This window comes from Rattus rattus, chromosome 4 (genome assembly GCF_011064425.1).
Source record: "Rattus rattus isolate New Zealand chromosome 4, Rrattus_CSIRO_v1, whole genome shotgun sequence".
In the NCBI taxonomy this organism is placed as follows: Eukaryota; Metazoa; Chordata; class Mammalia; order Rodentia; family Muridae; genus Rattus; species Rattus rattus.
In genome coordinates, this window is record NC_046157.1 from 181,301,988 (window position 1) to 181,374,076 (window position 72,089).

The window sequence follows — 72,089 nt, forward strand, 5'->3', positions numbered from 1 at the left end:
CTGTCATTCCATTGAAGAAGACTGGTTGTTCCTTCTCTCAGCATATAGGTCTTACAAATAGCTACTTGATTAGGGGTGGCATTTTGCACAAATTTACCCTTCCCTATGCTAAGAGTTTGTCTGGGTTGAACTGAAGGTTTTCTGTATAGTGTGACTCTCTCTGAGTTCATATGTGTACTAGCCACATTGTGTTTTGAAAAGGCTCTTCCTTGAAGTTACCAACCACTTCTGGATTCATGCAATCTTTCCAACTCCTTTCCTAAATTGATCTCAGCCTTGAGAGGAAGAGTTGATGGAGACATCCCATTTAGCAGTGAGTGTTCCAAACTTTCTCACTCTCTACACATTTGTTCAGTTTTGCATACCGATGTTAATTACCATCTAGTAAAAACAAAAACAAAAATAAAAACAAAATCCCTCTTTGTTTCTCTTCTCTGATGAATGTTGAATAAGTCACTGATCTAAGGGGATAACAGTATGTCATTAACAGTCATTTTATTGCTACATTCATTTAAATAGGTTTTTCTCTATGTGCAAAACCTATCTAGTCCCAGGTTCTTGGCTTTACTGATTGTGTCAGGTGTGGGTTTTAGCTCATGGGGTGGGCTTAAAATCCAATTAAAAAGTGGTTGTTCACATAAAGTTTGTGTGATCTTGAAGGCAATGCTCTGTTGTAGCCTACAGGGTTCTTAGTTGGACGAGCCTGAGAACATTTTTCTCTGCTAGCCATGTTTAGCTTCCAGCACATTAGTCAGCAGAGTGAAACTTAGAGTGGAGCAGCAGCTTGTTCTCTCCATGTTTGAAGACTGTGGTGTGTGGTGTTTTCAGTAATAGGGTCTTGCCATCGTAATGTGGAGAATAACCAACAGCACTGGTAATAACCTGTAATGTTTGGAGGGAGTGTATAGGGCCCATTGATTTGGCCAACAATTTGAAAAGATGTAACTCATTCCAAGCTATTGGGTTTTACTTTTGGTAGAAATGTATACACATGCATACATACACATACATATGCTTCTATGGTAGTAGGTTGCCCTATGGCTTGTCAAAAGGCCTTCGGTGTTCATTATCCCTCCTCAAATTCCCTCGTCTTCCATGTCTGCCTCTCCCTCCCCCCATTTAATTCTCCTGTCTTAATTTCTACCATATCTCTTTATAACAGGGCATTCTATTTCTCCTTCCTTGGAAGATTCCCTCCTCTATGTTGATCCTTTAATAAATTTGTAGATAAATACAATAGACATATCTTAAGCTTAGAAGATTATACATAAGGAAAAAACTGCAATATACAACTTTCTGGGTCTGGGTTACCTCGCTCAGGATGATATTCCCCTAGTTTTACATATTTACCATCAAATTTCATTTTTAACAGCTAAATACTACCCCACTTTGTAAATATACCCCATTTTTATTATCCATTCATCAGTTGACGGGCATCTAAACTGTTTCCAGTTTGGGGCTATTATGAAAAGAATAGCAATGACCATGGATGAACAAGACTATTTGCAGTAAGATGTAAAGTCCTTTGAATATATGCTCAAGAGTGTGGTATAGTTGGATTATGTGGAAGTGGATCAAGTTATCTTTTAGCTTTTTTGAGAAATATAAATACTAACCTCTAGAGTGTTTCTACAAGATTACATTTTCCTCAATAGTGGGTGAATGTTCCCCTTTACCCATATTCCTACCAGCATGTACTCTTACTTGTTTTACTGATCTTGGCCATTTTTGACAGGGGTAATATGAAATTTCAAGTAATTTTAATTTGCATTTACCTGATGGCTAATGATGTTGAACATTTTAAAAGCACTTCTCAGCCATCTGGGTTTCATCCTTTGAGAACTCTCTGTTTAGTTCTTTATCCCATTTTTAACTGGTTATTTGTGTCCTTGATGTTCAGTGTTTTGAGTGCTTTGAATATTCTGGAGGCTAACCCTCTGTCAGATGTGTAATTGGTAAAGATTTTCCCCACTCTACAGTCTGCCTCTTTGTTTAAATGATGATGTTCTTTGATGTAGAGGGTTTTTTAGCCTCATGAGGTCTCATTTATTACTTGTTGGTTTTAGTGTCTGTATTGATTTCCTGTCCAGAAAATCTTTTCTTGTGCCAAAGAATTCAAAACTATCCCTTTCTTTCTCTTTTATTATATTCAGGATATTAGTTCAAATGTTGAGGTCATTGATCCCCTTGGAGTTGAGTTTTATTCATGGTGATAGATATGGGTCTATTTTTATTCTTACATATAGAGCTATTCAGCTTGACCACCAGTATTTATTACAGATGCTGTACCTTCTCTAGTGTGTATTATTGGTTTGTGTGTTCGTGTGTGTGTGTGTGTGTGTGTGTGTGTGTGTGAAAATCAGGTATCTGTTTGTATGTGGAGTTATATTCAGTTCTTCAACTTTATTTCATTTATTTGTTTCTATGCCATTAGCATGCTGTTTTTATTACTATAGCTCTGTAGTATAACTTAATCTGGGATGGTGATACCTCCAGTAATTTCTGTTTTATTCAGGATTGGTTTAGCTATCCTAGTTTTTTTGCCTTTTCATATGAAATTTAAGACTCATATTTTTATTTTTTGTGAAGAACTGTTAGAATTTTGGTGAATATTTCATTGAATCTGTAGATTGCCTTTAGTAGCATGGCCATTTTTCACTATGTTATTACTACTGATCTATAAGCATAGAAGATATTTCCATCTTCTAATGTCTCCATTTTCTTTTCTTCTAGTTTTTATTATGTAAGTTATTCACAATAGTTATTCCAAAGTATTTGAGAGTACTATGAAAGGTATGGTTTTAATAATTAATCTCAAGATTTTGAAGCCACTGTTACCCTGATTACAAATTCAGCAATGACAAAAAGGAAAAATTTAGACCAATATGAACATAGATGCAAAAGTTCTCAATAAAACTTGCAAACTAATTTAAGAACACATCAAAAAGTTTATCAACCACAATGAAATTGGCTTTATTTTAGCAGTGAATGTATGGTTCTACATTATAAATCAATAAATGCAATGTACCTCCTAAACACACTAAAAACAAAAACAACATGATCATCTCATTAGATATATAAAAGATCTTGGGGGTTGGGGATTTAGCCCAGTGGGAGAGCACTTGCCTAGGAAGCGAAAGGCCCTGGGTTCGGTCCCCAGCTCCGAAAAAAAGAACCAAAAAAAAAAAAAAAAAAAGATCTTTGACAAAACTTAACATCACTTTATGATTAAAAAGTCTTGAAAAGATTAGGGATTCAAGGGATATATATCAATATAATAAACACAATTTACAGACTGTCCACAGATAACATTGTTCTAAACAGAGAGAACCTCAAAGATTTTCTATGAAAATTAAGAACCAGACAAGGATGTCCATTATCTCCATATTTATTCAATATAGTGCTTGAAGTCTTAGGTAGACCAGTAAGACAATTGAAGGGGATCAGGAAAATTTAAATAGGAAAATAGGAAGTCAAAGTATCATTATTTTAAGATATGATTTTAAACATAAAAAAGATTCTAAAGATTTTATAGCTGATAAACACCTTTAGCAAAGTAGCCAGATATAAAATTAACACAAAACCCAGTAGCCTTCCTATATAGAAATGGCAAACATGCTGAGAAAAAAAATCATTTTATGTTTATTTATGATGGATTTTGTGTGTGTGTGTGTGTGTGTGTGTGTGTGTGTGTGTGTGTAGGTGACTTGAGGACTTCCTAAGGCTTCCTAAGAGAGTTAGTATTTCAACTGATTGACAAAAATCTATGTGATCTTTGGATGCACTTTGGATGCACTGCAGAGACAGAAATTGTATCTCCTTGATAGTAGTAACTGTAGTCAGGTGGTATTGGTGACCTACAGTGGTAGACTGAAAGAATTTGAAGATGCCTCCCACTACGGTCCTGGATGTGATCAGTGGGAGAAAGCAGAAAGGATTGGGATGACAGGTGATTTGAGGTATGCTTCAATGAATATCAAATAGTGTATGTGATGGTATAACCTGGAAGGAAGGACAGAGGGATATGTTATTGGGATGATCCATAAAATCCTTTGCGAGGAAATAGTGTTGAAATTGAAAATTAAGTGAACAACTGAGGTATTTGTATAAAATTATGGGGGAAAACTTTGGTATCTCTATACACACCAAAGAATTATGTTTGAACAATTTTCTGTCAGCAAAGACTAGTGAACATTGTGACTAAAGAGAATGCACTACCTATTGATCCATCCCATCTGCAGACGTCCCTGACACTATTGCTGATGCCAAGAAGCACTTGCTGACAGGAGCCTGGTATGGCTGTTTCCTGAGAGGTTCTACCCGCACCACCAATACAGATGCAGATACTCACAGCCAACCATCAGACTGAGCCTGGTGACCCCAATGGAAGAGCTAGGGGAAGGACTGAAGGAGCTGAAGGGGATTGGAACCCCACAGGAAGAACAATATCAACTAACCAGATTAACCAGAGCTCCCAGGGTCTAAATCACCAACCAACGAGTATACGTGAAGGGATCCATGGCTCCAGCTACATATGTAGCAGAGAATGGCCCTATCTGGCATCAATGGGAGGTGACACCTTTGATTCGGTGGAGGCTTGATACACCCTACAGGGGATGCTAGTGTAGTGAGGCAGAGGCAGGACTAGTGAGTGGGTAAGAGGCAAAGGGGAGGGGCTGAGGGGGGATGGGATGGGAGGTTGTGGAAGGGAAACCAGGAAGGGGGATATCATCTGAAATGTAAATGAACAAAACGATTAATAGAAGAAACAAAGAAACAAACAAACGAAAACCTGTTACATGTATTTCTGTCTGATACACAATTTTAGAGTCTTCTTGGGGATTGATCATTATTTTAGGACACTGTATCCACAATTTATTATTTTTTTTCTGTAATTTTGAAAGTGACAACAACCTTTACAGTCTATTTCTGCCTCTCTCAGTTTCTACAATGTGCAGTTATATCTTTAATATGTGGGAATATATATTTGATCTAGAGATCAAAAAGCTTTTAAAACAATCAAATTCATTTTCATTTCAGCCTTTGCTCACCTTGGACTCGGTGTTCTAAAGTTCTCTTCATTTTTCTCAGTTTGAATGAGAGAAATAACACTTAAGAATTTTAGAAAGGAAGAGAACTCGTTCCACGCTCGGCTGTTTCTCATACCTGCTGAAGATTTACTAATCTCCCTTTTTAACTGTAGAATGTCTGCAAACATCTGTCCATTCTTGATCTGTTTTCAACAATTTCAAAGACTTTTGCTCTTCTCCTGTGTTTTTCTTGTCTGTGGGACTCTCCTCCGTCATGCAATTAGTTCCCCCGAGAGACAAATCGATTTCATTAGTTGCCTTTGCCCTTTTCTTCTTCCTCAGCATCGTTTGTGATCGTATTAGAGTTACTGTTATAGGATGTCTGGACCTGTGTACGTCTTCTTTCCTTTGTGATGTCTGGGCCTCTGGTACTTTTTATATTTGTTCAAGGGAAGTTCTGTTTAAATCTGTGTGATTAATGCATGAGGACCCTGTGTGACTCAGTTCCTTATTATTTCTTTGGACGATTTCAACCTGGTCACTTTTTAAGGAAAAACTTTAAGTTTCTCGGTAATACTGGGATGAGAAATAACATTACTGACTCTGTTGCTACTATTTAATTCCTGCCACCTTCATTAGATTGTAGCCGAAGGGCCTTGAAGGCTCCCACATTTATAACCAGAGCTTGTCTCTGTTCCTTTTGCTGATGTTGTTTTTTGTTTGTTTGTTTGATTGATTTTATTAAGACAAGGTCTAGTCCAGGATACACTTGACTATCATTCCAGTACCGAGACTTTTTTCTTCAATGCCAGAATAGAAGCATCTGTGATGTATTAAATCATTTGCTATAAGTGTCAGCCTGTAGAACACCTGTATTTTAATGGAAAAATTAAGACAAACCCAAATAGTCCAGTGTTGGTAATTTAATAGGTCATTCATTGTAAAAGTCAGTGGGATAAGAAGCCTTTTAGAGAAAGAGAAATATAGGTAATTATTAAAACATTCCCTACTCTTCCTTGTACTCTCTTTAGAGTGCAACATAAACAAAATGATCTATTCTAGATTAAGAGTGAACTTTCTGCTAAAGCACAGTTTTACTTAAAATTCCTGGGACTTCAAAGTTCAAGTCCTGAGAATATTTCCTGGCATAAAAAATACAGACACGAGTAAATTCCATTTTCACCTACAAGTCTACCTTCTGGGAATCAATACTGCCAACATTTGGGTCCCTGTGCTTTCCCTCAAAGAAAGCAATACAGGTCCACAGAAACTTCCAAGAATTGGTCCCATCCATGATGGGAGGGCAAATTCATTTTCTGTGGGCAGTTCTTTTCCTTTTTAAAATTTATTTTCTTCTGAGAATTTCACACATAGACCTTCACTTATATAATTTCTACCCTTTCCTTCCCCCCTTAAACTCTTCCCAATTCCCTATCCCTCTTAAATTCATGACCTCTTCTTTATTATTCATACATACATATATATAATATATACATACACAGATATACACATGTAAGCTATGGTGCTCATTTAGTGTTGCTTATATACAAATGTGTTCACGGCTGACCACTTGGGATTGGATAACCCATTAAGAGAGCTTGCCTCTAAAGAAGCAGCTATTATTTGCCTGTGGCACTTCACATGGGTAGGGGTTATGGTGGAACCTTTTGAAATTCCCGCTATCCACAATGGCATGTCATCTGGTGTTGTCATCATTCAGGTATTGTTTAAGCATACATTTGGTTGAGATTCCATAGATGTTACTTTCCTGTAATGTCTAGAAGAGACATTAATTATTCATATTTATGTGGCACATGTGATATTTTAGTATAGCAGTTCTCATAACCCATCGGGTGCTCAAACTGTCACAGGGCTTGCATGTCAGACATCCTACATTTTAGTTATTTGCATTATAATTCATAACAGTAGCAAAATTACAGTAATGAAGTAGTAATAAAATAATTCTATGGTGGGGGGGGGTCCACCACAACATGAGGAACTGTATTAAAGGGTTGCAGCATTTGGAAAGTTGAGAGCCACTGTTTTAATACATATCTGCAATGTGTAATGTTTGCTTCAGCATAATTGGTTCATTGTTATCTCAGGTACTTCTCAGATATCTATAATTTATTTGTGTAGAATTTTTTCTGATAGCTATTTTAAATATGCAAATTACAGTTATCTCATGATGCTACAGAATAGGGAAGTTCTTCCTTATACAGTTGTACCCTTATTTACTTATTCTTGTCTTTCATCCTTTTCCCCCTTCCTAGGCTTTGATAATTACTAACTTTCTAATGCTTAGATATTAGTATAGATATTTCTTACTATCACATGTGATTTTTCACTTGCTTCAGTGTAATAAAAGCTGCATTTAAAAACAGTTCACACACACACACACACACACAGTCACTTCCATATACATATATCTTCAAGGAAGAGTCTCACTATGAGACTGATGGTTGGGAATTTATGATCCTTCAATTTTAATTCTCCAAGGGCAGTTATATATTTTTACCATTTTGCTTGGATCTAAATAAGTAAGCTTCATTGCCAATGATTTAGGTAAATCTAAGGGGGAATAGAAGTGTCTCCTGTTCTATTAGTTTCAGTGTATCTGGTTTTATGTGGAGGTCCTTGATCCACTTGGACTTGAGCTTTGTACAAGGAGATAAGAATGAATCAGTTTGCATTTTTCTACATGGTGACTGCCAGTTAAACCAGCACCATTTGTTGAAAATGCTATCTTTTTTCCACTGGATAGTTTTAGCTCCTTTGTCAAAGATCAAGTAACCATAGGTATGTGGTTTTTTTCTGGGTCTTCAGTTCTATTCCATTGATCTACCTGCTTGTCTCTGTACCAATATCATACAGTTTTATCACTAGTGCTCTGTAATATAGCTGGAGGTTAGGGATGGTGATTCCCCTAGAAGTTCTTTTGTTGTTGAGGATAGTTTTTTCTATTCTGATTTTTTTTTCACAAATTGCTCTTTCTAATTCTGTGAAGAATTGGGTTGGAATTTTGATGGGAATTGCATTGAATCTGTAGATTGCTTTCAGAAAGATGGCAATTTTTACTATATTAATCCTACCAATCCATGAGCATGGGGGATCTTTCAATCTTCTGAGATCTTCTTTAATTTCTTTCTTCAGAGACTTGAAGTTCTTGTCATACAGATCTTTCGGTTGCTTGTTTAGAGTCACACCAAGGTATTTTTTATTGTTTGTGATTATTGTGAAATGTGTCATTTCCCTAATTTCTTCCTCAGCTTATTTATCCTTTGAGTAGAGGAAGGCTACTGATTAGTTTTATATCCAGCTACTTTGCTGAAGTTGTTTATCAGGCTATAGTCATTCTCTGGTGGAATTTTTGGGTCATTTAAGTATACTATCATATCATCTGCAAATAGTGATATTTTGACTTCTTCCTTTACAATTTGTATCCCTTTGATCTCCTTTTGTTATCTACCTGCTCTGGATAGACTTTGAGTACTATATTGAATAAGTAGGGAGAAAGTGGGCAGCCTTGTCTTGTCCTTGATTTTAGTGAGATTGCTTCAACTTTCTCTCCATTTAGTTTGATGTTGGCTACTGGTTTGCCATATATTGATTTTACTATCTTTAGGTATTGGGCTTGAATTCCTGATCTTTCCAGCACTTTTATTATGAAGGGTTGTTGTATTTTTTCAAATGCTCTCTCAGCATCTAATGAGGTGATCATGTGTTTTTTCTTTGAGTTTGTTCATAGACAAACATAGTGGATTATGTTGATGGATTTTCATATATTGAACCATCCCTGCATCCCCTGGATGAAGCCTACTTGTCCTTGATGGATGATCATTTTGATGTGTTCTTGGATTCATTTTGTGAGAATTTTATTGAGTATTTTTGCATTTATATTCATAAAGGAAATTGGTCTGAAGTTCTCTTTCTTGGGTCTTTGTGTGGTTTAGGTATAAGCATAGTTGTGGCTTCATAGAAGTAATTGAGTAGTGTTCCTTCTGTTTCTATTTTGTGGAATAATTTGAAGAGTATTGGTATTGAACACTTGGACACAGGGGAAATTTTTCTGGACAGAATGCCAATGGCTTATTTTCTAAGATCAAGAATAAATAAATGAGACCTCATACAATTGCAAGGCAATAGCCACTGTTAATAGGACAAAACAGCAACCAACAGATTGTGAGAAGATTTTTAACCAATTCTACACCCGATAGAGGGCTAATAGCCAATATATACAAAGGACTCAAGAAATTAGACTCCAGAAAATTAAACAACCTTATTAAAAATGGGGTACAAAGCTAAGCAACAAATTCTCAACTGAGGAATATTGAATGGCTGAGAAGTACCTAAAGAATTGTTCAACATCCTTAGTAACCCTGAGAGTCCACCTCATACCTGTCAAATTGGCTAGGATAGAAAACTCAGGTGACAGCAGATGCTGGCAAGGATTTGGAGAAAGGGGAACAATCCTTCAGTGTGGTGGGATTGCAAGTTGGTACAACCACTGTGGAAATCAGTCTGGCAGTTCCTCAGAATATTGGATATAGTATTACCTGCAGACCCAGCTAGACCACTTCTGGGCATATACCCAAAAGATCCTTCAACATATAATAAGGGCACATGCTCCACAATGTCCATAGCAGCCTTTTAATAATAGCCAGAAGCTGGAAAGAACCTAGATGTTCTTCAATGGAGGAACAGATACAAATATGTGGTACATTTACACAATGGAGTACTACTCAGTATTAAATTCTTCATGAAATTCTTAGGCAAATGGATAGAAGTAGAAAATATCATCCTGAGTGATGTAACACAAGCACAAAGAACACACATGGTATGTACTCACTGATAAGTTTATATTAGCCTAAAAGCTGGAATATCCAAAATACAATTCACAGACCACATGAAGCTCAAGAAGAAGGAATACCAAAGAGTAGATGCTTAGTCCTTCTTAGAAGGGGGAACAAAATACAGGAGCTAATACAGAGACAAAATATGGAGCAGATACAGAAGGAAAGACCATCCAGAGGATGGGCGTACATCTTATATACAGTAACCAAACCCAGACACTATTGCAGATGCCAAGAAGGACATGCTGACAGAAGCCTGATATAGCTGTCACCTGAGAGGCTCTGCCAGAGCATGACAAATACAGAGGGGGATGCTTGCGGTCAACCATTGGTCTGAGAATCGGGTCCCAGTGGAGTAGTTAAATAAAGGACAGAAGAACCTGAAGAGTTTTTTTAACCCCACAGGAAGAACTACAATATCAAGAAACCATAAACACCACAGAACTTCCAAGGACTAAATCACCTACAAAAGAGTAATCATGGAGCAACTGATGGCTCCAACTGCTTCTGTAGGTAACTGGCCTTTTGGGGCATTAATGGGAGAAGAGTCCTTTGGTCCTGTGAAGGCTCTATGCCCCAGTGTATGAGAATGCCAGGGCAGGGAGGAGGAAGTAAGTGGGTGGTTGGGGGAGCACCCTCATAGAAGCAGGCAGAGGGATATGGTATAGGGGTTTCTTGAGGGGAAACTGGAAAATGAAACAACATTTGAAATGTAAATTAAGAAAATATCCAATAAAAGAAAAAAAAAGAAGAAGTTGTCTCCTGGATAGTTTTTCATTGTTTTTAATTTCATATTGTAAACATGTTCTGATTTTCTTTTCTTTTGTCTAGTTTAAATTTATATAAGAGGTTAGTGGAATTTATAAGGAAACAGAAAACCTTAGACAAAAATTAACCACGTGTTATAAGTTTAATTTCCCAGGATCTCTACATTAATTCAATTTTATTTTGTAATTTCATAAGCTGCATTGATCCTAAAAGAAAGCCAAGGAACTCACAGGAGAGAATAATGTCCTTAACAGCACTGACACTGTAAGACAGCCCCAGTTCCATTAGAGTCTCCTCAGAGATGTTTTAAGGTGTCTCCAGTGTTGGGAGCTTTGGAAATAAAAAAAAAACCACTTATAGTCAAAGGATGTTTTTGCACTAACAGCAAGCAGAATTCTTTGTTTCATCCATAGTTACTGAATATCCCAGATGATGAGATAGTGCAACGAGAACCTGACAAAATCCTGTTGTTCTAGGCTCTGTGCAGCTTTTGTCTTTGGATGTTTTGAGGTTGATTGTTGAACCTGATCTGACTGGGTTCTAGAAACACTAATGATCTGGGAAAACTGCCACAAAATTTTTATGTGACCCTGGGAAGTCAGTGCTCACGTTGCCTGTGAAAATTCTAGGTCATCTACAGATGTTCTAAAGATCTTTGTTTTATTTTCTAATGTCTCATTTTTCATCACCCTTGTGTGGTCCACGTAGTCTCCTTTTCTTTCTCCCCCCTCTAAATTCTAACAATAAAATTCCACCTAAAACCTGATATATTTTTTTTAAGTTTTTGTCTGATACATATATGTAACATGCATAGAGACATGTAGATACATGATGGGGAATCTTACCACTGTTTGATATAAGAAACTCCACCAAGTGGTTCTAAGAAATAAGTAATTCAGAATGAATGACAGCACTGTTCTACAACAGAGAATTATAACAGGATTATTTTCCTTTTATGTATAAAATAATGCTTAAATTTTTTCTCAGGATACTAATGTTCACTTAAAAAACGTAGGAACTAAAACTGCTCTGTCAAGATAACTATATTTTAGGGTTTTACTCTTCTAGCTGAATTGTGTGATGATCTAGAAGTTTCCTAATTCATTAAACCTAGTACTGATGGAAAACTTGCAGTCATACATGCACAGAGAGGAGACATCAGAGCTACAGCAGTGGAATTGGTTTACTATCTATCATCTATCTATCTGTCTGTCTGTCTGTCTGTCTGTCTGTCTGTCTGTCTACCATATGTGTATTTTGAGACTGTTTCTATCTATCTATCTATCTATCTATCTATCTATCTATCTATCTATCTATCTATCTATCTATCTATCAGCTTTTATATGATGCGAGAGTCTTGATCTCAAGATGAGAAGGAGGTTGCGTGCCCTTCCTTTATGACTAATTTGGCAGGGAGCCAAAGTGAGTTAGTGAATCTGGACATTAGTTTTTAGAGGAGGCTTCCGGTAAGGAAGCTTGAATGGCAGGTGCTAGTGAGCTCGCTAGATTTTTTTTCAAGTCTGCTACAGAAAGAACATTTGTAGAAAGAACATGGAGGAAGGTGAGACCTGCTGATTTTGCAATGATATTGGCAAGAAATTAAATCATATACCTACCAGAGAGTAAAATGATAATAACCCCACCTCTAGAGATTCAACTACTAGAAGAAAATTATGTTAAAAAATAAATTTTGAACATTTATCTATCCTATAACAGGTACTACCTTAGTTTCTGAACAACACAGGGAAAATGTTGACCATGTTAATTTAACATGTAGTAAAGAGAGAAAGTACAGATCCTAGAAACTAATAGCTTGGTGATCTTAAAATCCATATTTACAGATTCTCAGGAAGTTTTACTATTCACAGCAATGATTTATTCACAAAGCAGATGCAGGGAACAAAATCCAAGTGGTACAAAGGAGGTGTCCTTTTTTTCAACAGTTCTTCCTGAAGTTTGCATATAGAGACTGGGAAATTCCTTTGTCTCTAGTTAAAAACCAAAACTAATGTAGTTTAGAGAGTTAGCTGAAAGACCTTAAGTCATTAAAGAAATCCTTTCCCACTGTGCTCAGTATCAAATACTCCAGGTACTAGTTTGGGAGGGGGTGGAGTTTTCAAGTACTCTATTTAAATATATCCATCATATGCATGTTGGGAAGTTAATCCAATGTGACAGTGTTTGGGGTGCTAATGACAGTGTTTAGTTCATACACACATAGTCCTCACGAATGTGGATTATTGGCATTGTATAAAAGACTGGAAGAACTGGGTTTCCTCTATTGAGTTTTCACCTCCTGCCATCATGCTAAGATACAGGGGACCCTTGGTGAATCAGGCTAGATACTCTCAAACTCAGTGGCCTCCAGAACTGGGAGACAATACATTTTTTTTTCCACTAATAATTAGCCAAGTGTTCTGTTGTAGCAACACAAAGAAGCCAAGGCATTCCAATAATTTATTTTTGTTTAATTGATTAAATTTGTCCTTTGGCAATTTTATACACACATGTGGTATATTGTGTTTACCCTTGCCTTCCACCTCCTTTCAATCCCTACTACTTCTTTGTTCCCTTGTAGGTTCTTTTTCCACAAGGCTAAATAGGACATTTATAACACACAGACTAAGGCTCAGACAACATCATAGAAGAGAGCTGAAAGAATGTAAGAGGCTACAAATAAGGAGAGAATGTGTAGAAGGCTGTCTTCAGGCATGGTATAGTCATTGCAAACATGGTCACACTGTAGCTATGTTTGCTTACACTTGGGCCTGGACAAGAGTGAGCCTATCATGGACTGAGGTGGGGCTCATGGGGCACTAACCTTCCTTGCTGACCTTTTGGCAATTGATGGTTCTGAGGGACAGACACTCATTGCCTTCAGATGATTTATTTTTAAAGAATATTTATTTTTAGATGGTAATAGTATTACTTCTGGGGAAAGTGTGTCTGCTTGGCGAGAAGACATTCTATTTCTCTTCCCCTTACACATGCATTTTTTTGTCATAATAATTATCTTTGTAATGTCCAGGATACTTTTTTTTTTTTTTTTTTTTTTTCCCGGAGCTGGGGACCGAACCCGGGGCCTTGCGCTTCCTAGGTAAGCGCCTACCGCTGAGCTAAATCCCCAGCCCCAGGATACTTTTTCTTATAGGTACATGACTTCCCCTCCGCCTTTTTTATCCTAGCACAAAAGACATTGCATTAAAAGAAATTCCCTTTGATTAAATTCTTACCAGTTTTAAAGATCTGAAGATAATTACTGAAAGAATATCAGGTCAGCCAAGAAGACTGAAGTATAAGCAGACAATACATGTGGTATTTTAATTAATTTTCATATGACTCTCTACGAGTTGTTTTCTTTTGGGCTATTGTAACTGTTGGCTGGCTTAGCAGCTTTATCAGCATACCTAATTACAGTTGGCTCTGAAGTGGGTAAGGTTACTTGGAAAATGCTATCTTGAGGGGATACATTCATGCTAGGATAGTATTCACTTCGACACCCATCTGTTAAAACTACGTGCTCTCACACAAGAGGCACAGTCTTTTATTTTTGTCCTGTGTTCAAGTTCAAATGTTATGTGGATTGGACAGAGGGCATTTTTATAGAATAGATCTTCACACTATTGACTCAGGAAAAACTCATTTTGAGGTTTCTTAAGGCTTCATCTCAGGCTTCCCTTGCTAACCTTCCAACATCCTTTCTTCCTGTCTCAGTTCTTTCCATATCATCGTATTTTGTTCTCTTACTTTCTCTAAAATGGCCCTGTTTGTTTCTATAGTACCTTTGCTGTACTCAAGATCTATGTTTCTGATGCTTGATTTTATGCTGTCACAGGCTGCTGGAACATGGCCAGGAGAACTTAACAAAGAACACATAGTATAAGAGACTCAACTGGAGGCTAGTGACTTAAAGAAGCCAGGGCAACTGAGAGTCCGTATGGCTCTAAATAAGCAGCATTCATGTCAGTCTTTCAGAGGTAACCAGTTCTCTGGTGACAGTGTCCTTGTTCAGTTCTTGATTTTGTGTTATTTTTCTCATGTTGCCGAGGGCAACCACCATGTTCCCATTACTTTGTACTCTTCCAATTTGAAGCAGGTCTCCTTTCCAGGTGACACTGGCAGTGGTTCACTTTCACATAGATATTGCTCTTGATGTGGCCTTTCCCAGAGGTGTCTAGTTATTAGACAGGAGAAAAATTCTGGCCCTGCACAGCGTCTCTCAGCTCTTTAATGAAATTGAGAGAATACCTGTGCCATGATCATTACATTCCCTGTGGTTCATGACTTTTACTCATTTGCTCAACAGGAAAACAGCTAAGAAGTACCACTGTCTGTCTACAGAAAACTGCAATGTATAAGTGTTACAGGCTTTTTAAATAAGTGTGTTACAATTTTCCTCTTATCCAGATAGCTCTAAAATAAGACTGAATTATTATATTTATTTAACAAGCTTTAAGGACACAACAAGTGAGCTATATCACCCTGTTTTGATCCTCTAAGCTAATCTGGCTATCTTCCAGTAAAAATCTCCAAAATACTTACTTGAGCTATTTTCTTATGGTGTCTCCAGGACTCTCCCTATGGATAAAGTTTATTCTTCCTCTCTTCATCTCCACTACCCTGACTGTGAAGAAGTCCTGCCTATTCACTCCCATGCTTAGTCATTGGCTGACTAGCTTTTATTGGCAAATCAGATAATAAATGGGGAGGGGGCAATGCTTATACAACATTGAGGCAGGAGATACTTAAAATAATTATTGCAACCAGATATGTGATCGTATAAGTCAGCATTTGAATAATACATGGATAATCTTTGTGCAGTGCACAATAGTGTTATGTCTAAATATAAGAATCACAGTGTATATAATGTTTAGTCTTCTGCCTCTCAATCCTTCTCTGTAGAGAAGCATTCTGATAACGATGAATTTCTGTTCTTCAGGAACTTAAAGGTATGTAGCTATTTCTCTTTCAGTCTGCAATTTGACCTTTCAGAAAGGGAAAAGCCTGTTTTATCTTATGTATAACCATATTATGTTCTCCCAGGCTCCCAGACAATATATGTACATTATCTGAAACAATTTGTATCTGTTTCCTCAATCTCTGAACAGCTCTAGTTCAATGAGTTACATGGATAGGGAATTTGAAGGAATTCATCAATTTCTCCAAAGTACCTGTACTTTGAAGGACATACTTGTGTCAGTTTCAACATATGAATAAATTGTTTTTTTAATTATTTTCTGATTTAAAAATAAAACATTAGGAAGTCTGAAGCTGAAAGGGTTAGGCTGAAGAGATGTGGTTTTTTTTTTTGATCTAGTAAATTGCTGGGCTGCTGTTTTTTCTGTTGAGGATACAAGTTGTAGAGTCTTAGCCATGTTTACCTCCTAAAAATCAGTGTTGTGACCTTCAATACTGAGGACAATGCTCACATGTTACAATTGCCTTGAAGAAAGATCACTTCAGAAGCAGTGCTAATTATGAGCCTTAAGTCTAAAAGCTCTTAGAATCCAAACGATAATTCTGACACAGTTTAGTCTCCATTCTTCAGCATTCTGTATTACTCTTTAATCTCTTGGAAATATGATGGTGTTCATAATAGCATACTGGTAGAAAGAGATTGTAAAATGGACAATCAAAAATAATAAATTAATAAAACCATAGAATTCTTTCTGAGTTGTGGTATAGTGGGCCTAGCCAATCTGTGTTTTGTTCAGGCAATTCATAATACATAAATGTAGTCTGACAGATGCTAAACAAATGGTACAATGACATTTTGCTTGAACTAGGGCTCCTTCCTATTCCTCCCCCCCCATTTAGCCACTCTCCAGTTTCTTACCCTTCACATCATGAGACATTGAACCATCTAGCCTCTTGTATCTTCTACTTTCTGTTGACTCTTCCATGCCTGATGGACCAACTTCAGATGTCCCTGACTGTGAAGGTAACTTTCACATACCCAAATGCACACTCACAAATTTATCTTAAACTTGATTTCCTTCAAGCAATCAGCTCTTACTTATCTTTGTATCATACATAGTCTTCATGTTTTACTCACTTATAGGCATTTAGAAATAGTTTTAGTCTTCTCTTGTAAATTGTCTTCCTAATGCCATTCTAAGGAGTCACACATGGATGCCTCAACATAGCACAGATTTTATCGTGTACAGTTCTTAAGGCTGGCATTCTAAAGCATTCTCACTGTGCTGACACCATCCGCAGGACAAGGCTGTAGCCTTAGGAAGCCTCTAGGGCACAACCCATTTCTCTGCCTTTTCTAGGCTGCTAACTTCATTCCCTGTCTTATTTGGCTTCCAGCAAACATCTGCCTTCTTTGGCTCATGGCTCCTTCCCCCATCTTCAAAATCAACAATGTGGCATTTTCACAGCTTGCTACTGAAGTCTTACATCCTGATGGCGTCTCTGTTCTCCTCCACCGCCCTTTTATATAAACACCTGTATTGTATTTGGGGCCTATCCAAATCATCTAAAGTTATCTACTTTCACTCAAGAGCTTTAACTTCATCACTCTTGAATGTTGGCAGCCTTATCTATATCCCAAGATATCAGTTGCTCAGTTTCTAACTATAACCCAAGCTATTGTTTTCACTTTTCCTTCCTAACCTTGGTATCACACCAACATCCCCTTTTCCTCGAAGCCTCTTTACTTAGATCTTGCTTCATTGCTCCTCTTCCTCTTCATCTGCTTCCTCCTGTTACACAAGTGTTCTCTCTTTAATCTCAATTTTCTTGCCTTTGGAAATTCTTCTACACTTGAGGTTATCCACACAGTGATTTTTCTGCCTCCATCTCTGGCTAAGGCTTTCTTTAAAGCTCCAGTTCTTTTCCCAGCTGTGTACAGAACTTTTGCAAGGATAGCCCTGAGCTTTTTAGTGCAGATGTTGAACCCTTGTTCAACTTGTGTCAATATTGGAGAAGAAAAGATGTCCAGCTTTCCTGGAGTGTTTCAGAGGTACTCACCTAATTTGGGGCTCAAAACTTTTCTGGAGTTAGAGAGATGACTCAGAAGTTAAGAGCACTTGCTACTCTTATAGAAGAACAGAGTTTTGTTCTTAGTTGCCCATATTAGATGGTTCACAATGATTTGTAACTCCAGTTTTAGTAGATTCGATACCTTATTTTGGCTTTTTCAGACACTTTTACTCATATGTATACATGAACACACATATATACATGCACTGAAAAGCAAGTTATTCTCTGAAGAAATAGTGAATAGTGAAGGGCAACAGAATATTCTCAAATATCCACATGCTACACAGTGATTAACTTGAGAGGGAATATCTCATATTAAATGTATATTTATCTATACATTGGGAGTCTACAGATTGTCAATGTAAAGGTACTTATATACTATAAGTATTTTCTGAAGCTTTAAAGGCATGTTAAGGTGTAGAGAGGCATTAAGATACACTGTAGTAATTTAAGATACAGTGAACAGTAAATATCTTCATGATGATTACTGGAATCCCCAAAATAGGTTGGTAAGAAGAGTGGATATGTTTTGCTTTTCCATAGTGTGTTCCAATTGCTCTGCAAGAACAATTCAGACTCCCTCATGAGCACCTGGTCTGCTCATTATTTTTTGTTCAACAGCTACAAAACAGTTGTTCTTGAATTTAGTTTTTATTCTTCTCTTAACCTCAGCATTTAGAAACCCAATGATAGTTGTGCTCCCTATTTTTCATTATCATTAGTGTGCAAACAGAGCCTCTGGTTTCACTTATTTTCTGTTTCTCTCTGGGCATACATACATCCTACTCAGTTTCCCCAATGACTTTGCTATAGGCTTCATCCTGTTCCTCCCTCCTTATTTCTTGTCTATAGATATGAATGACCTTGGGGGACTTCAGGTTCAGGAAAGTAAATCTGGTACAGAATGGTACTGCGTATTGTCAGTTATGTTTGGAGGCTCCGAATGTTGATTTCATAGATGTAGAGGGTAAAAATAATGCTCCAGAGACTGGGAAGCATAAGGTAGAAATGCAGAGGAAGGATGGTGATTTTGCAGAGAGGCACAGTTACCACAGGATAATCATAGTTGGCAATGATTACCGAATATTTAATAAGAGCTAGTGAAGAGGATTCTGAGTATTCCGAACCAATAGAAATGGAAAGTGTTTGTGGTGAATGAGAAGCCACTCTGCTGCTTTCATTATACCTTGGCTACATACTGACCTCATAGGTAGCAATGAATATCCTAGTAAGAGCACCAGTGGAAGGGGAAGCCCTGGGTCCTGCTAAGACTGAACCCCCAGTGAACTAGACTGTGGGGGGAGGCGGGGCAATGGGGAGGGGTTGGGAGGAAACACCATAAGGAAGGGGGGGGATGTTTGTCTGAAACCGGAAAGGGAATAACATTTTAAATGCATATAAGAAATACTCAAGTTAATAAAAAAATAAAATAAAATAAAAAAAATATCACAACTAACTTCATAGGTAAATGTTTAAAATTTTTAAAAGTTGAAAAGAAAACCCTCCTTTACTGGAGCAAATGATGCCGTATTCCTAAATTTCTGAACTCCTCCCTTCCCTCCATGCCTACTGCCACTTCTTGGTTATGGTATTTACCGTCTCCGTTACTTGATTGTTATTTGGCCAAGAAAAGACTTTTCTAAAATATACTCCAGGTCCCACCACCACTTTATTTTAAAATGGTTTCTTCTTTTAAAGGTGGAACTCAATTTTCAGATGACAGTTCATAAATTGTGTCAAACATTCTTCTTATTCTGGATTTCTATCAAGATTTTTCCTGCTTCTTTTTCTGGTACTGCTAAACCCTCTTGATGGGCACTCCCACTTCCCCTAAACCTACTCGCTTACAAGTAAAGCTGGGAGCCTGATGGGATGGTGCCGGGAAAGAAAGGATTTACTACTAGTAGTTACAAAGTAGCCAGAAGACCATCCTAAAGGCTAGAATAGACTATATTTGCATTTCTCAATGAATGAGATGGTTTGAACTCTTACTTTAAAGGTGGCATCAGTTTGAAAACTCCTTAATATTTTTCAGCCCAGGTAAAAATTAGAGATTAGACGGGAGGTAATCACTTGGATTTAAACTTCTTTATATGTGCTAATATGTTGTCTAATTCATACACATAACAACCAGAAAGTTTTAAAGCAGTATTGATTTTTTTAGCATTGTAATATAGACAGGTAAAATTCTAAGAAAACTTCAAATATAATTAAAATAATTTGGGACATATCATTAATTTGGAAGACATCAAATAAAATTTTTGATATAGTAAGATTTACCAACACTTAGAAAAATAATGTCAAAAAAGGGACAGTCAAGAATATTGTTTTAAATAATCCCATTGGTTATGCAGCCTGTTTCTAGCCCCATTGTTATCTGTCAGTTATATACCAAATTACCTTTTATTTATAACTCAAACTCATAAGTTGTACAAAATAACACAGTAGGATTTTATAAATTCAAGAATTTTAAATATCAAAGCAGTTTAGAGTTCATTTTTAATATTGAAATACATGATTAAATATTAATGCAATACACACACATATGTAACAGTATTATTTCTAATGTATTTGTAAGACTGTCAGAATTAAATGAGGAACTTGTCCTTTATTTATTTCCTGTGCACTGCATCCAGAAATATGTTTATATTACTGAGAAAGACCAGGCTTGTTCCAAGGTATGTGGTAAGTATTGAACTTGAACTTTGCAGTGTATTTGGTATATGTTGAAAACCCTTGAGAGAGATACAGTGACCGGGTAAGGTCAGAAGGGTTGGGGACTATTAGTGCCATTCCTCCAGCCTTCTTCCTGGAAATTGATACTAATTTTTTCTAGAGGTGCAATGTAACTGCAAAGCAAGTGTCACTAGCAAGCAACCTTGGGTTCTAAGACTAGATCATTACTCTTCGTATATCATGGTATATATCTTATATCATACACAAAATATAACAAGATATATTTATGTATTGACTTCTTTGCCTTTCATCATTATCCTTCCTTGTAGAAATTCAGCTCGACTTATGTCCTGCTCTGGCATCTAATCTTCCTTCAGTCTTGGTCTACAGTTCATGTGTCAATATTGGTGCTTGAGCATTATGATGTCTAGGTCGACTCATGTTCTTTCTTAAGTGATCAACCCAAAAAATGTAGTAATATGTCACTTCTTGCACAGTAACAAATCAGGATTTTTCTTTATATTTTAAAATTATGGACTATATTATAGTTAACCATGTGTTTATTATTTTTAGAATGTATACTTTTAAAATCCTTTATAATAAACCAAGAAAAAAAGGATTACATTAAGTTTCTCTGGTTTGGGGCAACTACATAGATTAAAAATTCTCATAATTTAAAAGTTAGGACTGATGGCTCAAGGGAAGGCAATAATGTTATTCTGGGAAAAGAAAGAATGTGATGGCAGAGATCTTTTTCTCACTAGAAACATCTAATAAGACACCTAATGGAAGATTTCATATGGCAGATAGGACGATTAAGCTATAATACTCTTCTAAATACTAGCCTTTTTTTTAAACATGAACTTCTAAATACATACCATATAAGCTTCACTACAATGATAAAATGGAGCAAGAACAATATACTGTAACGGCAGCTATAAGACTGTTGTCTGGCTCCCATTTTTAGCATGTCTTATTGTACTGTTCTCACTCACTTTTTGATGGCATTATGAGTGCCTATGTAGTTCTTATACAGAGCCTATAGAAGTAGTGTGATCTTATTTTATCTAAGTTATGTGTACACAAGCATCAGACCAAGTCCTCTATTGAGCAACTAGTGTTGTGTTAGACAAAGCAGAGGTTTATGTCCTGGGTAGGTTGGACAGAATGTCATGAGGCTGCATTGAGTTACTCAGAAGGGTGTGCAATTTAAAACTTGTAAATTATTTTCTATATTTTTCCATGTAATATGTTCAGACCCAGGTACCAGGAAAAGAAACACCATGGCCAGGGAACTACTGTGCAGTTTTTATAACATAGCATTGCTGACTGCAAAGTTGTTAGAGGTCCTTACCCTGATGCAATGACAGAAAAAGTCTTCAAAAACAGTGTCCTCTGCCCCAGTGATTTCAGTGTTGGAGAATTGTTGGAGAATCTTGATGCCTAGAACAATAAATTGATTGAATGGAGGCTAAATCTCTATCCAAGGTATGTTTTATCTCCTTGACTTGGCAACGGAGAATAGATAGACCAGAAATAGCCCTCTCCTTGGGGGAACTTGCTACACCCTAATAATTAGCATATTACATATAATATATTAATATGTAACATTTTGGTACCTTGCTCCATCTAAAACTGGAGAGTGTATATAAAATGCTTTTAGAGAAAATATCCCCTTCTTCCAGGAAATAAGATCTCACTTGTAGAAAACATTGTAGCTAATCTTCAGTTCCAGGAAGTAAACACCTGCCAGCAGGAACTGTGGTATGAAATATATCACAGCTCTTGGAACACAAAGCAGATTCTTAAGCTGAAGACAGGAGTGGGTACTGGAGTCAAGAGGGGACAGAAACTAGGACTACGCATTCAATCACAAAATGTACCTGCCATAGCCAAGTGGATAGAGAAGAAGGCCTGGAAAATCCATTAGCAACTCAAAATTAACAGTATATATAAGGGTATAAATAAGAAGAGAGGGTGAGGGAGGAGAGTGCAGGGGAAAGAGTGGGAGTTGGTTAAGTCTAGAGCCAACCATGGCTTATAGTTTGGGTTGGCAGGGGAGAAGAAAGACAGAATATGGAATGTCCAGTCTCTCTTCAAATCAGCAGATGTGAAATCCATTTGGTGAAAGAAATATGTTATGTCAATAATTCCTTTTTCTTAGCCTATTTTTGTCAGCCTACATAATAGGTTTCATCATAGCTCTTCATACACATCCATCATTTTACTTTGCTCATATTTGCACTTCTATATTACAATTGTTTTCATGCATGTTCAGTTTTTTCTTTTCAATTCAGAAAGAGTGCCTAATGCTGGAAATGTTCTGGTTTAGTTTCACAATCTGTTGCCACTTTAGAGTCACTTAGAGCAGTTTGTACATCGGTATTAATTGGACTTTGATCAATACAGCAGATTGATTATATTTGATTATGACTTCCAGCAGTCAAAATGAAGTACTGTGTAAACAATTGAAAATCAAGAATTACATCATAGAAAATATGTTTAAAGGCAAGGAGGGGGAATTCCATGAGCCTGAAATAAGTTTGGATTCTTCAGCCATTAAAGGGAGTGATCTACTTAACATGTTGAGCTAGATTACTGAGAGGGGTCTTTGCTCAATATCTGGGTACCATGACTGGAAGTGAACTTTTCAGAAGGAGACCAGCAAATAAAATAAAATAAAATAAAATAAATATTGGTGGTAGGCTTCTTCATGGAGAGAAGCAATTAGTGAAAAAGCAATGGTGTTCTCAGGCTGGAACAATCATACCCACCGGAAAGTGTGGTCTTTAACATGTTATAGATAATAGATCCTCACTAGGCTTCCAAAAGATGTTCATGTTGCCTGTGCCCAGGACAGCTCTCTGCCTGACCCTATCTGCCTTCCAGGTTGTGGGTGAGTTGGTGCAGAGTCAAGGACACAGACCCCAGGAGCAGGTGAGAAACACTGCAGCAAGCTCATTTGAGCACTGCTGCAAGCCCCTTTAATACTCTCCACCCAAGCCACCATTGGTCCTAAGAATGGTCTAAACAGTGTTCCTGATTGACTGGCATTACTTGCATCAGCAATCCTCACTCTCTCAGGCAGTCCTCAATTAGGTCGTCCTGCAGGATATGCTTTTGCAGCTGCGCGGCCCCCAGTGTTTACATAAGGGAAGCCCCACTGTTTCGGTTACCTATTCAGAAACATCCAGAAAGCTCCAGGTCAGGATTCTTCTGAGCTCACTTTTCCAGTTGAAGCAAATGTGGTACCAAAGGGAAAACTTCCCGAAGAAGGATGTTTTGTATTCCTGAGCATTACCCTATTGAGACGCTCTATAAGCAGCCAGAGAAACACAAAGCTGAAAATACCATTTCCAAGGAGAGAATGGAGGTTGCATTTTTCAGTCTATCTCACATATGGCCTTCAGGTGCCATAATCAAAGGGGACCCTCATAATAAGAATTAAAGATGGCTGATATAAACACCTATTACCAATTGGACTTAGTTGGTTTGTTATTGTGGTAAATTTGCCTAACGTCAGTAATGCCTCATTGAAATAGCCTGACTGGAGTGGGGCTGGGTGTTGGGGGCCGACATACATAAGTGTATGTTCCTACCCTGTAAGGATAGGCAGTGTTATAAGCTCTAGTTAGCATTTTCTCCTAAGTGAGTTTGTTTATAGCTCATGGATGCTGGAAAAGCCTACTACTTCCGTTCAAAGCTTTAAGGTTTTCAATCCTTGGATAGCTGTTCTGATTCACGAGGGCAGAACATCATGGCAGATGGAACAGGTACTTGTGAAACTTCTTTATGAACAACAGGAAACAGAGAGGAACACGGAATGGAACCAGGGCAAGACATTGTCTCAACAACATGGCTCCAATGACCTTCTTTCTCTAACTAGGCCCTCTCTCTTTTTACTACCTCCTGATTATGCTATTGTACTATGAATGCATTAGGGGATTTATCTATTGATTAGGTCAGAGACTTTACGATCTCATTATTTCTGAATATTGTCCCAGATATGTCCAGGGGAGTGTTATTCTAATTTCCCAGATATTTCTTGATTTAAATTAAAGCAATTAAAATTAACTATCACATCTATCACCCTGAATGGAATGAAATGAGAAATTATTATCAATATGCCTTGCTGTCCCCTTGTTTTGAGATTTTGAGGTTTCAAAAGTTTGGTACATGAAACATACTTCTTTCTGAGTTAACTTCTGTAAGAATTCAGAGACTGCTTGAGTTTTTTATAAAATTGTATGAAGAAAATAATTTTGCATATCTACTAAGTTCTGGGTTGTTTTTTCCAAAAGCGCATTCCATAAGAAATAATTTTAATTTTGAGATTTTTGGAAAAACCTTAGACAGTTACTAATAAGCCAGACAGAAATGGCGCTGAGACTTTGACTGTAAGACTGCAGCTTAAGAACTTCAGCTTCTAGTTTCTTTGAATGTTTTTCGCCAAGGACAAGAAAATTTTATTTTGTGCAATTACCAGACTGGGTTTGATTTTGGGTGAATTTTAGTCTTTAAATTGTGTGGACTTATGAGAGAATTCAATTTAAGTTAAAGCCTCCTCAGGAAATTTACAAAGGAGTATATTTACATTCAATCTATGGTGTTTACCATGTTGGCACTGGCATTTATAGTGTGTCCTAAAGTTGTCATTCAACATCTTTGCAGCGTCTCAGATGAACTGTGTTGTATGTGCCCAGGCAGTTAGAATTCTTTGGATAGAATTCAGTGCCATTGTTTAGCTGACGATAATACTTGGTCTTTAAAACTACATTTTCCATTGAAAGAGAATTATATCACTTTTTTCCTTCTTTCTCTTAACTCCAGACTCTCTAGTTACCTTCTCTTGAGCCCCTCCCACCAGCCTTCAAGTGGTTAACTTATTTTTCTTCATTATTGTTAAATACATGTTTTTGTGTGTATACAATATATGTATGTAATATGTGTATGAGTATATACACATATATACACACATACACACATCTAACTATCATCTATCTATACATGCATGCATACATACATACATACATACATACATACATACATGTAACTTAGTCTGTTTTTCATGTTTGCAGTTTCAGGGCTAACCATTCTAAATTAGACAACCAATAAGAGGACTTGCTCCTAGGAGAGGCTAATTATTCTTCTCCTAGGAGTCATTAATCATCTGTAGTTTTTTGTCAAAGGGTCAGACCCCATGGAAATTTGCCCCTTCCACATTAACATGACAATCAACAATGCCATTGTCCTGGTCATGTGGAAGTGGTTATTTCTAAAAGAAATGGTATTCTCCCATTTGATAATGTTTCCTGAGCCATAGATGCAGGAGTTGTAATACAGATGTATCTCTTAAGGCTGGGTTCCTATGAATTGTTGATCTCTGCATTATGTCCATCTATGGTTTTCAATAATGGTCTCTATTTTATGCAAAGAGAGGCTTCTTTACGAACACTTATCTGTGAGTAAAAGAGTAACATTTAGAATATAGCAAGGAGTTATGCTGTAGATTTGGTTATTTGCTGTATGTATTATGTTAATTTGGTCCCCATAGTTGCAGAAGGATCTGCATGTCCATACTTAAGATGCTGAGGGACCCTGCCTCAAGTTGGTTTTGACTGGTAAATAAAGTTGCTTGTAGCCAATGGCTGGGCGGGGAGACAGAGGTGGGATTTTAGGATTCCCAGGCAAGGGACTGAGGAAGAAGCAGGAAGAGAGATAGCTGCCATGTTGGGAATGGAATGGAAGCCATGACTGAGGTATACTGGAAAGAGAACATAGCCTTCAGAGAACATAGCCATCATGTAGGTGCTGAAGAACTCAACCTGAGAGGTCTGGAGGTCTGGGTCTTCATAGTCAAGATAAATATAGGCTTTAGTAAGTAATAACTGAGGAATATCAGATGGGAGTATGCTAGTCATGTGGAAGTTTGGAAGTAGACCAAACATTGAGCTGTTTAAGGCATATTAAAAATATAAGGCAGGCGCTCTCTCTCGTTCTCTGTCTCTGTCTCTGTCTCTGTCTCTGTCTCTGTCTCTGTCTCTGTCTCTCTCTCTCTCTCTCTCTCTGTGTGTGTGTGTGTGTGTGTGTGTGTGCATATTTCATCCTAGAACGCAGAACATTGGGGCGGGTAGTGAGAAGTGCCCCACCACTGCTGGGACTATCTGAATAGAGTTATTGGATTCAGTAACAGAGTTATGCAGTCTAGCAAAGTAACAGTAGCAAATTCTTTTCTAAGACTTCACTAGCCTCAGAGAGTTGGCTAGGTTTCCAGTAGGTTTTCTTGCTGTTGACTGGACCTTAAATCCAGTTAGAGAGTTGTTGGTTACCATCAGCATGTGGGTGACTCTTATTGCACCTCTATGTGTATCTTGCCATGCCGGTAATCATTGTAGTTCCATAGGTGTTGTAACTGGGTAGGGTTGTTTAATTGCTTCCTTCTTTTGACAGCTTGCATAGTATTTTCTGGAACAGTAGAAGTTAGACTACGGGAAAGAGGCTTCAGTTCAGATCCAGTTTGAATCATCTGAGTCATGCGTCCTGCATATATGTGTTGTCTTCAGCAATAGAGACTGACCATTAATCCCAGAGGGGCAACCAAAGACTACATTAACTACCTACTTTGTTTTGGAAATCACTTGGACTACCTTGACTACTCAAAATGAGTGGTGTTTGTTTGTTTGTTTGTTTGCTTGCTTTGTTTTGTTTTTATGTCTGGCACTGAGGTTTTGTTATAGTCTATAGTTTAAAGGACCATTTATTCAGCTTTATCACTCCTTTTGCACATGACTGACAAGCTTGACATCCTAGTTCATAGCCACCCTATTCACAATATTCAAGGAGTGGAAACAAGGAAAATAGCTTTCAACAGATGAATGGATAATAAAAATGTGATATATATGGGATTCTAACAGAGGATGAGGGAGGCAAGTGAATACAGAAGGAAAGGATCTGTTGATTACAGCCTGGTTATACTGCCCTTTATGTCTGGCTAATGTTCACTTATAAGTGAGTTCATACCATATATGTCTTTCTCAGTCTGGGTTACTTCACTCAGGAAGATCTATTCTAGTTCCATCCATTTGCCTACAGATTTCATGATGCCATTGTTTTCAATAGCATAGTAATATTTCATTGTGTAAATCAACCCCATTTTCTTTATCCTTTCTTCATTTGAGGGATATCTAGGTTGTTTCCAGTTTCTGGCTATTACTAATAAAGCTGGTGGCAACATGGTTGAGCGAGTGTTTTGGATATGTGCCCAGGAGTGGTATAGCTGGGTCTTGAGGTAGAACTATTCCCTATTTTCTGAGAAACTGCCAAATTTATTTCCAAAGTGGTTGCACAAGTTCGTACTCTCACCAGTAGTAGAGGAATGTTCCTCTTTCCCACATCCTGGCCAGCATGTGCTGCTGCTTGAGTTTTTGATCTTAGCCATTCTGAGGAGTATAAGATGGACTCTGAATCACTTCGATTTTCATTTCCTTGATGGCTAAGGATGTTGAACATTTCTTTATGTGCTTCCTAACCATTATGGAGTCTCCTGTTGATAATTCTCTGTTTAGAGAGAATAGCCCCATGTTTTAAATTGGGTTATTTGGATTATTGATGTCTAATTTCTTGAGTTCTTTATATACTTTGTATATCAGTCCTCTGTTGGATATTGGGTTGGTAAAGAACTTTTCCCTCTCTATAGGCTATTGTTTTTTCCTATTGAAGATGTCCTTTGCCTTTCAGAAGCTTTTCAGTTTCATGAAGTACCATTTAATTATTATTAATCTTAGTGCCTGAGCTGTTGATGTTCTGTTCAGGAGGTCGTCGCTTGTACCTATGCATTCAAAGCTATTTACCACTTTTCCTCTTATAAGATTTATGCTGGGGGTCTTTGATCTACTGGGACTTGAGTTTTGTGCAAGGTGATAGATATGGATCTATATGCATCCTTCTACATGCAGACATCCAGTTAAATCTGTAACATTTTTATGTTGATTTCTAGATTAGTTATACTTTCTCTGTAGACCAAATTCTTTATAGAAAGAATTTAAAGGGGGAAACAGATTTATTTTGACTCCTGGCTCAGGGAGAATAGTCCCTCATGGTAGAAAGGTATGAGAGTTTGACAGTTGGATTGAGTCCATTGAGGCAGCTTATTGAAGATTTTTGTGCTAGGCAAAAACACAGCCCTTAAGTCAGAAGGAAGCTGGGTTATGACTCTGAAAGTTTGACCTCCAACCCCCATCACCCCTGTTAATCGAAGATTCCACAACCTCCCAAAACAGCACCACTAGCTGGGGCCAGGTATTTACTCATGGTCTTGTGGTGGTCATGCTTCACACATAATGGTCTTTCATCATTTTTCTGAGATTCTGGTATCACTCACTTGGAGTATCTGTTAAAGCCAGTCCTAAGAGACCATGCTGAGACCATTGTTTTGTTTTGTTTTTTAGTTTGTTTTTCGTTAACTTTTATTTCCTTAAAAATGTTTACATATAATTGCTATATACAACACATTTCACATAAAATATATGTAGATGTAGTTTTTAGTGTTCTTTTGGAGCTTTTTGTATTCTTTACATCCAGACAGAAACCTACTTTTTTTCATATGAAGGAAAAAAAATTAGGTGGTCATGTCCAGGAGAGATTTTGTAGTTGATAAAAGTTACTTCTTATTGTCTTGTACTCACTACATGCAGTTAAGGAATTCTGCAATCTAAAGCTTTCCTTGACTATTTTAAGCACCATGATTCTATATGATTTTATTATAATCATGTATTTCAATAACCATTGTTTATAATATTGAAATAAAATAAAGTTTCAAAGCTGAGCTAATATTAATAGGTTTATAAAACTCTTATATTTATTTAATACTGGGTCTCAGTAAAACAGGGTAACAATAAAATGAGTTCAAGTGAAGCTACTGTCTTAACTCTAAGTGAATTATTTTGTCCTTTTTTCCTGTTGTGACAGAAGCCAGGTCCCTTAGTACAGCAGTATTTGATTTCTAAATTCTCTTTTTCACATTATCAGTTTCCTAAGACTGGGTACAGTTAGCTTTCAAAGTATGATGCTTCATTAGTTAGATAACCACAGTCTTCTCTGTTCTTGAAAGACTAGCAGATCAACTACCTCCTTTGAGATATCTGCAGGGCTTACCTTTAAGGATGGAGAAAAAACATTTCAAAGGCAGTACCACACAGGAATTGATGTCTACTTTTCTACCCAAGACAAGGTAAAAGCTTGACATAGCCTTTGTCAGCTGCTTGTTATGTTTCCAATTTAAACAAGAAAGCAGGCGAAGCAGCAAGGATCTGTGCAAGTCACGAACAAAGGTTTACATAGGAACATCCTTGCTTTTGTTCATGAACCTCAATATTGGGTATTTGTCTTTTTGAACAGTGTCAGTCTGAGAGCAAGACACGACTTTGCATCTAATGGTTTCAGATGAGAATCACCCTCTTGATTTTCTTTATTTTAATGGGTTTTGAAATAATCATTGGAAAGTGGATCACAGAAATAAGTGCCAAGATGTAATTTGGTCAAAGAAGCTGTTCAGTTCTCATCCTGTAATCAGAGCTGACAGTCTCAGAAACAGAAAGATCTCATGTTTGCTAATGAGTGCTAATAGAAGATACCAACAGAGTTCAAATAGCCATTCAGTTCATGAGGCCATCTGGAGAACTACTTAAGACTAGCTTCCCAGGGGAGAGGTTAATGGTTGTGTATGAGTCTGTACCTCCATTCATGTATTTAAGTAGTTTTGCTACTACGTGTCCCCTCCTTGAAGTAGTGACAATATCACATCAGTCTTTTCCACAGATGTAGATAAAACTGAGAACAACTTGGACAACAGAAGTGATTACAGAATTCCAAATTTGGACAAATTAGGGGGAACATGCTCTTCTCAGTCTTGCAGAGAATACACACACACACACACACACACACACACACACACACACACACAGAGAGAGAGAGAGAGAGAGAGAGAGAGAGAGAGAGAGAGAGAGAGAGAGAGAGAGAGAACTTTTGTTTACTTGGAAAGACATAATGGATCACATTCTTTTAGAAAGCTGCCAAAGCTCTGTATGAATGTGTGTGTGTGTGTGTGTGTGTGTGTGTGTGTGTGTGTGTGTGTGTGTGTGTGTGTGTGTTGTATACATGCATATGTGTATGGTGTTTGTGTCCATACACATGTACTGACTAGAAGAGGATGTTGGGTATCTTGTTCTCCCTGTTTGTGTTACTCTTTTGAGACAGTCTCTCTCATTGAACCTGGAGTTAGAGTGGAATCCAGTAAGCTTCAGCAACCCTCCTGCTTTCCGGCCCTCAACCCCATGCCCTAGGCCTCCTTGAGCTCTGGGGTCACAACTATATGATCAGGCATAACAGGATTTTTATACTGGTGCTAGGATCTGCACCCAGGTCCCTATGCTTTCATAGAAAAAGCTTTTATTTGCTGAGCATTCTCTCTATCCTCTTATACTTATGCCTTTAGATTTTCCTGATGATAACTCAAAGAAAAAAGATGACTAAGAAATAAGAGACAGATTAACAGAAGAAATGGAAACAGATTTTTTAGGGGTTGGTTTTGTGCACTGTGTATTCAGATACTGAGTTCTGTACCCTGAGATTCAGCTGCAGCAGCATTGTTTTGACCACTGTGCTGTAAAGAACATTCCTAATAATCCCTGATTGATAGAGACTGTGACTAGGTAGGGGGGAGGGGAAGACAGGAGTTCTGATCAAGTGAGGGATCTCAGGTAGGGACTATGAGGACAAAGAAGGAAAAAGGAGGGGAGAAGGAAGTGTGCCAAGAGGTAGGATGGAGCATGAGGATGGGCCATGAGCATGTAACCAAGAGAAGCTTACCCTGAGGACACACATGGAACAGAGCAAGACCCAGTTGTCAAATAACAGGGCATTTATATGGTTATTAATAGACTAGTCTGATTAGAATGGCTTAGAACCTGTCCAGCACAGGCCAGCAACTTGTTAATAACATCCAGTGTCTGTGCTGTCATTTACACAGGAGCTAAATGAGATAGAGTGGGGACAGAAACCCCCCATAAAATTACTACAACAAAATTTAACTTCTATATGATATGTCTTAACATCCTTTAAAGCAATGTGAAACAATTTAAAATATAATTAACAGCTGGAGATGTAAGCCATGAGTTTGATCCCTAACACCAAAATTAATAAATAAATGGATCAGCAAGTAAATAAACTAATTAAAATTTCTAGTATTTAAAGAAAAATAGGAATGCATTCATTAGTTACTCAAAGTTTGTATGTATAGCACTGATCAGAATGAATGGTTTTAACAAACACTATGATAATTATGATTGGTGGGTCCTGTTATACTCTAGAGGACATCACATTGAACTCTATTGCTGAAAGTGGGATACATAGCTCAGTAACCCCAGTTTCCCATGGGAGCTTGCTAGAAATGCAGAATGATAGGTCTGGTTCTGGTCTGCTGAAGTGAGTCTTGTCCTCTGAAGAGATCCCAGTGGCTTGTACACAGGGTGGAATTTAAAAAGTTCTGGTGTTGTCCCTCCTCAATGAGAGCAGTTGATGTAGGGACACAATCCCACCACTGAGAAAGTTCATGTCTTGCTTAAAGATGTGTGTTTGATTAGTGACCCAAGTCTTTGCTCTGAAACTCTCAGACTTTCAGCTTTTCCCCATCAATTTTATCTAATATTGTTTCCTATCCTCTTCTCCTTTCCCTGTTCCCTGTTCCCCTAAGCCCTTTCATTTTTTTTGGGCATCAGTTAGCTTACATTTGGCCTCTCTTCAGAGCAGTCACTAACAACTTGTTTGTCACCTTTCCTGATTTCTTCCAATATAAACCACTTGACCTGTAATTCTGGGCTTATTTCCCTTTGTTTTCTCTTCTTCAAATTTTCTTACTCGGGTTTATCATGTTATTCTTACTTTCAGAACCAAATATGCTATTGAGTAGTCAGAAAAGATCTAATTACTAATGGTGGCAAATAACTATTTAAAAGAAACCCATCACCTTTGAGAGGAAGAAAAATCTGTGGATTTGAGTGACTTGTCACTGACGGCCTTGCCCTTCCTGTCTTCAATGTCCTGATGTTGGAGGCACACAGATAGTCTCCATGATGTCTACCAAAGGTTTTATATATGCACTGTAAAGTTCTGTTGTTATGTGAACCCGGAGAAGTTGGAGTTCTAAGGAAATCTACCAAAGCACCTCACCAACACATTCTTAATTCATATTTGGAATATTTTATGTTCTTTATAAAATGTATTGTTTTAATTTATTATCATTATTTATTATTGTTATTACTACTATTGTTATTTATTGGGCATTGTATTGATCAATGTGCTGTAAAGAACATTCCCAATAATCCCTGCTTGGTAAATAAAAAGCTAGAGACTGTGACTGGGCAGGGGAGAGAGGAAGACAGAATTTCTGATCAAGCAAGGGAATCTCAAGTAGGAACCATGAGGAGAGAGAAGAAAAAAGAAAGAGGTTGCCATGAGGCAGGATGGAGCATGAAGATGGACCATGAGCTTGTGATCAAGAGATGTGTATGTGGAGGTGAGAGAGGACACTGAGGACCTGGTTTTCCTTCTTGGTTTGGGAGATGGAACTCAGGACCTTAGGCTGGTATCCCAGGCTAACTTCTAGCATCAAGGCATCTTGTTGACTCTCACCTTCTTTTTCTTTCCTCCTCCTCCTCCTCCTCCTCCTCCTCCTCCTCCTCCTCCTCCTCCTCCTCCTCCTCCTCCTCCTCCTCCTCCTCCTTTTTGCAGTTCTTGATTCCCTTTCATTTACGGTCTCGTTTTCCTGTGTGTGTGCGCGCATGCGTGTGTATGCATATCAGTGTACTTATTTTTTCCTTACTGACTAAAAGTGAAAGAAGATATTGTATACATATATGAATCTTAGAAATATACATCTTTGAGGTGCTTACTGAAGGTGCTATTGATCATTCAGCATGCATAAAAGTAGGCATTGGATGGTCACAGAGCTCCAGACATTCCCAAGAAAATTAATTCTGTGGTGTACACTTTCAGGTCTGTGTAGAAGGTTAAGGGGAAGCTTTAAGGAGCAACTGTGCTTCTGTATTGAAGCAGGCTCACTACATGCAGTATTAGCATAATTCTATTTGCTTACTATTTTGACAACCACTTAAAAAACTTTCCCCAAAGATATTGGTGATGTGGGTGTTTTTACTTTGCTAATTTTATAGGACATCCCTTTTGTCCAAAAGGTATGATGTGGTAATTTGTAAAGGAGTTGAGAATAATTTGGGAAAGAAAGAAAAAAGATAAAGGAAGTTAAGTTTCTTTAGAAAAAATCAATACAGAAAATAAGAAATAGTTCTTGAGGTTCAGTGAATTACAAGAAGTTCTGGAGGCTGAAGCCACCCAAAGGTGAAAACCAGGGATTTTTGGTTCTTATCTGTTCTAGTATGGTTTTTTGTTGCTGTGATAAACACATGAGGAAGGAAGCAATGAGGAAAAGGAAAGCATTTGTTTATCCTACAGCTCCCAGGTAACTGTGCACCACTGAGGGAAGTTAGGGCTAGAACTGGAGGTAAGAGCTAAAGCAAAAATCATGAAAGAACACTGCTTTCTGGCTTGTTTTCCCTGGCTTGCTTTCCTCTCGATTTCTCAGTTACCTTTCTTCTGCAGCTCAGACCCAGTTACCAGAGATTGGCTGTCCTGCATCAATTAGCAATTAAGAAAATACACCCATAAACATAACCTATAGACCAATGAAAGGAAACATCTCTATGACTGATATCTCCTGTTTCCTGATAGACCTAGGTTTGTGTTGAGTTGACAAACACTAACCAGCACACTGTCGATAGTTTTCTTGGATTGATAACACCTAAAATTTTGTTAATAGAATTTACTGGTTTTGTAGCTTTAATCAGAGAGGGTATACATTGAGTTATATCATGCTCCTTGGATTGGATGCATTTAGTATAACTTTGGTCAAGGGGTTCTTATAGGTAGGTTTGCAGGCAATATTTTTGATACCTGTTCATTACTGTGTATAATACCTGTGCTTATTAGCCCTGCTGGTCATCCACACTTCATTTTGAGGGAGCAGAACTGTTTAGCTTTGAAGATACTCTCTTTTCATTTTCTATGTTGTTGCAGATATTTTTCCCATTCTGTGGCTTGCCCTTTATTTTGTTAACAGTCCCTTTTTATATAGTTATGTCTGTCACCTTTCCATTTCTGTTTAGAGTTTTTGGAATGTGTGTGTATGTGCACAGACATGTGTGTATGACTGTGTGACTGTGGACTGAGTCCAGAGCTTTGCAGTGCTTAGATAAGCACTTGGCCATTAGCCTGTATATCCACTCTAACTCTACCTACTGCATCTAAGGAATATTTCCCTGCATTAGAATCCTGAAGATATTTTCTACACATCACCTCCAGGGATGTTTTGTTCTTCCTCCCTACTGTGGAAGCTGACTTAGCCACATAATTCTCAACCCTGACCCACTGAAGACTAAGATATCTCTCTCTAATTCCTAGGAGTATGGTTGACTGATAGCTCTAGGTTGGGTTCTTTGCAGAAGGCTCTGTCTAGGACTCTGCTAAGAGAGTCACTCTGCCAAAAATTCTGCCTCTTCCATATGGTAAACTGGACCCAATGTCTGCTCAATGGATGGTCAAGGTCTTAGCCCCTTGCCTTCATTTTAGACAATTCTAAAGGGTCATCCCATTTCCTGAGAAACTCGTGTGATTAATGGAGGCTTTTGGAGTGATAACATTGTAGTTGAGTCCTTTCTATGACTAATCTTTGTTTTGAGTGCTGAGCTTCAGAATATGTCTCAATAAACGTCTTCCACACAAATTTCTGCTTCATGAGGAATCTGGGATAAGACTTGCCCGGAAGTATTTGTGAAAGGTATGATGTAGCCTTGTGTCATCTTTCTCTATGGATAGCCAGTTGTCTTCATCCACTCACTGAATGGTTGTTTCTTTCTCTGATGTATTGTAAAATGAGTATAATGAAGATACCATTTCTGACTAGATTTATAACTGAGAGTTTTGTTCCATTAACAAATTTATCTATTCTTGGGCAAATGTTACACTTTTCAAATACTCTAAAATTATGATGTGTTGATTTTCTGACATATTTGTTTTGTCAAATAAAATATGTTCTTTTAAAAATTATAGGCAATAGTCTCATACCAAAATGTTCTCATTATGATAGCAAATCTACTAAAACTGAAGCAATACAGAGAAGATTATCATGGCCTTTGTACAAGGATGATATGCAAATTCTGGAAGCATTCCATATTTATAAACAAATAAACAATAAATGAAATACAGGCAGTTATTAGCTTTTTCAATTTTATATGTTTTAAAATAAGATTTTTGGGTTCAACAGAATCAATTGTAATTTTATTAGGGTTGAATTAATCTATACATTGTGATTTTGGAAGGGAAAGAGTGCCTTTCAGTATTTGATATCCTGATCTATACATATGGCTTACTTTTACATTTAGCTAAATTTTCTTTAATTTTTATCAACAAGATTTTTATAGCTGTCTATATTATCAGACATCAGTTAGTAGGTTTATTCCTTGATATTTAATAGGTTTATTTTGTTATAAGTGTTAAATACTTTAATAGATTTTAGAGGATGTAATGTCCTCATGGGACAAAAGAAACAGGTATCCTCCAGAGGTCATTCTGAGCAGACTTTCTCCAAGGATGCAAATTTGGCACACTGCATCTGTTGTTTGAATGTGGATCTCATTTTGTCAGATGGACCAACTATACTTTGTCCTACAGTTTTAATGTAATGAAACCTTGCTTTTAGTGAAATCACAAATTATACTTGGAGCTATCTAACAAGACTGCAAGGGAATAAAGGTGCTTGCTGTTGGGCCTGAAGACCTGGGTTGATTACCAAGACCCACATGGTTGAGGGCGAGAGCTGACTCTCAAAGATTGTCTGTCTCCTGACCTCCACATGTACTCTCCATGTGTCTCTTATATAGTTGACTTTTTTTCTGCGTTTTGCTCTGAGATTAACAGCCATGATAAACTAGCTTATTACCACTCACTTGTTAGAACTAGTGATTTCTTTGTAATTTTTATGGCCTTAATGTACACAGTCATTTCATTTTAGATGATAGTTTTTAATCTTTGTTTAACCAATCATTACTTTTTTAGTGATGTTGGTATCAACCTTGTCTTATTCTTGATCTCAAAAGGAAAAATTTCAACTTTCTACTGTTGAAATTTAATTTTTATAGATATTTTTGGTGGATAATTTTTTCATCTATATTTACTTCTGCTTTTCCATTTGCTTCTGTATCTTGAAGGCTGATTTATGTGGACATTAATCATATTCCTTTGCTCCTGGATTCCAACTGGGTTAATCCATTAGTAGGCTGGTATATTTCCTTTGGAGTACTTCCTTGCTGGGATGAATCTCCCTTGCTGTTCCAGAGTAGAGGCAGACTACTGTGCCATGTCCAGTTGATAAGGGTTAAAGATGCCTCCTGAAGACGATTTTCAGAAGGATGTAACTGAGCAAACAAAAACTGGACTAGCTTTCTCTAGGCAGTAGAGAAATATAAGAATTGCCAAAGCATTTTAAAAAATTGTTTTTGGTATTAATGCTAACTTTTTTTTTATATGTAAAGTTGTAAACATTCCTTCTGATCGTTTTCCTGTAAATAAGCAAGACACTGGGGATAGATCAATTTGACTCTCTAATTAGCAGTTATTGAACTCTCTCTTTGCTGCTTTGATCAAAAGGACTATCAGTGTAACAGCCAGCTGGACTACCCTTATGCCAGGATCAGCCAGCCATCTGGAATGCTCTACAGATGCCTTGAAATGATTATGCAAAAGATTGAAGTTGATTGCCCTGGCTCTTGAAGCCGCTGCCCCAGCCAGGGCTATTAGAGACATTTGTGTAGCAGACATTTTGCAATTGTAAAACTCAGTGAACTCTTTCACCTACCAAAGGTGGAGCAAGTCTCCTGGTATAGGGACAGACCATTATTGATCTAAAACACAAGCCTTAACCTCTCTGCATGGTGTTAAAACATGAGGCTGCGATTGGCCTAAAGAAGTGTATGATTGGTCCAAATGTGGTTATGATTGGACTGAATACCCGTTTTTAGGATCTTGAGGTGGGCTGCTTGGGTTCATTGAGACACTTCTGTGTGGTAACATTAAGTCCAATAAAGACTTTTCTTTCCTTGTCTATCTTGAGTCCTATGGTCTGAACTGGTAACAAAACAAGCAAGCTAGCTCACCCAGAGAGCTTTAGTGGCAGCTTGCTAGATGAAAAATGACAAACTCCACATCAGCCTGACAGCCGAGGACCCTAGATGTGCGTCACAGGTGGACCACATGCTGCCTGGCTTCACACCTCCCACCCTGGGCTCACTAAGAGCTCACTTTACACTCCTAAGTCTGGAGAATGCAGTTCTGAGTACAGAATGCCTGCAACCAACAGCTTAATAGGTGAAGTGGTTCTGTCAGCCTTAGCGATCATCCAGGGTGCTTGAACTTGGCTTTTTACCACCAGCACTAGGATCCTAAACAATTAAGCTGTTGTTCAGCATTCATTTTCCTTCCATGTGCATGATCAGCAGTTTTAGTTTGGTAGCTGGTGATGTGATGACTGATCACACCTATTTCCACTCACAGGGATATAGCCTGTGGCATATGCTTGCTCCTGAGTGATCCTGGCCACACCCAGCACCCTGCAGTTACATCCACCCTGTGACCTGGCTTCACACTCCAGCTTCAGATTGCAGTTATAAGAGAGGCAGGCACCCCGAATCTGCTCTGCCTGTAGCTACTGAAGAGGTCAGGCAGCTGGCTTCAGGGTAACTGAAGAAGCAGCTGGAATTTCATTGGGACTGCTGTCAGACATCCTGTTGCTACCCTGTGTCTTGGAGATCCTGTAATTTTTGGATCTGTAGGACCTGCCCCTTCGTAAGCTCCAGAAGTTCCTTGATGGGATAGATATTGGGGTGGGTCAGTTGGATAATCCGAATGTAGGCTTAAAAGGTATCTAACTCTGACTCTCTTACTCTCATGCCCTTAGAGATCACTCACTAGCATCCCTATAACCCCAGGGCCAGCTCGACCTGTAGTAAAAATTTTGGTTTCTTTAAAAAATGTTATGGGTGTATGTTTTTGTTTTAATCCCAGGTGTGGGATATAGGGCTGCTTCAGTTTGTTCATATCAGCTGACTATGATTTGCCACATGCTCTGGCAGGAGCATGATTTTGCCAGCTGCAGATAGTTTCTTCAAGTGTATGTCATTTAGAATTGTGGTGACTCTTGAGAGTTTATATAAATAAGTACAAGAGGCCCAAGAGTGCTGTGAGCTGCTACTCTTGGTGCTGGTGGTTGCTGGTTGGAGATATCCTGACAAGGAAGATCAAAATTGCCCTAAGGAACTCGATGCCCCTAAATCAGGAGGAGGAAGTCTAAGGAGATCAATACCCTCTTTCCCTTCTAGCCTTCTTTTACTCCTATCTAGTGTTGGGAGTTAGGGGTTGGAAGAGATAAGGGTAGAGAAGGGTGGTATAAATAGGAACCCATAAAGTAGCCAAAAGTCTGGCTACATCTACCCTGCTGCCCAGGCAAGGTTCAGGGCCACTCTCCTGAGTGTCACTGCTGGTAAGGAAACTGGTTAGTTCTCTCATACTCATGACGCTGGGGCCAGCTCTACTGCCTGGCATAGATGGTGATGGACAAGGAATGGGAGGAGGAAATCTCTTGCTCATTCGAACAGCTGCCCAGCAGAAAAGAGGCAGGGCCAGCTCACCTGCAACCCTCACATCCAGGGACAGGTCTTCTGTGCTGCCCAGGCGAGGGCAAGAACTGCTCTCTTGCACTTACGATGTCATCAGGGCCAACTCCTCTGCCTCTGCTGGAGGCAGGGGGTGTGAGGTGGTGAGAGCAAAAGAGAGTTCTTCTGCTCTCATGACTCAAGGGCCAGGTCTCCTGCCTTTTGTTGGTGGTGATGGGAAGTGGGGAGGAGGATACCTCTCTCTCTCATTCATGAGGAGTGCTAAGGCCAGATTTCCCATGCTTGTATCCTTGAGGGAAGATACCCTGCAACTCCTGCAATGTGCAGCCTGCTCTCCCAAATACTGCAGCTAGCTAGAGGTCCCTACCTACCTACCCTACCTACCCTTCCCTGCTCTCCTGTCCCCAGGGCCAGCCCTCCCACAATGTCCAGGTGAGGGGTGTGGCCAGTTCTTTACAGCTCTCAAGATTCAACATTTCCCCAGGTGACAACCCAGACCAGGGACATCCTCCTGGTCTTTGTTGGTAATAGACTCATGCTTGTACAAGGTCAAGGCCACTAGTGACAGCACAGGCCAGGACCCCACCATGGTCCCAGGTAGCATCACTTGCTACTCCTATAAGGCTGTTCCTTACTACCCTAACTTTCTAGTTCTGCCTCTCTTCATTGTGCCTACATCATTCTTTCTCTTCCATTTCTCCACCACTTACTTCCTCCTTCTTGTTAGTGGTGCCTTGTGTCTCTGAGTATCTGAGGTCATCTTAGGAACTGCCTCAGGAGTGCTATTCCCTGCTCACGCATTATGGCACCAGGCAGGGGTTATCTCAGGTGTGGTCTGCCTCTTCAGGCCTGCACAGCTAGACTGGTGGTCATCTCAGGCTGGCTAGTTCCCTGTTTGCCCCATGGTGCTGGTCTGATGGTGGTCTTGGGCTCACTTTTCACCCAGCCTGCCTAAGTGGTCCTATGGGATGGTCATGTGTCTTGGGCTCACTTCAGCCCAAGTCTAGAGTCCTAGGTTTCTTCTAGTCTATGACTTGCTCCAAGTCCTGGGAGCTTGTCCAGGCCTCTGAGACACTGGACATCTCAGGCTAGCTTCCTGTCCAGCTGCCCTGGCACCAGACTGGTGGTTGTTTCAGCCTCACTTTATTCAGGGAGTGTTAGGCTACTAATCGTTCAGATGTTCATAAGTCAGAACACTGAGCTTAGACATAGCTTCTCCCTTCTTTACTACCTACTGCCATGTAACACAGCAGCCACACCTGCAGTGTTTCTAGGGGCAAGCTTAACGATTTGTCTAATTTTCTAAGATTTTAAATCGTTTTTTAATATTTTACTTTTATAAATTTGCAATAAGTGCAAATTTTCAAGACGATGAACTCTTTTTAAAGAAAGCATTTAGACAAATTTAATTAGAATAAACCACTTATGTATATTGTTATTTCAGATTAAAGCTATTAAAGTGTCAATAATTATTTCCTTAAACCAGATGTGGTAAAGTGGCTCTTATAATGAATACAGAGCAGTCTTTTGTTGCCAGAATGAATGAAGACAGTTTCTTCAGTTGATCTGAGTTGCTACTGTTTTACTAACAGTGTCCAAGGCTTTCTGCTTTCTCTGTAGATTTAAACCTTAATTACGTTACGGTAGAAACAACATGGTGTCTTAGTTATTTTCTTATTGTGCTCATAAAATAACTGAAAAATACTTAAGGACTGCTTTATTGGGGGTACACAGTTCAAGGAAACAGGCCATTGTGTTGGGGTAGACATGGCAATGGGAGCTCGGATGATTATGCTGACCAGGCAACAGAGAAAATGGGGTGTCTATGCTCAGCATGTTTTCTCCCATCTCCTTTTTTATTTGGTGCAGGACCATAGCCCCTAGGATGATGCTGCTCACATGCAGGGTCACCTTTCCCTTATTGGTCAAACATTTCTAGAAATACCCTTGAAAATGCACCCAGAGGCATATACCTCATTAATGTCTTAGACATTTCTTAATCTGAACAAGTTTATAATGGAAATTAACCACCACCTATAGTTAAGACATAAAACAGTTGCTTGACTGGAAAGAAATAGTGAACAATGGTTAGAAAAGGAAAAACAAAATTTGTTCCAACTATATTTCCTGAAGCCAATTCTTGTGTTGTTTTGTTTCTGTTTGGTTGCTTCAAACCCTGTTCTCCCACCGGAGAATTCTATCCTTAGGGCTGCTTAAAAAGCAATTGTGGCTTCATAAAAATCAGCTCTGATGTATGTAGTAGTTTTCCAAAGCCAGAGAAAACAGTACAGTGCATTGGTTCATCACCAGAGGAGATGGCTATGTTGGGATGCAGGTGACTGAAAGGAGGGGCTTCTCATTAGATGGTTCACACCTGTGTTTTCTTCTTCCTTGCAGATGTGGTACCTCTCCTGCATCTCTCCTGACCCCCCCTAAACTTGTACAGTTCTTTCCTGCAGAGGAATGTTGACAAAAACAAGTGTGGCAGCTGTTATGATGGTGTGGTTCTGGAGACTTGTCCTCTTTGCATTTTTTATATTTATGATTATAGGTATGGCATCAGGCTATTGTGATTTCTCATCACTACACCTCCTCCCTGTCCCATTACCTCAAGTGTGCTTATGTAGTTTTAAGAGAAATCTATGTGTGGTGCAGTCAATTTGAATTTATAAACTGAATATCTGAAATGATGCTGGTTTTCTTCATAAGTAGCTTCTATTGGGAGGAATTACAGCACTATCATCCTTGGGCCAGGCATGATTTGGGTTCTCTGTTTAATCAGGATTTTCAATAATCACTATTATCAGAATGACTATGAGGCAGACATCTCTCTCAACCTGAAAAGGGGAATGAAACACAGCAACTTAGTCTGGCTAAACTGGACTAGGAGATGGTGTTGTACACTGAATATAAAGAAATGTTTACTTAGGTGCTTCTATCACTAAAACAATAAGCTGCCTTCAAGTTGTGTTTCTTAGCTAGAGGGTGTGTGTGTTAGGCATGGGGATTCTGGGTCTAGTGCATCTCTGTGACATTACTAGTTGGGAATTTTACCTTCAGATACCACCTGTCCTCTGTGAAGGTGTCTCTGTATTTTCCTTGCTTGGTTCTTCTTTGCTTCTTCTTAACTTTTATCAATTAGCCATTCCAAAATAAGCAACCTGACAGGAGGAGACAGATGGGGGTGGTGGTGGTAACTCTTTTCTACCCTTAGGCTGTAGAGACAAGGCTGCCAGATTCACACAGGGAGGTGGAGACCAAAATACAGGGTGAAAATAAAAGTTAAGACCAGAAAATTCCAACAAAAAAGTCATTTTGGAGGAAGGATGTAATCAAATATTTTAAAATATTGTCTCTACTTTCAGAGGCATTTAAAAGTAGTCTAAGGAGAGAAGCTGGAGTCGGCCTGGGGTGAATTAGCCATGTCAGAAACCTCAATTGGTTAACTTTTAAAATTGTTTTTTAAGATATCATTTGAAAGATATTTGAAGTCCAATAAAACCAGAACTATGAATCTTTCATAGTTAGCAATTATGCTGGCATGATGTGTGGACTCACTCATGTCCTGGCTGTCTTTCACTTATATGAAGTCTAGACAATCCCTAGGGACTTTTAGGAACTGTGTTTCAGTGAACAACTCCAACTTCCCTTTATTTCCTGTTCCCATTGTTCTTCCTTTCTCTAGTAATTTCTATTTTAATCTCATACTTTGAGATGGTTCTATCTGTTGACAGATTCCATGGTTGATGGTTCTATCTAATGTCAAGATTTCTTCTTTTTAAATGGCTTATTATTATTTTTGAAAATAATACTTCATTGCATAAACAGGATATAATAATTCAGGACAGAAAAAGGAATCATGATATCTTCTTTATCCATTCATCAAAGGACAACAAAGTTGATTTAACATTTTGGCTACTCAAAGTAGTGTTTAGAAGAATCCTTGAGTGTAAATACCTCTTTGATATGATGGTTTTATTTGCTTGTTTATATAAGTTTTAAGGTGATTTCTTTTCTCCTTCTGTAAAGAATGTTATTGGAATTTTGTTGGTGATTGTACTGTTGGTTCTGTAAAGAATGTTATTGGAATTTTGTTGGTGATTGTACTGCTGATCAATTTTAGTAATATGAACATTTTAATAACATTAATTCTTCCAAACATGGTATGTAGAGGTCCTTGATTCACTTGGACTTGAGCCTTGGACAGGAGATAATTATGGATCAATTGGCATTCTTCTACATGCAGACTGCCAGGTAGACCGGCACCATTTGTTGAATATGCTTTTTTTTTTTTCATGCTGTATGGCCTTGGCTTCTTTGTGAATACTACTTAGCTATTAAAAATAAGGACATCATGAGTTTTGTAGACAAATGGATAGAACTAGAAAATATCATCCTGAGTGAGGTAACCCACACCCAAAAGACATGTATGGCATCTACTCAGTGGTAAGTAGATATTAGCCAAAATGTTCAGAATACCCATGATACACCTTACAGACCTAAGGAGGCTTAACAGGAAGAAAGGCTCAAGTATAAATACCTTAAACCCACTTAGAAGGGGGAACAAAATAATCATGGGAGACAGATAGAGAGACAAACCTGGGTGGGAGAGGGGATGGGGTAGGGAGGAAGGGAAGAGGCGGGGACAGGATCAGGTATGGGGCAGAGAGCAGAGACACCCAGAGGGCCAGAAGAATGAATCAAAATATGCAACAGTGGGAAGGTGGGGGGTGGGGCAGGGAGAACCTTTAGAAAGTCCCAGAGGCCTAGGATATGAGGGGCTACCAGGATTCAGTAGGATGACATAAGCTGAAATGCCCAACAGTGTGGGGATGAAACAGGAAGAGACCACCTTCAACAGACAGACATGGCCTCCAGTTGAGTCAGGGGGCCACCCACCCATCTTCAAAATTTTTAACCCAGAATTGTTCCTGTCTAAAGGAAATGCAGGGACAAAAGTGGAGTAGAGACTGAAAGAAAGGCCACCCAGTAATTGGCCCAACTTGAGATCCATCCCATGCCATCACACCAAACCCAGAATCTATTACTAATGCCATATTGTGCTTGCAGACAGTAGCCTAGCATAGCTGTCCTCTGAGAGGCTCTACCAGCAGCTAACTAAAACAAATGCAGATACTTATAGCCAACTATTAGATTGAGGTCAGGGACCCCTATGGAAGAGTTAGGGGCAGGACTGAAGAAGTTAAGGGGGATCACAACCCCATAGGAAGAACATCATTGTTAACTAACCCAGAACCCTCAGAGCTCTCAGAGACCAAGCCAAAACCCAAGGAGTATATATGGGCTGTTCCAGGGCCCCATGACACATGTATAGCAGAGGACTGCCTTGTCTGACCTCAGTGGGAGAACATGAGTTTAATCTTGTGGAAACTTGATGCCCCAGGAAAGAGGCATGCTGGTGGGAGTGAGGTGGGGGGTGGGTGAGGGAGCATCCTCTCTAAGGCAAGGGGGGACATGGTGTGAAGAACTCAGGAGGGAGGACCAGGAATGGGAGCAACTTTTGTAATGTAAATAAATAAAATAACAAATACTCTTTGAATCAATCAGGAATGCCATAAAATCTTTAATTTATTTAAACAGCATTAACTCATGAAAGTTCTTTACATTGATCTACGGGAAATTTTTCCAATAGGATGGGCTGATGCTCAGAAATCATTAGGCTATGTAATAGTGATAGGAAAGGAATATCAGCAGCGAGAAGCAATCTGGGGATAAAGTCTCTAGAGCTGTGCTTTTTCAGAGTGTACCTATCACAGCCATGCAAACTGGTGGGCCATCTCTAGGAATCTTATTTGCTTGCCATATCCTTTCCTAGATAGCTTCTGACAGATCTGTGTTTGCACTTTTACACATGTATGTATATAAATGGGTATAAATATGGATAAAGTCCAAAAATCTAGACAGGAACCTGAGCTACAAAGTAGATGTTCAGAACAGCATGTCAATATTGTCTGTGATCTTCCAGGAAAAGGAAGATGCAGAACTTATATTCTCTAAAGCACCAAGCTTGGTGTTGACCTTTACATGGCTGTCAGTTATAGCACTGTGTTTTTGTGTTGAGAACACAGACTTGCTCCATAGCAAGGGGATGGTCTAAGCTCAGGCTGCTTTTGTGTCCGACATCCATTTCAGTGCCAGTTTTACCCACTACGTCTTTCTCTCTTTCCCTAATGGCTAACACTCCCTTCTGGTATGCTGCTCATGGGGTGAGAGGTGTTATGTTGTTTCTCACCCTTTGTTTCAATAACTGGAGACTTTTCAAGTCACTGTTTGTCCAGTACTAAACTTGAGCATGTTCCCTCAGGCATTCACTTTGCTATTTTTTAACTCTGAGCTGCCTCAGTTCTGAGACACTGATGCTGGGAGGCGCTGCTAGTCTGCCACAGTGGCTTCTCTATTTTTAAGCCTCCCATGGTCTTCTCTACAATGCATATAGTCAAATAACCTTCACCGAATGCATTTCTGATAGCCCCTAAGAATTTCTTATAGTACTCTCTTTAGCTAAGAGGATGAGTGGCTGCACCTATATTAGCTGATTTTCTGTTTCTGTGGCCATGGCAATTTATGTATGAGAGAGTTTATTTCGGGTTGTGATTACAGGAGGAGAGAGTCTGTAATTGTGGAGGAGACATGACAGCAGGGAGCGAGGGGGGAGAGAGAGAGAGAGAGAGAGAGAGAGAGAGAGAGAGAGAGAGAGAGAGAGAGAGAGAGAGAGAATCTCCAACCTCAAGCACCAATCAGAGACAGCAAGCTGGCAATGGGTTGAGGTTATAAAATCTCAAAGCCTATCCATACTGATGCACCTCCTCAAGCAATGCCACACCTCCTAAACCTCCCCAAAACAGCACCAAGAGAGGATTGACTACTCAAATGCTGGAGCCTCTGGGGGGGCATTTCTCATGCAAGCCATCACAGCACATTTTCATCTTCTTTTCAATCTCCAGAAACTTTACAGCTAGAAAACATTGTAGACTTGCTTGTCTATTTGAGGAATGTTATGGCAAGAGGGGTCGACTAAGAGATCGGAAAATTCAAATTCCTTGGGGGGTTGGGGGGGGAAATAGAGCATGTCCGAAGTGATATTCATGGAGGAGGATAATTTTAGAATGTTACTGGCCAGATAGGTCCTTTCTCCTGTAGAATAGAAATCAGATACAGATTAGTTTTTGAAGTAAAGGGAAAGTGAGAGTTACTTAAAGAAAAGAAGCGCAGCAGGCCAAAAGCAGTCCAGCCACTGGAGTGTCGTGAAGGGAAGTTGGCAGTATCCTGCCAAATAGGCAGAGTAGCAGTAACAGTAGTATACATCTTCCTTTATTGGTTTGAATAGCCATATCTTTTTCCGGGAAAGGCTTTGATTAGACTTGCGTTTAATGGGGAAAGAAAGGAGATTTCAGCATAGACTGTCTCCCGACGCTGAATGCCCCTACATTTGTATCACGGGTCCCTCTCAGCAAAGATCATATCATGCTAACATATTACAATAAAAATATAATGAGATTCAAGGACAGTCAGATTTGTCAGCTTGATGGTCCCTGGTGTTAACTGGGCTTCCTATAGCTCCCTGCTGTCTGGCTGCTATGAGAGGTAGAGGTCTTACTACCATGGAGTCCAGCTGTCTGCCTGTGGTTTCCCTGAAGCTGCTACAGCCAGAGCAGTTTCTTCTATGGAGAAGACATTCTTGCTTCTCTCTTGTCCTATAGTTCCTGAGGATATGAATTATGTAAGTCTACCTTTCTTCCCTCCGTCTGTCCTTCCCTCCCTCCCCTCTGCCTCTGCCTCCCCTTCCTTCTTTCCCCTTCACTCCTTCCTTCTCCTTCCTTCTCCTTTCTTCTTTCTTTCTTTCTTCTTTCTTCCTTCCTTCCTTCCTCCCTTCCTTCCTTCCTTTTCCTTTCTTTCCTTTTCTTCCTTCCTTCCTTCCTTTCTTCTTCCTTCCTTCCTTCCTTCCTTCCTTTCTTTCTTCCTTCCTTCCTTCCTCTCTTTCTTTCTCTCTTTCTTTCTTTCTTTCTTTCTTCCTTTCTTCTTCCTTCCTTCTTTCCTTCCTTCCTTCCTTCTTTCAGTCCTTCCTTCCTTGCTTCCTTGCTTCCTTGCTTCCTTCCTTCCTTCCTTGCTTGCTTGCTTCCTTCCTTCCTTTCTTCCTTTCTTCCTTCCTTCCTTCCTTCCTTCCTTCCTTCCTTCCTTCCTTCCTTCCTTCCTTCCTTCCTTCCTTCCTTCCTTCCTTCCTTCCTTCCTTCCTTCCTTCCTTTCTTCCTTCCTTCCTTCCTTCCTTCCTTCCTTCCTTTCTTCCTTCCTTCCTTCCTTCCTTTCTTCCTTCCTTTCTTCCTTCCTTTCTTCCTTCCTCCCTTCCTTCCTTCCTTCCTTTCTTCTTCCTTCCTTCCTTTCTTCCTTCCTTCCTTCCTTTCTTCCCTTTCTTTCTTTCTTTCTTTCTTTCTTTCTTTCTTTCTTTCTTTCTTTCTATCTTCCTTTCTTCTTCCTTTCTCTTTCCTTCCTTCTTTTGTTCCTTTCTTTTTCTTCCCTACTTTCCTTCCTTTCTTTCTTTGTTTCTTTCCATGTAGGTGAGCTACTCTGTCTATGTAGCCCAGGCTGGTCTTGATGCTGAGACCATTCTAACTATATCCCAGAGATCATCCCAAAAGTTACCATGGTGAGCTATTTGGTGACTCTTATTCTGAGATTTTTCTAGGACTATTTTTAATTTCTGTGATAACTATGGTTTTCTCTTTATCCCTGTTCTGTCTCTGTTTTGGTACTACTCTGTAACCTAAGCTGGTGGTCTGGTGCTCACTTTGTAAAACACAGTGTAATCGTGAACTCACAACACTCTTGCCTCAGCCCAGGTCCTAAATGCTGGAATTAAAAGTGTGGGCTGCCACACCTGACTTGATTTTCTTAGTTCCTCAATACAACTCTTGATATTAATGCTTTCTTTTGTTGTCATTGCAAAGACCATAAATGAGTGCTTAATTCCATTTGCCTACTCACAGAGGGTTTGCGTAAGTCAGTAAGGCTGAAGCAGGTAGAATATTCAGAGACAAGCTCCAGTGACAGCAGTGGAATGGTGAAGGAACACTGGCCTTTGCATCCCCATGTGACACTGGGTTAATTCTTCCATGTCCCTTGGCACCAATTTTCTAATTAGAATTTGGAAATAGTGCTGCTCTCTTTGTCTCCCTGGGTTTCTATGAAGGTCAAATGTAACAGGATACGTTGGAGTATGTGGTAAATTTCCAGGGTTGAAGGAGTTTCCGAAGCCATCATGTCCACTTGTGATGGGAGAAGCTTTGCTAACTCGGGATTCAACATGTTGTTCTTTGGATTTGTCTTCAGTGCCCCAAACCCTGTTTGATTTCTACTGTATCTTAGATATCAACAACATAAAGGATGTTTTTTGTGTCTTTGTAATCTGGAATATGAAAGAAGCCCTGGAAAACTACTTTTATCACAAAGGCTTATTTTGATGGGCACTTCTGAATCATTGTCAACCCTGTGGGCACTTCATACCACATGGATGTAGCACGATGTGACTTGTGTTTCTGGAAATCGTTCTATAATATAGATTGTCTTATAAGCTGTTTGAAGTCAGTAATAACTCAGGGAAACATTTTGGCTTTCATCCATTCTAATGAAGCAATCATGGAGTCTAAAAGGGAGTTTTCCACCTTTCATAGAATTTCCCATACACACTTAGCCCGTGAGCACCACTGATAATGTAAGAATAAAGCTGAAGGATCGACTGATGTTTTACATATACTGCCATGGGTGAGCCAGTGTTTAAAGTTCAGCAGATATTAATCACTTGACCAGAAGTTATAGGCCAGGGTCATTTCTTAGTACTGAGGGGGAGTTCTAAGATGCAGTTCCAGGGTTGAAGACTAGAGTCTGCAGAGTTCACAGACTAATCCATTTTAACTTTAATTTAAAACAATAGGAGGTGCTGAGTGTACAAGCAACAGTTGTTTAAATAGGATGTACTGACAGTCAAAGCACTAATTTTTAAAAAATCTTTTCTGAGACATGTCACTCAGAGACCAAGAGAGGGTCTTTTTCCACGACTGCATCTTTGGTAGATGCTCCTAAGTTTTCTTATAATGTTAACAGTGATTGGTTAGACACTGTATCTGTTCTTAAGGGGAAGGCATTCATTTCCTGGGTATCCAGAAGAAGATACAATGGGATTTTGTAAGTATCTTTCCAATCACAGCCTTTCTCCCTTTACCCTTTTTATCTTGAGTTTCCACATGATACCTTAAAGCTCATGATCAGGTTTTGATTCTTTCAAAAGCTGCTTTATGACCTGTAAGCATTCTTTATCAAGTAGAAAATTGCTCTGTTCAGAGATCCACAGTTAGGTTACAGAGCCTGTACTTAACACTATTTGGGAGACACTGTTGTGACCACTGTTCCAGGGCTAGTAGTCTGTCAGTGAATCGTGCATTCCTCTCCATTATTTCTTACATAGGAGCTGCTGTGGATCTCTTTTGGCCATGGAACTCCAGGCACAAGCATCTGCCTTTGAACTGAGATCTAAAGACAAGAAAGTTTTTATGATGCTCAAACCCCAGACCAGGAACTCACTTCTATACTTGTCCAGGAAAAAATAAATTCTTTTTATTTTAATAGACACTCTCTTCAAATGTCAGGCAACATGGCTGATTTTTTTTTCATGCTTTGCACTTCACAATGTACTTTAAAAAATAGCTTAAGATGTGAGTTCCTAGGTGCTTGATGTATTATTCAGAACAAATTCATTTGAAGGTGTGCATCAAGATGTTACTATCAGAGTGACCATCTTTTGTCTTAGTTCATTTTCTTTCTGAGTCAAAGTAGAAGATTCATGGTGATGTGCTTATCCCAGTGGGGAAAGTATCTTTTGAAGTCTCATTCAAAAGAGGAGAAAGTCTACTTGTCTGCCCCACAGGTTCCAGTTAGAGAATTAGGTAACTGAGCCAACATGGAAGTCTGTATGACTTGAGGACTATGCTATTAGCCATTCACCATTCTCCATATGTTCTTGTAACCATATCTGCAAATGAGGAAGACAAACATTTTACTGAGGGTCCTGTGGATATCTGTTTACTGAAGAGTGGCATTTATGCTCTTTTGAGGCACATCATGGAACCCTACAGAAGTCATCGCCCAATCTGGAAAAGTATTCTTTGTAATGATCTGGAGTTTAGAAACCCTTTTCATTCTTTCATTCGCAAAATTTAACTAACAACTAATATAAAATGAAACTAAATGATGTCATTTCCAAAGGTGCCTGAAAATAGTCACTGAGATTATAAAACTCCTAGAGAGTGATTCACGGAGCTCGACACTGAAGTGTTATGAAGGTAGATTCAAGCAGGCTTCAGAGTGTCAGTATAGCTCAGCACAGAGACAACGCTCTTGACCTTGGCTGTTAGTTTGCAAAGCAATGATGCATCCAGAGCAGCATGGGAACTGTGGGAGACAAAGCTTTTGTGTTGGCTCCTTGCCTGAAAACACAACCTTAGACTTAACGTTGGCAAATTGAAGCAGTCAGCATGACGTCAGAACCATGCTCCAGTGTGCACGAGGTGATTGTCAATGGGAACAGTCACCAGGATGGTTCCATCAGGTGAAACCCTGTCAAGCTGACTTCCTGGATGATGTGAAAAACAAACTGGCAGAAGCTGCTTTTCTCTTCTCCAGAAATGTGCCCCCCACCCACTCAGATTTGCATTCTTTACAATAACAGCATTCAAGACAAGAACTATAGCCCTCTCTCTGTATTTCATTAAGCATATATGCCTGTTTTCCAAACAGAATATTTTAAAAAAACCCTGTGAATTACATAACAGTCCACTGAGTACCTAAATCAGTTTTCAAATCTCCTTACAATATATGTGAAGAAGGTTATAGTCAAATTTCTACTATATTCATATATTTGGTTGTGCAGTCCAAAAGTAGCAGAGGGCACAAGTTCAATGATATGGAGACAGGGAAGAGGTATATCTCTGATACAATGCTGGGAGTCATAGAGACATGTGGCTGGAGAGAACCAGGAATGCAGTGTTGTTATTTTGCAGGAGTTTTTATGGAAGGGTATTGTGCAGAGAATTCTAACTTTGGTTTTTATCTCCTTCTATTTGTATACATGGATAAGTTACATGGATGTTCTGATCTGAGATCTAGCTCCGTTATCTATCAAATTTATGGTTGGGTTAGATAAAGCCTCAACTTTTTAACGACTACCCTAAACTTTATAAAGTTGTAATTAGACTACTGTTGAAGTAGAGAGGCTTAGCCTTATGTAACTAGTCTTTGTGAGGCCTGCTTACCCAACATTCATTATTTGTTTAGCAAACTAAAAAACTTCACTTTAGGGGTGGCTGGATTTTTATCTTTAAACTAGAATTCTAGAGTCTTTCAGAGTAGCAGGGAGGTATAAAAAGAAATGTCAGGGAGCTAGACCAGGCCCAGAACAGGTGTTGCACATTGATTGCCTTAAATTTTGATTCAGATGATTGTTCTTCAGTCTGACAGTGAGTAGTAGGTCAAACTCAACTGGAGCAGATGGAATAAAGGAGGTATTATAATCCGACAAATGACCTGATAACCTTGGTTTATGATGAGACCCCATTTGCAGAGTATAACTGTGATGGGTGGACCTAAGTATTTTTGTTTATATTGCTACACTTTTTTTCTGAATGATTCAAAGTCCCTTTGTTCATCTGTTCTGTGGTTCTTCAGGTACAATAAAGTTAAACCTAGGAGCATAGTCTGAAAGCCTCGTGAGTCTTAGTCACCTGTGACAAGTAGCTCTATTTCTTTCAGCAAATACGTTTAGACACTTCCCTGCAGCTCAATGGTTTGACACCACATTTGTGAGAATTATTTTCCATCTGCTGAGATGTAACTATGTCTTTGTTGGGGATTTTATACTATATACACATGCATAACTTCTTCCCTCTTAAAAGTCCCAGGTTATTTTGTTACCCTTCAGATGAGAAAACTAAGGCTCATAAAACCTTAATAGCTTACCAAATATTCAGCATATAAATTAGAAGAAACCATGCTTATTTCTAAAATTTGGATTATTTCCAGTAAGATATACTACACTTACTATATAAGGGCAACCATTTACTATTTTCTATGTTTTTGCATATGTGGTGTGTGTGTGTGTGTGTGTGTGTGTGTGTGTGTGTGTGTGTGTGTGTGTGGTATGTTAGCCCTTGTGTGCATGTGTAGAAGCCATAAGTTGGCTTCCAATATATTCCTTAGTCCTCCAAAGGACTTTTTAAGACAAAATCTCCAACTTACTTTTTAAGACAGAATCTCTCACTGAACTTGACACTTCATTCCAACTAGACTGACTACCCAGCAAGTCCTAGAGATCTATCTGCCTCTGCCACTTTCCTCCCAGTACAGGGGTAACAACATGAGGTCATGAGATCCCGTTTTACATATGTGTAGGTAATCTGAATTTAGGTCCTTATACTCACTCAAAAAGAACTTTACCCACTGAGCCATCATTTCATTTCCTATTTTTTAAATCAAATTATAAGTTGAAGTCAACAATAGTTTCTCCATATATGAGTTTTCAACTCTGTTACCCCCAAGGTGTCTGAAGAAACCCTGAACAGGTCATCTCCAAAATAGCTTTGACATTGATAACTGGAGTGTTTTGTCAAATCAACTCATTTTAGAGTTGAAAGAGCAATGTTTTAAGTATGAGACAGCACATCAGAGACTGGATAATGTTCCAGTTTTGGACTGTTGGTTTCCCATCTGTTCTTTAATCCCCAAGCTACCTTAGACCTAAATTTATTTGGGATCTGAACCTATATTTGGTCTTAGAATAAAAATAACAAAGGAAAAATACAGCCTTGATGTCAAGGATTAAGTCATAATTTTTAGCCTCAAAATGCTTTTTGTCAGCTTCATGGCTTCATTACCTAGTCTTTTCAGCTTTCATTACCAGGTTACATTTTTAATACTATCAAATTTTGTGGTGCTTTTTTTTGTGATGCATCTGAAACAGCCAAACTTGAGAGTTAACATGCAATATTGCTAAAATTTATGAGTATTATCTGATCTAAGCACTCACATAAAAAGTGATCATTTTTATGATTAAGTTTATTTAGCAAGAGAAAGGTGCCAGAGAAGTCCTTTACCATGCCAACCAAAAGAAGGATCAACAGAAACCTCAGTCAGCCTTATACTCACAATGCAAAGAATCAGAAAAATCCCAGAGGTTTGTAAAATATGGGCCATTGTTTTTTTTTTTTTTGAAGAAGATACAAAGTTCTTAGTATGTTATAGTTCATTTTATAAGTAGTTTATCAATCAGAGCTGTACTTGCTGGTTTTGTGTGTCAACTTGACACAAACTGAAAAGGAGCCTCAGTTGAGGAAATGCCTTCATGAGACCCAGCTGTAAGGCATTTTCTCAACTAGTGATCAAGAGGGGAGGACCCAGCCCATAGTGGGTGGTGCCGTCCCTGGGCTGGTGGTCTTGGGTTCTATAAGAAAGCAAGCTGAGCAAGCCAGGGGAAGCAAGCCAGTAAGAAACATCCCTCCATGGCCTCTGCATCAGCTCCTGTTTCCTGACCTGCTTGAGTTCCAGTCCTGACTTCCTTTGGTGATGAAACAGCAATGTGGAAGTAAGCTGAATAAACCCTTTCCTCCCCAATTTGCTTCTTGGTCATAATGTTTCTGCAGGAATAGAAACCCTGACTACGACAAGAACCTTGGGAAATATGAAGTAAGCATGGCTATACAGTGGCTTCCCACTTCAGGGATGCCACATGATAAATCTTACAGACTTATATTATGTCTCGGGCTGTCAGTTGAGTTATAGTTGGCTCTGAAGGTCTTTGTTCTGCGATCTGTGGCTATCTGCAGTTTGTTCTTCAAGCAGAAGTAAAGCTTACAGTTAAGAGTTGGCACACTTTGATTACTATCAGATTCTAATAATGAAGGCAAGTCACACTGTCAATTCCATCATCCCTTGGATTTGAAGAATAGCAGTAGGTTATCCCAAAGTGGATCCTGATCCCCCTCACCCCCCGAAAAATAAAAAGGAAAACATGTGTAGATGATAGACAATGTAATCTAGGACTGAGGTTCTCAACCTTCCTAATGCTGAAACTCTTTAATACAGTTCCTCATGCTGTATTGACCCCCAGCCATAAAATTACCTTTGTTGCTACTGTGATTTTGCTACTGTTATAAATTGTAGTGCAAATATCTGTGTTTTCTGATGGGAAGTGTTGAAAGAATCTGTGAAGTAAGGATGGTTGGTGTCTTCGGGTTTTACTGCTGTGAGCAGATACCATGACCAAGGCAAGTCTTATAAAGGACAACATTTAATTGGGGCTGACTTACAGGTTCAAAGGTTCAGTCCATTATCATCAAGGTGGGAACACGGCAGTATCCAGACAGGCATGGTACAGGCAAAGCTGAGAATTCTATATCTTCAACCGAAGGCTGCTAGCAGAATATTGACTTCCAGGTAACTAGGATAAAGGTCTTATAGCCAACACCCAGTTACACACCTACTCCAACAGGGCCACACATTCAAATAGTGCCACTCCCTGGGCCAAGCATATTCAAATCTGGTAATCAGGTGCTAAAGGTCCTGAAGAAGGACATTATTACGAAGTGACTGGGATGGTATTAAGAAGAGTGTGGTGCAGGATTTAGGAATCTACTCATTTAGCAATATTTATAAGCCTGTGAAAAGTTTCAAATCAGGATCTTTGCATATAGACATATAGACTGGGATGGAAAGGGGAAGACGCACTCCTTACCTGTAAGCTACTGAGAGACTGACAAGGATTCAGATGCCTTTTAGGTACAGAGGTAATGGTGAACTCACTATTGTCCTTCAGAAGTCCAAGAGAACTTAGGCTTATAGGGTAGTTTGACATTAGGCTAGGATTTAACATTGTGGTTCTGGCTTCAAAACAATGAAATCACAAATGATGGTCAAGAAAAAAATACTCTCTAAGTAGTCACAACATCTGACTAGTGAGAGGGAAGGAAGGCAAAGCCTATTGGAAAGGAAATTCATATTTTAAGGAGCTATTGTAGCTAGTTTTTGTGGTGGTCAAATGCTCAGATGAAGATGTTTACAAGATGCCGTCAAATCCAAGGGGTGAGGTTGTCTGAAGGTGTACAAGGGAGGATAAGCTGAGGCTTGATCAAATAGCATTAAAAATACAAACCAGATGTTGAGTCTGTTCATAGAAGTTCCTACATCTATATCCTAATAAAAAGCTGCCTGTAATCTTTTATTTAATCATTCCATTCATTTACATCTCAATGATATCTCACTTCTTGGTTACCCTTCCACCAATCCACCATCCCACATCTGCCCTTATTGCTCCCCTTTGCCTGTATGAGGGTGCTTCCCCAACCACCCATACGCTATTGTTCCACAGTTCCAGTGGTCCCCTACGCTGGAGCATCAGACTCTTCCAGAACCAAGGGCCTCCTTTCCTACTGCTGTCAGACAAGGCCACACTCTGCTACATATGTATCTGGAGCCATGAATCCCTCTAGGTACACTCCTTGGTTGGTGATCTAGTCTTTGGGAGTACTGGGTGGTCATGCCAGTCTATGTTGTTTTCCCAGTGGGGTTGCAATCCCTCTCTGCTCCTCCAGTCCTTTTGCCAGCTCCCCCACCAGGTTTTCTGAGCTCAGCCCAATAGTTGGCTCCAAGCATCCACTACTGCGTTGGTTAATTGCTGGCCAGACCTCCCAAGGAACCATCATATCAGGTTCCTGTTAGCAAGCACCTCTTGACCATGGCAACAGTGTTGGGTTTGGTGTCTGCAGACAGGATAGATCCCCAGGTAGGGCAGTCTCCAGTTGGCCCTTCCTTCAGTCTCTGTTCCATTTTTTTGTCCCTTTTCTTTCCTGGACAGGAACATTTCTGGGTTAAAAACTTTGAGATGGGTGGGTGACCCCATCCCTCGGCCAGGGCCTGGGAAGTAGAAGTAAACTTCCTGCATCTATATCCTAATGAAATGCTGACTAGAATCTTGTCCTCACTTCTGGGAGTATATTAGGAGACACTTACATTTATTTCTATTTCTTTTATATTTATGTTTTCATGGGGATTTATGATGAAGAATTGGCTTATGAAATTACACAGGCTGAACTTGCAAGCTGGAGTCCCAAGAAAGAAGCAAATATAATTCATGATGATTCTGAAAGCCTGAGCACTAAGGGAGATGTTGGTATAAATCCTAATCCAAAAATCAGGGAGGGAAGATGCACTGGTCCGGTGGAGTGCAAGAGGAAGACTCTGCAGCATTCTTTGTTCTTTATGGTATTCAGCAGATCTGATGAAGTCACAGTGCAGCCAGCAATGTACTGTACTTTAGGTTAGGTAACCTATAAGACTATAAGTCTACTGATAAAAATGTTAACTCCTAGAAATGATGCTTACTTTGGATACCTGTTTATCAGTCAAGTTGACAAATGGCACCTAACATCACTGTAGAGCATTAAGAGTTGTGTGGATGAACTAAGTACTGTTAAGAGGTTGGACATACTTTGTACTGGGAATGGCCAGTGGAACAATGTTTGTTTGACCATGAAGAATGAACAGTTCAGTAGGCCAGAAATAGATATTTTCTCATCTCCAAACCCATGCTTGTGTACTATTCTCTGTAAGGAGTGAGCTTGTCCTTTCCCGGTGCTTTGTGAGAATCTTCCTCACTTTCCAGGTCAGCTGAAGGCTCTCTCCTCTGTAAAAAAAAAACTTCTTTCCTCCTGGACTACATTCATTTTGATTTTTTTTGTAAGACCATTTAGGCAGGGTCTGCTATCATATTCCTTTTCAGTTTTGTCATCTAACAATTTTAAATTAAGTAACTCTTTATCTTTCACACCTATTTATTTGTATGTGTTTATGTGTGTGCACACATATGGGTACATGCATGCCATGGTGTACATGTGGAGGTTAGAGAGCAAATTGCAAAACTAGGTTCTCTTCTCTCACTATGTGGGTCCCAGGAATTGAGCTGAACTCCTCTGGCTTGATGGAAAGTGTCTTAACCTGCTGAAACATCATCATCCTTCTAAAATATGCCTAATGACATAGACAAGGTAAATAATCTGGGGTGGGGAGCTGCCAGAAGTAGCAGAGGGGAAAGATTGTGGGGTTATGGGTAGACAATGTTTAAAAATGTCAAAATGATATCTAATACACTATTTGCTGATTTAAAGAAATTATGTGTCCTCCCTCTTAAAGTACTTTGTCCAGTTTTTAAAAGCAAGAGGAATGCTTAATGTAGAAATTTTTCTACTGGGGTTGAAGATGGGAATTTAAATGGTTTTAGTGAGTAAACAGGAAAGGGAGATGACTAAATATATTTAGCGAAGAAGCAATTCATGAAATGAGATGCAGGAGGAGGTAATTTGTCACAATATAGCTGTAAATATGACTTTCCTGTAATAGTGAGAAGAGAAAACGTTCTTGCTTGAATCCTCAGACCTGGAATCTCAAACCTCTTTGTGCTAACATTTTATCATTTTCTTCCCCATTAGGGTGGCTTTCACTTCCCTCTGAAGTGTGGATTGTTACGACTTCAGCTAGGAAATAAGATAAATATTGTGGCTTTAGTGCTTTTTGGTTCTGTAGCTACAAGTGCCTTCTGAGTGCTTTTCTGCTATGCAATAAGCTTGTTGGGAGTCTCAAATTCTTGATCACAGCTCAGAAAATTTGCTTTGATCTTGAGAAAGGAAAAGATACAGTTAAAGGGAAATGTGTGATTAGAAGTTTTAGTCCATCAAAACTTGATGGCACATTTAATTTCAGATGTTTTGGACAGATTCTTGGACCTCTGTCATATTCAAGCAACAATGGGTTTTAAACCACTTATTGGGAATAGTCCATGAAAACACAGCCCTGGAACTTTAGAGTTTCTCATGTGATTGCATCATTTGACAATGAAGGACACATATTGGTCTTTTCGAAGTCATAGGCCTTAGTGTCAGGTGCCAAATTCTCAGCCTTGGGCTTGTTGCTCTCTTACACACATATATGTATTTTAGAGTACAAAGCTAAGGGTTATTTGACCCTATGTAACTATTATTGTTACGATAATTTGGGGAGGTGGGTTTTGAAAAGCCATTTTATTCATACCTCGATGTCCTCTCTAGAAAGTCAACACAATATCTGTCTTCTGACCATCTCTACTAGGCATTACAACCAATGCAATCTTTACAATAGATACTCAATCCTCAAGTGTAAAAATAGCTGTTTACCTGGACCATATGATCTCTAAGATTAGTTATAGACCTAAAAATGACTCACAAATACCATATAAAAGAAGAATGGCTCTGTTTCCTTCTTTTCACTTGCTGACTTCCTCTTGCAAATGTAGCACAGCAGCACTGGCTTCCTGTGACTCCTGGTTGGCTGATCCTAACTGCTCTGTGGTCCCTTAACCATCTAGTGTACCGCTTGAATTTTCCTCACTATGGATGTCAGTATTCTTCCATTTGAATGGGTTCTTTCATGGTGGATATAATGCTTAATTTTTTCTTTGTCACACAGGTACTTGACATACATACGTCTGGAATCAAATAGATCAAAACACGTACTTATCAAATAGAAGGAAGCTTTGGCACTTTGAGAATATGAGAAACACTGTTAGCATTTAAACATAATTATGTGGCTGGTTTGCATGAAGTCTTGGATTATCATAGTCTTCACAACTTTTGTAATCCTAGAGTTGCTACTGTTTTACATCAGCAAAAAAATGTTTGTGCTTAAAAATCACCATATTAATCAACTCTCTGTCTGGGGTGAATGGAGAATCATAATGGAGGCGATATAGCAGGGCATGATGGCACACATATCTAGTTCACTACTCAAGAGGCTGAAGCAAGCTGATGATGAATTTGAAGCTTTACTACGGTACACTCTACCTCAAGAATTAAGTGGGGATAGGGAAAAGACAGCTGATAACTTGCTTGTCTCATGCACATGAAGACACAAGTTAAGATGAAAAAAGCCAACTACTGGGGTACATTCTAGTAAATGGGGAAGGAAGAGACGGGGGACTCTCCGGGTGTTGTTGGTAGCAAGCTTTTCAATCAGCGAGAGATCCTGTCTTCAAAATAAGGACAAGAATGACTAAGGAAAACACTTAGCATTGAACACTCTGGCCTCCACAGGCACATGTACCTTCACACACATATAAACACAAACATATAGAAATATTCAACACAAATAACACAAAAACTAAAATTTAGTTGTCTTAGATTCAAATAAGTGTGATGCCTTTTCCTCTGATTATAATAATGATTTATTAGACTGCACACTATCTGGAATCACTTGGGAAGAAGAATTTTCAGGAATAAGATGATAAGTTGGACGGAGTGGCCTTTATTGCCCTGGGCAACTCATGGCTTCTGTAAATGAACGAAAACCCTGCCAGGCGTACCATGCCTATGTTTTGCCACGGTGCCCTCTATTTCAAAAATACCCACTTTAAATGTCAATATGTTATTTGTTTGGGGCTCCTTCAACTTTTATCATAAAAAATGTTCACATCGCTGTTTCTCACTCAAGCTTCTAATGACAGACTGTGACCTTTCCCTGAGATGGAGGGGAGGCTAGGGCTGTCTGAGCTCTTATTAGAAGGAAGAAAGGTAAATGGAAGAAGTCCTGGTCCCTTCAGCTGCTAAATGACACCCTCTGACTGTAACTACTGGTCTCCAGAGGGTAATTAAATTCCAGATGGGAAAAATACCTATGATTTATTTTTAGTATGCCATATTTTAGAAATTAAAATACATGTGACCTTTAAGGTTTTAGGTTTATGGAGGAATTATTAGCATGGTTGGTTTTGACTTTGTATTTTCCGAGTGTGGTGCGAAATTTCAATCATCCTGTTTATTCACATGTAGGGCTCAGGATGAGTTATACACATGGAATAAGGACGTAAATGAAATTTGAACACTAATTATTTAAAAGTCATAATCGAAGAAATGTGTTGGTAATGTGTATGTGTATGTTGCTAAATAGCATAAGAAAATTAAGATAAAAGGATTTCTTGAGATTGGCAAGTAAACAAAGGCTTCATAAGAACTGGTTTTTAGGACTGAGGAGATGGCTCAGTTACCCAAGTGTTTGCCCAACAAGCTGAGGACCTGACTTTGGAACCCTAGCAGCTGTGCAAATGCTTGGCACCCTTGGCATACGTGCCTATAGTCTTAGCACTGGTGAACTGAAGACAGGAGAATCCCTGGAGCTTGCTGACCAGTTAGTATAGCCAATGTAGCAAGCCATAATTGAGGAAGACATCTGACATTGGCTTTTGGCCTCCATGTATACATGGACAGGCATATTTACACACAAACAACACACACACACACACACACACACACACACACACACCAAATTTCTAATAATTTGATAAACTTGTGCTAATGTAGAGCCTTTGTACACAATAGCTGATCTTTCTAAAGAGTTTCGTGTGTGTGTGTGTGTGTGTGTGTGTGTGTGTGTGTATGAGGATATATATTATATATACATATATATACAATTTGACATTTTTCTGGTTAGAATTTTGATGGGGAAATATTTAGTTAAGACACTAGCTTTGGTTTGTTTGATTTGGAAATCTTTATTACTTTTTCCTCAGGTATGTGGAAAGATAGGTAAATTCGCAAGCATATTTTAATTTTTTTCTAAATCCTTCAAACATTCTCTTTTTAGGTTGCCTAGGTGACTCATGGAAAGGTTAGAAAACAGGTATTTATAAATTAAGAAAAAAACTTACAGATGACAGTTTTCAGATTTTTAAGTGTGGGTGATAGCTTGCCAGCTATAGGCTACAAATCAAGAACTGGCTTTAGGGAAAGGAACTACATTTTTTTCTTCCAGAAGATACAAGAGTTTGGGTCCATTTAATATCAAAAAGGCACAACTTTTAAAATAACCAGATAATATAGTTGAGTGAATAGTAAAAGTTAATATTTGCAGTTGGTTCCAGCTTCAACCCAGCTGAACAGAGCTGCTCATGTCTGACATGAGGTGGTCATCATGGGGGAAAGATATAAGAAGAGATAAAAATGGTCAAAAAGTGATAGAACTGTCAGAAGTTATGATAAGGATATATTTTGAAAAATAAGTTATAGCTCATTTATTTCATGGTAGTCTAATGGGGCACACAGTTCAAATGTTTCCCCATCTTTTTGAGGTCATTCAAGGCTTGAGCAGAATTTATTCTTGATGAGAAGCCCTGCAGAAAAGTATGCAACTCTATTTTAGGAACCTGAGGTCAAGATGGCTCAACCAGTTTTTCTTTGATTCCATTAAACTGCCTGATTGTGCAGAACCCTCTTCTGGCTAACCTCTTAACTTAGCTTCTGTTAAATTGCTTACTTGAACAGAGACCCTCACTCCCACCCCACAGCTGCCAAGTGAGATGCCAAGGTGTGATTTTTGCTTTCAAAAACCCATTGCTATGGATACTCACGCTGCACTTGAATCCCAAATACCTGAATGTAACTTGCTTAGCTTGCTAAAATAAAAATTTTCACTTGGCTTAAACAATGTCTTAGTGGTCATCTCTAGCGGGTTCTCCATAACATTTTGGAGGTCCCACTGAGATCCCAAAGACTTAGGCATCTTGGAACTCCAAGAGTAGGAAAGAGTACTTAGATTAGGAGAGTACTTAGAGACAGGGTGTACACTCCAAGATGTTCCAGAGCTCCAGGAAAACCCTCTGCCCATTGCTACTGAGTGCTCTGGAGGCCCTGATATCACCATTCAAAATGCATCTGATCTGAAGTTTGGCCTTGCGATTGACGTGGTGTGACATGTGAGCTTTCTGAGGATTCTCTAAAGTATGTGTTAAAACACTTTCACAAGGGCTTCTCTGATGAGGATGATTATGTTATTCATTTTTCCCCAGGAAGACTGAACTCTAAACTTGAGTGATCCTTTCTTAAAGTAGGATGGCCACTTAAGGCATCTTTGGATCCCTAGGGAGTCAGAGTCAGGATAGTCTGGAATGTTGTGATTGGATTTCCTGGTCATCCTGATTAGTTGCAACCGACTGTTGGCTAACCCTTGCCCTTCTTCTAGCCCATGGCGGAAAACTTGTACTTTCTCCTTGGGAGTCAGGGTCCTTTTGGTCCAGACATAACTCTTGAAGAAGCTGAGAGAACTGCATGTTCTCCCTGTTCCACCTGAAGAGATGGATATTCTGCCTCATGTTCCAACTGTGACAATGGGAAATGGGAGAAGGAGTGGATGAAATGCTTCTCTCCAGAAGGGATGCCAGGAGGCTAACTCTACTACACCTGGTTCCTTTTCTCCACGTGCAGGCAGAATACAAACAGAAAGTAGGAAATTAGATGGCAGATTACTACTGGATACCAAGACCTGCATAGAGTGGACCTTCACATCCACCCAGCCCGGTTGTGATGTAGGTAAGAGGATATTAACTTCTACTAAATATTATTTGGAGGATTAAAAGTGGCAGTGAGAAAAACCTACCATCTCATCTAAGGTAAGTCAGGTTATTCAAAGAACTGGCGAATTGCCCAATGGGTTTCTGGAAAGGCTATGTGAGGCATACTGGATATTTAGCCCCATAGACCCAGATGTCTCTGAAAACCACTGAGCCATTAATATTGCCTGCCATGTAGTTGGCCCCAGACACAAGAAGAAAGCTCCATAAATTGGAAAGATTTGAAGTGATGGATAGGTCTCAACTTTTAGAAATTGCTCAGAAAGTTTACAACAGTCAAGACTTAGCCAAAGACAGGCAGGGAAATATTCTCCTGTGCCATGAGTGTTGCTCTTAGGGAAACAGACAATAGAAAAATAGGGGAAATAGACCAGTAGAAAGAAAAGAAAAATATTTAGGCACATATTTAGGAAAAATATGTGCCTATTGTAATCAGAAGAGTCACTGGAAGAATGAATATCCAAGTAGAAAGGAAAAGAACAATCTTACCCTCTAACTAGCTGAAAATGACCAGGCCAGAGATGATTTAGTCCCTGGGATCCCAGAATGACAGCAAGAATTAAGAGCAAGCCCATTAACTTTATAATATAAATCAGAGGAACCCACTCATACCAGTCCAAGGACCTTTGAACTGTAGACCTAGGACAAGTACTTATTACAAAGTTCAGAGCCTCTGTTTCTTTCAGGGAAAACTCAGCTAATCTAACTGTGGACTTTGGCCAGGTCCCTACTGAGTCCTCCATCTGAGGACTCAACCATAAGAAGGAAGAAAAAACCCTCAGATTACTTGCAGGGACTAAAAGCAAGGTTCCCTAATGTTTGGGCTTAGAGAAACCAATCATCATTAGCAGTACACTGGCCAGTCATAATCCTTCAGTTATTAAATTCTGTGACATTGGTATGGATTAAATAATACACCATGAGCTGGGAAGACAACCAAGGGATCATCAAACACATTGGCTGATTGAAGGGGCCAGAAATTCTTGTCCCCTGCTTTTCCCCATGGAATACAGGATACAGAGTCTCAGTCAAAAGGGCTCCCTTGCTTCTTGTCCTGAAGTCTGGTACTGAAGACTTTCAATTGGTACAGGACTTAAGAGAAGTCAACAAATGAGTGAAAACGAGTCAGCCACCTTATGGAGCTGAGCCCTTAGATCCTTCTAACCTTGTTTCCTGGAAAGGGAAATCTATGTGCTCCTGGATCTAAAAGATGCTTTCTTCTGATTCCTGCTGACTCTAGTCAGCCAATCTATATTTGCCTTTGAATAGACTGACCCAGAGAGCTGATATACCAGCCAACTAACATGATCTCTGTTGCTTCAAATGTTCAAAAACTCACCAACATTTTTTGTTGAAGTCTTGAATGCTTTATCTGTTGGAATTTATAAATATCTACAAAACACCCTGCTCCAGTATGTAGATGACATCCTCATATTCTTGATCACTGAGGAGGAATGTAGACCAGTACAGAGGGCCTTTGAGAAACCCTCTAAGCCATGGGATACAGAGTCTCAGCCAAAGAGGCTCAACTCTTTGTCCCTCAGGTTACACACCTAGGCTATTGCCTAGAGGAAGGAAAGCAATTTCCCATGACTATATTTTAGTCATCCTGCAAATCCCCATTCCCACATTGAAAAGATAATTAAGAATTCCTAAGGGAGGTTGAATATTGCCAGATGTGGATAATGGGCTTTACTGAGATAGCAAAGCCCTTCTATGCTAGCACTGGAGGTATATAGCCTTTGCAATGGATTGGGCAGAGAGCTTTCAAGGCCTTGCAAGAAATGCTTGATGTCTGTCTCAGCTCTGGCCCCCCAGGATATAACTAAAACAATCTACTTTTGCATGGATGAGGCCAGAAGCATTGGTAAGGGAGTCCTCATGCAAGCACTGGGACCTTGCAAAAGACCAGTAGCATATCTGTCAAAGAGACTTGACCCAGTCATAGTCAGATGACTGGCAAGCATAAGGGCCATAGCTGCCACTCCCCTGCTGGTAAAAGAAGTTGATTAACTTTAGGACAAGAACTATTCATGACAGCCTCACAGTCTTTTGAGGTCCTCTTGAGGTGGGTAATTGAGAGATAAATGTCTAAGGTCCAGCTTACCCAACATCATGCCCTGTTTTTAGATTAATCCTGCATTTAGTTCTATAAGACATCAGCCCTCCACTCTGCCAGTTTCCTGCCAGATGATGACCCCATGAAATTCCTGCATGATTGTTTAAGGTGACTGATCTGATCCAGTCTGTCAGGCCTGATCTGACTGACATCCCTTTAGCAACACCAGATGAGGTATCATTCACAAATAGAGCAGTTTTATATCCAAGAGAAGGTCAGGTATGCAGGAGCAGTGGTGACCCAAAATAGGACAATCTGGGTACAATTTTTCAGCTGGGGAATCTCAGCTCAGTGAGCTGAGCTTTCAGCTTTGACTTAAGCATTCTGTTGGGGGAAAGACAGGGCTCTCACCATTGGTAGTTGAAATGCTTTCACCATGGCTTATGTCCATGAGGTTCTATACAGGGAAGATGCTAGATTGCTAAACTCAGCAGGCATCAGAGTCAGGGATAGCCCCAGCTCTGGTTGATGGGGAAATCTGCTACTTCTATGCTAACCAGTTGGGATGATTAGGGAAAACCTGGCCATCATTAGGGTAATCTTCAAAGAAGGGGAAGAAAGGAGACATATATTAGATAATTAGATAATTAGATAATGGCTGATCACCTTACTGTCATCCCTAATTGGACCATTGGCTCTTATCCTGGTTAGGCCAACCCTGCATCCTTAATGGCATGGCCCATGATATCAAAGAATAGACTCAGGCTGCTGGTCCTTAGGACCAACTGTGACTTCATAGGACAGGATATGTCAATGACTTACTCATTCTTATAGAACCAGTGGAGAATTTGACAGTGTAAGATAGTTCAGAGGTTCCTCCATTCTGCAGACAGTCCATTTTAGGTTTAATTAGAATTTGACTTTCTAAACGAGAAGCCCCATGAAAAATTAACCAACCTGAGGACAAGATGCCCCCTCCATCTTGGCTTTCCTGGCTTCTGTTAAACTGTGTTCACACGAAGGCCTTCTCCCTACTGCTGCTGCAGAGCTAAATGCCAGGATGTGGTTTGTTGCCTTTGAAGATTAGCTTTGGACATTTGGTGCTGTACTTGGACCCCAAATACCTGAGCATAGTCCCAGCCAGTTGGATTGAAACTTTCAATTGGTTCTAAACTATATCTGAGTAGTCATTTCTGGTGAGCTCCCCATAACAGTAACTAGAGTAAAAGATAAAACATTTCAGCTTAGCTCAATGGATCATTAAATTATCAGTCCCCTTCACTTGCAGGATTTTAAAAAAGAAATCATGATGCCTCCTCGTCCTTTTCTGTGTGGATGTTAAGCCCCTGATGTTTCTGTCCCTGCTGGGGCTGCTTTTAGCCCCAGTGAGATGCCTCACACTTTCTATGTGGCAGGATCAACGACTGTCCTCATGTGAGTTGAGTTCTTTGGCTCACGGAAGTCCTGCGCAGTGAGCTGTTTCATTTGCTTCCTTTCAAAAATGAGGACTGAGGCTTAGGAGGATGTGAGCCAGCCACTTCAATACACAGAATCCACTGCTACTCCATAATATCTCTGCTAGAAATAATGCATTACACAAATTACGGTTTACTTGATCTCTGTGTCTGGCTGGCACAAAGAAACCTTTTAGCATTTATCTATGCGGTCTTTCCAGGGTGAGCCTGTAAATGCACACAGGCTATTAATAATTAATTAAAGAAATATATATGTACTATAGGGTGCTAAATCAGGAAACACAAAGAAATTACCTTATTCCTCTGCACAAAGAGGGGGAATCAACAGGGAAAAAAATATGAGTTAACGTTAAGCCTGTTGTTACTACCCATGTCTTTTCTTCAGGAAGGACTGTGTTAGTGTGATCTTTATGTCCCCTGTAAAGTGTTCAGCTTTAAGCAGTTTATGGTTTTTCTAGGTTGGATATTTAAAAAGTTCTAGCTGACACATTGAGTTGTGACCCAATTATTTATGAAATATTCAGGGACTATGTAGGTGTTTCATGAGACCAATAAACAACTATTTTTCCTTTCTTTGAAACTCTTTACTTTATTTAAAATTGATGGACATGGACCTAAGTTCTAGTAGCTAAAGATAAAATGGTACTTCATAATGACCATAAAGTTATTTAGAGATTGTGTCTAAGGTCACTTAAATTACTGTGCTAATGCATTTTTTTTTCCTTCCGTGGCTGATGGTTCCAGGATACAGCAGAACAAGGAGCCAGTCCTCTCTGACGCATTACAGAAAGACCATGCATATTCCATCATTCTATATGCAGCTCCTGAAGAAAAGCAGATGTTAAAGATGCTTAGTGTACTCTGGTGCATGCCAGTATGAAGCTCTCGTGTGGAAGAGACAGAAAAGGCAAAGTATACCATTCTGATAGAGTTCTCTTGTCTGGACATATAAGCAAGCAGCAAAGGTCACTTCTAACACATTGAGCTATATTAAAAACACATGGTTAGAACTGCTCAGTCAAATGGAGAGACGCCTACAAACACAGGCAATTCCAATACAGAAAGAACATGCTTCTATAATATAGGCTTGAGAGCAGAGTGTGTCAGAGAGAATATTAGAGAAGGTGCTACTCAACTATTTCTGAAGGAGTGAGATAAAAGGACACTGTGTAAGGAAGCCTATTTTGGCATATAGATGCAAGTTCTTGAATTTGATACGCTTGGGAGAAACTGTAACAATGTTGGTGCTTTCAGAATGTGGGTGAAACAGTGTGCTAGCTTAGGGTGTAGGATAGACAGTTTACTGACTCAAGTGCTGGTAGTTATCTTGGAGAACTTTTAAGTGTGCTCCCCTGTAGAGAGAGGATGATTAGCAACAGATACTAGTTGCCGCTGAATCGGAGGAAACTAGTTGTGATATTTTGTAACCCAGGAGAACAAGATAGTTGACAACAATTGATTGCACATATCATTATGGCTAGTAGAAAGGAATTTTGAATGTTAGCAGTGCCAAGAAGTGATAAATGTCTGAGGTTGTAGAAAATGTCAATTGCAAATTGAACACATGTGCTGAAATACCCCACTATACCCTGATAAAATGTTCTATTTTTAGGTGTTGAGTAAAAAGTTAAAAAAATATTTTGAAAATTTTGCTTTCTTGTTCTGTCCAGTGGAGTAACCTTATCACAGCTGGTGAAGAATCTGAAGGCACTTTTGCTTCATATATAGTCTGACTTCGTTTTTTTATCTTTTGCCCACTTCACAGTCTTAGGTCTTCTATTCCTAATCTTGTTATTTCCTGGAAAGTCAGGTGCAATTGCAAGAAAAATTGAACATAGGAAGCATTTTCCATTTCAGAAATATCACCAGCTTTTACTATCTTAGGTACAGATTTTATATCTAGATTATAGTGAGTACATTGTCCCTTTTTTCTTCTCTCAGCAGTAATTACAAACTCTGGGTCTAGATAATGTTGCTGTTTACTGCAGATGCTAGATAAGATTGCTAGTTACATATAATAGTTATAATATAACATCACAGACTCTCATATTCCAAGGCATGTTGCCTGTGAGGATAGAGTGGTGGTTACTTCATCCCTTGAACTTGGTTACTTGAGTAGCATTTTGCTCTCACAGGGGTTCATCCATCAGGAAGCCTGTCACAGTGCTTCATGTGCTTGGCATTTCAAATTCATATGAAAGGATGGTGCTGGCTGATGGTTTTTATAAAAGGAATTAAAAATTCTATCTAGCCTCTATAAAGGATACACAATTCAGTTATTTATTTACAAGCTCTAAGTATGGATTGATCAGGTTTGGAGCTATTCTAACTTATTTCCCAGGCATATGTCTCTTGTTTTTTTTTTTTTTTTTTTTTTTTTCTCTTGTTTTTTGCTGTTTTTTCTGTTCACATGCTCATGGTCCATCCCCTCTCCTGTGTGCTCTGCCATTCTCCTTGTCCTTTCTTCTCCTCTTATTCTCTCTCTCTACCTGCAACCCCCAGCTAGATCACTGAAAACCTGCCTGCCACTATCTACTGCCCAGTTACAGGCTTTAACCTTTTATTGGCCAATTAACTTGGGGAGAAGGTTACATAACATTATTTGTGATACAGGAACATCTCCTCATGGGGGCAACCAGATCTTGGGAGACAGTGTTTGGCATTTGAATACAAGCAGCATCAGACCAGTCTCTTACAGGTCTTGGAGAGCAATGTCTCATGGCTTAGTGTTCTTTGGTGCATTGGAATTCAAGGGCCAGAATAGCTGTATTTAGTTCTATATTCATTCTCAGATTTTTACATTAGGAATTATTTTTCTTTATAGTTACTGTAAACAACAGCACAATAAAGAAACCAGTGATAAGTCTGCTCAATTATATGGGGGGAGGAAGTAGAGTTATTGTGAATGAGAGAGAGAGAGAGAGAGAGAGAGAGAGAGAGAGAGAGAGAGAGAGAGAGAGAGACGAACACATCCAGAGGCACCTGGGAGAATACAGAGCAGAGAGAAAAAGAAGCAGACCCGACATGGGCAGGACTATTTCTTGGTAGGGAACGTCAGGGAGAGAAGTAAGTGTAGCATGAGACAGCAAGAGAAAGATTAGCAAGAGGAGTAGGGGGTGGGGAAAACCTGGTCTTTACAAAGAGTGAGAGTGGGAAGGGAGCTGCAGTTTGGAATAACTTTGGGGCTAGAGGAAGAGAAGTGGAGGAGGTAATAAGGACCAGGAGGCTACTATGGACTTTGCAATACAGAACAAGTACATGTAAATAGGGACCAGAGGGGCTAGGGGTTAGCATTGACTTTGGTATGTACCCTAGGCACATGTCAACAGGGAGCCAGAGCCTCATCTGCCAGAGGAGGGAAGGTCAGGAAAAAGTTCTTCCTGTCAGTCAGAAACCTTTTTCACAGGTTCCTGAGGAATGCTTAAAATCTCCATAGTCCAGCATGAGTTGAGCCAAGACTATTATTTTGGACTAAGTCAGTAGGACTTTGGTGCTTGGGGTGTTTTCAGTTATTTTGAATCTAGGCCTGGTATAATACTTCAGAAAAATATCATTATGTTTATTTCATGGAACTTCAAAAAAGTTTAAGTATCCTGACATTGTGTCTTTTGTATATCTGGTGCACATATGTATATTCATACATGGGAATGAGGGTGTGTATGTGCCGTTGCAAGACTGGATGTTAGCCTTAGCTTACTACCTTGCAGTTTGCTGCTAAGTAAGTCAGACTAATTGACTCTCTCAAGCTTCATGGCTAATTCTGCCTTCATCTCCCAGCTTCTTGAAGGAGTGAAGGGATCACAGTATCCAGCTGCACTCAGATTCTAGGGATTTGAATTTGGGTCCTTATGCTTGGCAGCAAGCACTTTATCAACTGAACCATGTCCCCAAGTTCTCAGGTCATTTACGATAACAAAAGAGTTAGTGTTACTCCTACTGGGTAAGAATAAGACTTCTACCACAGTTTTTGAGCTAAATTTGAAGCAAGCTTTATTAAATACTGGCTAGGAAAATGGACACTGGTCAGGTCCATATCTGGGAGTCCATTCCAGGTAATGGCACAAAGCTATGGCACAAAACCCACAAAGCTACATTCTTCCTGCCATTGTCCAACGAGAAAGAAAGCTTCCTGTCTAGTTGGGGGCAAGCATACATCCTGACATACTTTCTTCAGTGTACCTCCCACCTACGTGTGAGCAAGTATGTGCAGTGTGCAGCTGGGGCAGCCAGCCTCATCTATAGAAGTAAAATGATGTGCTTGTTACCTTACATGAACAGTCCCCAGCATTCCAGGAATTAATCTATTCTTGGGCAAGTAAGGCTTATAGGTTAGAGACTTTTTTATAGATCTCTTAAGCACAGTAATTTAAACTTAAAACATAACTTTAGCCCTTGTATAAGGCAGGGTAATCAGTGTTTTCTCCCTTTTAGCAACGTAGAAGTAAGGCTTAGAAAGGCACATTTCTTAGACCAGTGCTCTCTGTTAAAAAATATAGTCTGATAAACACAATTTAAAATTTTCTAGCTGCCACATTAGACAAAGCATAAATAAAAGTGAAATGAATTTCAATAACATGCATGTGCTACTTAACTTAATATGTGAAAAGTTATAATTTCTGTTTGCAATCAACTTTAAAAGTGTTGAGACATTTTATATTCTGTTTCATTTCTGAGTCTTCAAAGTCTGGCTCTGTGTTTTGAGAGTGAAAGGTCAGGCCCACTAATCTCTGTTTAATGTGAAATGCTTTTTATAAAATGCTTTTATGAAGGGGAAACATAAAAAATAGGATTAGGATTTTATATCGAATCTTTTTCTAGTATCTTTCTTGCTTGAGCTTTCCTGATTTCGGTCTGCGTGGGCTAAAATTTCATTCCCATCGATTGTTTAGTGTGGGTGGAAGGGGTGGGAGGATGTTTTTATTGACTGAATGAAGGATAGGTCTTCACAAGGCTCATCTTCTGCTTTCCTGTAATAGCGATGCCACATTTGCCAGAGAGAAGGAAAAAACCTTCCCTCTCTCTAGGCAATTTTGGAATAACCATTTTTGTAAGAATCTGAGACGATTATTCCCTCATGCATTGTTTTAGGAGATTTTCTTTTTCCTGACAGAAAACAACCAGAACACAAACAAACAAACAAACAAACAACAACAACAACAACAACAACAAACCCCTCAAAACTCACAAACAAACAAAACCATAATGAAAACCTCAGAATTCATGAAAACAAAGTAACAAATACCTTAGTAGAAAACAACTTCCAAGAGAAATTATGTGAAACACCAGGGAAAACAAAGTGCCTGTAGTCCTTCTAAACTTGGCCCTGAGTTCTACTCTCTCACAGCTGTCTTTCTGTGTAGTCACCTACCATGTCTAGTTGTCTATTGAAGCAAGTTTGCCGGCTTTAATAAAACCTCCAATCCCTTTAATTTGAATAAACTTCATGATAGTGTACAACCCTATTATTTTAAAACAACCTAATTTTAGAAAAGGAAAATGATAAGACTGGTAGGGGGGTGTTTTAGGGGTACACAGTAGGACAGTTGGAGTGCGACAGGGCAAGACAATACAAACATTCCTCCATTTTGTATTCTTGCTGAAGTAATTTCAGGTTTTGATCTCTTTGATAAGATTCCAATGGAAAATTTCCCAGCTCTAGTCTAGGAACCCGAGGTTAGGGTTCACTGGTTAAAGTATCTTAGCTCCTCTTAATCTGCCTTCTTGAGAAGAGAACTCTCCAGCTAACTGCTTACCTAAGCATCTGTCAGATTGCTTCTTTATGTGAAACTCCCCCTGCAGCTATTGAAGTCAAGCCTTGGTTCCTGCTTCAAAAACCCTGTGCTCTGGGCACTTGTGCTAAACTTCCTGAATACCTGAGTGTAGTCCTGGCTGTCTGGGATACTTTCAGTTGCCTGTAAACTGTCATCAATGGTGGGCTCCCTGGTAGTTGGATGGATAT

At 39.2% G+C, this 72,089-nt stretch overlaps 2 non-coding genes across 2 annotated transcripts; one reads left to right on the forward strand and one right to left on the reverse strand.

Moving 5' to 3' along the window:
- Positions 1-35,513: 35,513 nt before the first annotated feature.
- On the forward strand, positions 35,514-35,622 carry LOC116899765. Its single transcript, XR_004387779.1, has one exon. It is a non-coding gene; the product is annotated as a U6 spliceosomal RNA (small nuclear RNA).
- Positions 35,623-40,264: 4,642 nt separating this feature from the next.
- LOC116899856 lies at positions 40,265-40,392 on the reverse strand. The gene has a single exon (XR_004387852.1). It is a non-coding gene; the product is annotated as a small nucleolar RNA SNORA17 (small nucleolar RNA).
- Between the last annotated feature and the right edge of the window lie 31,697 nt (positions 40,393-72,089).